Here is a 72,089-nt window from a genome sequence, read left to right as displayed (position 1 = left end):
TGTCCCCGCGCGGACAGCTAGCTAGCCGTTGTGGACACTCACCTTAGGCATCTTGTTTGAGAAATTCAGGCTTCAGTCTATGTGTTGTTTAGTCTATCTGTCTGAACACAGGCCTGATCAGTCCTGTTTCAAGATGCACAATGAGATGAATGACAATGAGAGAATGACGAGAGAATTGTTGAATAGATACACAAATGTTCTAGAATGTTCTATTATGACATCATACTGTGACATCACAAATGTTCTAGAATGTTCTATTATGACATCATACTGTGACATCACAATGGAACATGTTTGTTCTTCTTGTGAATTTCCGGCAGTCTAGACACCTTTCGGCGTATTGCTGCCTAACTGTTCTTCTTCTCCTTCTTCTCCTTCTTCGGTCGGCCACCAACCATGTAGGGCACTACCGCCATCTTCTGGTATCATTTCCTCCTACAATGGCCATTCCCTTCACCATCATGAAGTGCAGCTAATGCTGCTACTTCCCGACTAGGCCCCCCTCTGTGATGCACTCACTGCCTCCTGAGTTCTGACTCTGACCTTCTTGGTTACCCACAATCCCCTTATTCACCTCACCAATCACTTCCTCCCACCTCAGACCCTCCATACCCAAGTGCAGAATTGCCACTTTAACTACCAACTTGATCCTTTCCGTTCTAGTCTTAACCAAAGCTGTCGCGTTAACCACTCCTGCCACAAAGGCCGCACAATATTCAATTTCTCCTCCCACACCCTCTTTTTAACCTCCTGCACCACCCTCTCCGCCAAATGCCCTTCCCCAACCCCCTGACCCTTACCTTGATCTCCCTGACCTACCACCCTAGCTGCCTCCGCATACGACATATTTCCTTCCCTTCTCACTCTCTGAACCACTACCTCCCTCTTCATCACCTCACAACCCCTAAACGCTACACTATGCCCCCCACCACAGCTACAACACATCGGCCCCACTCCCTCTCCACACTTCCCATAATCATGTTCCCCGCCACACCTCGCACACCTCAGCTTCCTCCTACACGCAACGGCTATATGGCCAAACTCCTGGCACCTATAGCATCTCAGCGGATTCTGAACAAACTCCCTAACCCTTATCGCCATATACCCTACAAACACCTCTTTAGGAACAACCTCACCCTCAAACTGAATAACTACCGTCTCCGACTCTATCCTATCTGCTCCCCTCTTCATCCTTTCTGCACTCCTAACGTTCCCATTACGCCCGTTACTCCTCAAATCCCCTACCAGCTGCTCTATACTAACCTTGATCGGAATCCCAGTAATTACCCCCTTGCAACCACCATCCCTTCTCTCCCCTACTCTCTCACTACTCTATAGACCTTCACTTTGCCAATGCTCTTCATTTCCCTTGCCTTCTCTACCTGCTCCAAACTCACACACCCTATAAACAAGTTCCCATCCCCCAACACCCTTCCGTACCTCACCTCACCTAACTGCGCTCTAATGAGATCCGACAGCTGACCCGGCTCTATATTCCTAACTCCCTCTTCTCCCTCAAATCGCACCACTACATTCAACCCTTCTACAAAACCCTTTCCTCCACCCTCATCCTCTGACCCACTCAAGCTATCTCCCCTCTCTTTCTTCCTTTCTCCCCTTCCCCTCCCCTTCCCTACTCTTCTTCCCCACTTTTTCCCACCCTTCTCCCTCACTCCCCTCCCCACTATAATCCATACCGTCACCACCCGACCCCTTATCCTTGCCCTGGCTATTCTCACCCCCATCACTGTCGTTCTTCCCCTCCTTGAGATAGCTCTCCATGAGCAATGCCCACTCCTTCTGGCTCCACTTGTTTTTCAAGTCCTCACTCCACTTGCTCAAATCTTCGTCCACCAAAAACCCCGGATTCTCTTCCATGGGCCGGGGCCAACCACTAAAACTAACGTTCTCATAAACTGATCTGTACGCCTCCCACCACCGCTCACTCCCCTTCGAGTCATCCCGGGGGATGTTTGGAACTCAAACATCCCGAACATGTTTGAGTTCCATTTGAATAATATAAATAATATGTATGGTAAGGCTGTCCCCGAAGCCTGTTTTTGGGATTCAAACTTCAGGGTTTTTCGAACGGACGTTCGAAACGTTGTTTTTAATTTTAAAAAATGTATACAAAAATAATAATAATAATAATTAAAAAGAAATTATATCCTCAAACTAAATCCTCAATTTAGTCAATTTAAAGTGATTAATCTGATTAAACGGACGTTCGAACCTTCGTTTTAATTTTTTTTATTATAATTTTAATTATATATCCTGTGATTCATCTGATTAAATTAGTCTTTTTTCATTCAGTATTCAATATTGTCTGATTCAATATTAACATTCAGTATTCAATAGTGTCTGATTCAATATTAACATTCAGTATTCGGCGGTCAGGTGACGTAGCGGAGATTGTGCTCGTCACCAATGCAAGTGGCTGCGGTCTCGACTCCCGGAGAGTCAGCATTGCCTTGGCTCGGGCTGATCGCTATACTAACTCGTTTGGCTGAGTTAGGGGGAGGGGAGTCCCGCTTAAAAAGTGGCCTGACTGGGGCTATATTTCGCACTATATTTCCTGGCCTGAATGATTTCCCCAGTCTGGCCCTGGTTAAAAGCCTCCAATGCTTATTAGTGTGTGTGCGTTTGAACGTTTGCATGTTTCAACCATACAGTTCCATAAAAATAAAAATAAATACTTGAAACCCTTTTTGTGTGGAATATTTGATGCGGCCTAGCCTCACCCAGACTCTACATCCAGCGGCCCCCAGGTAAATTGAGTTTGAGACCCTGTTAGGGAATTCCTCCCACCCAAGTTCTTTAATTGATATTAGTATGGACCAGCTGACAGATTCACAGCGACAAAGTTGTATTTCTCAGATGGTGTCTTTATTGTCGAACACAAGAACACAGAACTCCGACCAGCCCTTCCACGGGGCTTGGTCTCTCGCAGAATGAAGACATGACATGACAGCGATTTATATACCCTCATGCACAAAGAGAGAAGGGGAGGGGTGTGTGTGTATGTATCTGTGTGTGTATGTATGTGTGTGTGTGTGTGGTGTGTGTGTATGTGTGCGTGTGTGGTGTGTGTGTGTATGTGTGCGTGTGTGTCTGTGCGTGTGTGTGTGTCTGTGTCAGAAGAAGGGGGGCTAGGAGGGTAATGACTTCCAGATGTAGCTACAGCCCCAACAACCAACAAATCAAGATGGGTGCAGCAACGGGATCATCAGGTCACAGGAGCCAGAGGTAGGAGAGAGACACAGACACACAGACGCCAGGGTCCTACAGCCTGCATCGTGGGGAGACAATGGGTGCACAGATACATAAGATATTGACATAAAATATTACTAGATCAATGAACTAAACCTTCAACCCACTAGCAATGAAAAACTTTCTCCACATGTACACACCCACCTGCCTGGCCACACCCACATCCGCTCCTACATAAGCGGGGTCGTGGCCACACGTAAAACTGACTAAACTAAAAATAAATGAAGGTGACTAAATATGATGAAAACGAAAAAGGAGCATTTGACACATGACTAAGACTAAAACTAACATTTAAATAGCTGCCAAAATGAACACTGTTGACAGCCCTACAAGTACAATTAGTTACTGCACACTACATCACCCCTGAGTGGAACATGGAAAGCCAAACTTTCCCCCACTACCGAAAACCCGCACGAACCTTGACTTCAAAACCGAGGTACGTACCGTGGTTTTTGTGTACCGTTACATCCCTAATATCGATCTATTATCAATGATCCAATAGGATCGATGCAACGTAACGGAAGGTTATTCTTTTTTTTGTATTTTATTTTTTTATTCTTTTTTAAAACAAACATATAAACAAACATGACAACACACGATAAGATATACAAGCATTAATTGTCAGGGCACATCCAATGAGATCACATTTTGGTTAGTTGTTTTATATAAGATATACCCATAATACCTGTTATCTAAAAAAAAAACCTACATACATATGCTCAGCTCGAAACCCCCCCTCCCGGACCCCACCTTGAGAAGTACCTCCACTATCCCTCGCACCTAACCAGACACTACCATTATAAGCTAGCTTTTATTCTCTCCACCACTTCTAACCACATTGACATTTTGGATTCATTGAGACCCAGAATTCTTGCTGTAGATATTTCATGGTAAATTACATCGAGATATGTAAGAAACCAAACTTTACGGCACATTTTTTCCGGTTGAAACCAGCGTGATGCGATCAGCTTTTTGGCTACTGTGATACCCGATAAAACCAATCTCTTTAGCTGTGGATTCACTGCAAACTCAAAAACATCATTCAACAGCCATACCGAGGGGTGTACAGGTATATTCCAAGATACGAGTTTTGATATTTGTTGGGTCACATCTTTCCAGAATGCCTTAACTGGTGAGCAGTCCCAATACATGTGCATAAATGTCCCTTCGTCCCCATTTGTACATTGGGTGCATTTGGAATCTTGTTTGAGCCCCATTCGGCACAGTCTTATAGGAGTCAAGTATGTCCTGTGAATATAGTTAAGATTGATTTGTTGATGATCCGGGTTCCTTGATGTAAGTCGGACATTTGCCCAGGCTCCTTGCCAATCAAAGTCATTTTCCAGGTCTGGTATATCCCTCCTCCAGACAGAGTCAAGTTGGAGGGTTTCATACGAGGACGTTAGTAATTGATGATAAAATTCTGAAACAAAACCTCTCGATGTCTCTCTTGAGTAGAAGAATTTGTGGTATCTGTGGTGTTCAATTGGTCTGTCTAATGGAACACCGTGAGACTTCAAACATAGCTCTAACTGTTTGTGAAAAAGCCATGTGGACTTGGTGAGATTAAATTTTTTGCGTATTTCTTTATCACTACAAAAACCCTGTTTGTTAAAAATATCCCCTAATGAGTGTATGCCTTGCTTTTCCCATATAGGGAATCTTATAGGTCGTTTTCCAATTAAGAGAGCATTGTTATTGAATAAGGGAGTATGGTTGTGCCATTCTTGTGGGTTAGGATTTTTTTTTTGTGATTCACGCCATATCCGGATCGCATGAGTAATTATGGGGCCAAATTTTCGTTCACAGTGCTTGATTGGTAGTTTAGTGTGTGCTATGTCCTTCAGTCTATGTGGGGCTACTATGTTTTCTTCTATTTTCCTCCAAGATGCTAATGCTTGGGAGTCAAACCATGTTGTCAATGGACTTAATGAGTACGCCTTAAAATATAGGAAAAAATCTGGAAATGCCATGCCACCATCTGCTTTATTTCTCTGTGCGGTGGATCTTTTTATACGTGGTGGTTTGTTATTCCAAATAAATTTGTATGTGGAGGAGTGTAATCTTTTCCAGTAACCCTCTGGAGGGGGTAACGGTAGCATTGAACAGAAGAAGTTGATTTTAGGTAGTACATCCATCTTAACTATTGATATCCGTGCTTGTACTGTGTTCTTAAGTTTTGCCCATCTATCAAGGTCGTCTTTGATTTTGTTTTGGATTTTTGTGTAGTTGTGCTTCACCGTTTGTCTTATGGTAGGGAATATTTCCACTCCCAAGCATCTGAAATGTTTTACCATCGGTATCTGTCCTGGGAGGGTTGTATCTTTTTTTGCAGGGGTGTTAAGTGGAAGGAAAGCCGACTTCGGCCAATTTATCTTAAATCCCGATAAATCACCAAAGTCCTCAATCAACTTGAGCAGATGAGGCAATGTGGTGTTGGGGTTTTTCATGAACAATATTACATCGTCCGCATATAAACAAATTTTTTGTTGTGTGCCCTTGATTACGATAGGTTCTATGGATTGGGATTGTCTTATATATTGTGCTAACGGCTCTAATGATAGATTGAACAGACCGGGACTAAGAGGGCAACCTTGTCTGGCTGAGCGCGATACCGGAAAGATATCGGAGATGATTGTGCCTGTTATAATCATGGCCGATGGGTCTTTGTATAATACTTTAATCATATCGATGAATCCTTTTCCTAACCCCATCCTTTCTAGCACTGCCCACAGATACGACCATTCCAGCCTGTCAAAGGCCTTCATAGCATCCAGGGACAGTATCGCCTTAGGTATGGTATCCTCTTTGTCGGCATCAAGTACGTGCAGTATACGTCTTATGTTCTCAGTGATCAGGCGGCCTCCTATGAAGCCAGTTTGGTCCGGGTGAACTAAAGACGTCATATGCTTTTGTAATCTGATGGCTAATACCTTAGAGTACAGTTTGATATCTGTTCCGAGGAGGCTTACAGGTCTATAACTACCGCACTCGTTGGGGTCTTTGTCTTTTTTAAGGAGGACTGTTATGAGTGCAATATTGTCGGTTTTATGGAAGTTCCCCTCTTTGACTGAGTATAAGATCATATTTAGTAATAAGGGGCCAATTATGTCCCAACAAGAAAGGTACATTTCTGATGGGAAACCGTCTCTTCCTGGAGCCTTACCACTTTTCATTGCGGTTATGGCCATCTTGAGTTCCTCTAGTGTGATCGGTATTTCTAACTGTTTAGCGTCATCCTCTGAAAGTTTAGGGAGAATAATTTGATTAAGAAATGTGTCCATTTTGTTTTGATCGAAGGTCATTTCTGATTTATATAAATCGGAGTAGAATACTTTGAATGTATCGTTTATTTTTACCGGATCTGTTACAAGTACTTGTTGTGCTCTAATGGTAGTTATATCTGCAAATGTTGCATTAATTCTTAATCGCATGGCTAATAGGTGGCTGGGTTTGGAACCATGAGAGTACTGCTGTTGTCTTGTGCTGCGTATTTGTATTTCCGATTGTTGTCTGTATATGTCATTGATCTCTATTTTTAGTACGTTAACTTGATTTTCTAGTCGAGTTGAGTTGTTGTATTTCAGAGAATTAAATAACGTTGAGTAAAGCGTTTCCAGCTCATCCAGTTTTGTGTTTTGATTCTTGCGCATTTTGGAGGAAAAGCTATCCGTGAAGTCTTTGATCATTCCCTTTACCGACATCCATATTATTCTGGGGTCTTGCACCGAGTTTACATTCTCCCGTTGGAATACTATAAGAGCTTCTTTGAGTTGTGTAATGAATTCCTTGTTGTTAAGCAGCAACGAGTTAAATCGCCATCTTGGGGCTCGGGAGGATAGTATACCAAATGTACCTTTAAGGAGTAAATAACAGTGATCTGATAGTGCGTTGGGTATCATTTCCACTTCATAATTATCAAATAGTTTCTGTGATGCAAAGACATAATCTATTCTGGATAGTGTCTTATGTCTCGCAGATCGACAAGAGTACTTTCGGGTCGTGGGGTTAAGTAACCGCCATAAGTCCTTTACACCTGTAATCTTTGACCAATCCTTTAATGCCTTCGATGAATTCTTTTGTTCGCTGGAAAAGGCGAGGTAAGATTTGTCTATCCTTGGGTTCCAGATGGCATTAAAATCCGCTCCTATTATAAATGAGTAATCGGGAATGTCTAACATTGCATTGGTTAGTGTAGTGAAGAAATCTTCTTCGTACAAATTTGGGGCGTATACCGCTATCAACGCTATTTTCCTGTTCTTATGTTCAATCTTAGCTATAGTTATCCGACCTTCTACATCAGACCATACTCCCTTTAGTACAATATTCAACTTACGTTTAACGACTATTGCTACACCCCGAGTTCTCGTACCAATAGAGGAGTGACTGATATTATGGTATATGTTGTCCGCTAATTTACCTATGTCTTTCCCTAGAATGTGTGTTTCGCTTAGCAGAGCAATGTCCACATGTTCTTTTTTCATCAGTGTGAGCACGCTTTTGCGTTTAAGTTGGTTATTTATTCCCCCGGTGTTCCATATCATTATATTCAAACTAGCCATAGTCTATACATGTTGCATTGTAATTTTTGGTAATGCTTCTAGAGTGCGAGGCAATACTAGATATACATCCCACTGCCGTCAGGCAAGCGATACCGGAGTCTTATGGCGAGCACAGAAAGACTCAGAAGGAGCTTCTATCCCCAGGCCATCAGGCTGCTAAACGAACAATAATCGCTAAACGAACAATAATCACTATGCAACAACCATCAAATGCACACAGCACACACACCCACACGCACACACACACTCACTCAAACAAACAACACACTGCAGCACCCACTCTCCACACTTTAGATCACACAAACACACTTACACTTTATATTTATTGATAAAGGATTTGCACTACAACTCGTACACCTACTGTGAATTGTACCTAAACTGCACCTTGTCCATTTATGCCTTGCACTATATAGTATTGTATATTAGTACACTGCACAGTATTGTATATTGTATGGTAACTACGTCTACGAACATTGTACATATGTCTAAACTGAACACTGTGACCTCTTTTTTTTCTACTAATTTTTACTATGTTTTTATTTCATACTTATCTTGTCATGCACAGTCTCTGGAGCGCAACAGTAAGAAGCATTTTGTACAAAAGTATTCTGTACTTCTGTATGACAACTATTAAAGAAACTTGAAACTTGAAACTTGAGGTCCCGTTGAGAGCCGAGCTTAAAAACATACATATATACAAATAAAAATCCCCTACCCTTCCCTCCCACCGAGAGTCGTACAGGATTGTGTTCCATGAACACAACCTTTGCGTATGACTCTCTCCCTTGCACCACCGGATATCCCAGAATGATCCAATTATCCTTAACATTCCTATGTATACCATAGGATCTAACACTCTAAATTCTACCATAAGTAGAATGTCGACTGTGGCTTGGCCACTTACCCGTAAAAAATAAATAAATAAAAATTTAAATGAGATAAACTAAAAATAAAGACCAAAAATAAGCTTCAATTGTCATGCCTTAATCACTTACATTTTATATGAACTTGTAATTTATAGTAATTTATAGTAACCCATGAATAATATGAAGGTATTGAACTGAAGAGAGAGCCTCAATAAATCAGAGAGAGCGGATGAAAAAGAAAGAAAAAAAAAACAAGTAAAAGGAAGAGAACATTAACTTAGATCTTAAAAGAGCATTGCTATGCTTAAACATCTAAAGTATTAATTGGAGAAGTAGTGAAATTATTTCCCATTAATAAAAAAACAATTTTTAAATACGTATATGCAGCATTTCCCCCGACCGGGGTGGGCGATGATCGTTGTGTAGAGTGATCTTTCAGCCGGCCGGCTATGATGGCTCTGTGGTTTGCCTCTAGATAGCTGTTGATTATTCCCCCGAGGGGCTTCTGGTAGAATGAATGACCACGTATTGCTGATATTCCAGAATGTTCCATATATCAAAGAATGCTTCGATGTTCTAGATTATTCCAATATGTCATTTTTACATTGTCTGAATGTTCCAGTATGTTCTGGAGTGTTCCAATCTTAAATCCAATATGTCCGCAATAATATACACGTCGGGGAAAGTATTCAAAAACTCTGAGCACGTAGGTCTCTCTGTCCCAAATCCTTGATTATTAAAGGTTGTACTATATGGTGACCTTGCATAACTGAGATTTAAAAGGCCATTTATACATTAATCTGCTCCTGTTCAGACAGGAATTTGGCTGCCTCTTCAGGCGATTTGAGGAGAAATTTTGCTCCTTGTTTGTCGACGGCGCGAAGTATTGCAGGGTATATTAGTAGGGGTCTGTATTTCCCCAGGTATAGTTGAGACATCACCGTCTTGAACTTGGCACGCAGTTCCACTACCTCACGACAATGATCTTCAAAGCAGTGTATTGGTACCTCCATGTGTTTCAGATTGCCTTTCATCCTGCGAATTCCACGCATAATCATTTCTTTTATTCTGACTTGGCGCAGTACAACTAATATCACTCTGGGCTTAGCGTTGCTGTCACTGGAGCGGGGTCCCAATCTGAAGCTCTCATCCACCTCCGGTATTTTAGGAAGGATTCCTGTTCCCAAGATTTTCTGTAATTCTGTGGCAAACTCTTCAGGGTTTTCACATCTCACTGATTCGTCCAGACCGACAATGCGAATATTCAGCCTGCGTTTTTGATATTCCATCTCGAATATTTTGGCTTTCTGTTCTTTATTGATTCGCGTGAGCTCCTCCGTTATTTCGCTGAGCTCCGTCTTGATTTCATTGTAGTTCCCCTTCATCTCGGCAGTTAGGTTAACTGTGTTAGCGTCTACTTCCTTGTAGATGTGAGTGAATTTGATTTCGTGGGCTTCCACTACTTTCTCCAGAGCCTCGGTGCGTTTATTCTGTGCTTCGGCGTCCGCTCTCAGCGCATCGATTTTGCCTTCAATAGATTCTTTAATAGCATCTACTTTTTGAGTTATTATCTTCTGTGATTCTGTGATCATTTCCTCCATTCTCTTCTCCATTGTCTTCCCCATTTCTTCCATTTTCCGGATGATATGTTCGGTGGGTTATTCTATAACGGAAGGTTATTCTATAACCTAGTTATATGAGTATAGAGAGCGCTCTGCTCTATTGGAACTATCCCTTTAATCATACTAGCAATGAAAAAACGTTCTCCACATGTACACACCCACCTGCCTGGCCACACCCACATCCGCTCCTACATAAGCCGGGTCGTGGCCACACCATCAGCTCCTTCCCAAGTCTTTCACCACCGAAGGCGAAGACCATGGGGTCCTCAGTGAGTCAGAGCAGAGCACTCGCTATACTTATATAACTAGGTTATAGAATAACCTTTCGTTATATTATCGTATAGCTTTACGCTCTGCTCTATTGGAACACAGGAGCTGAGCAGAGCAAAAAGCTCGACAGATGCACCCGCTGAGGCCCCCTACAACCATCAGAACCGGGGAGGACCCGAGCCCCCCGGCCGCGTCATTACTTTTACCAACCCATTTCCAGTTCCACGTTGCGTTCTGCGATCTGATTGGCCACTGACGTTTCTGGTCATGTGACATCTGCGCCAATCGTGTGACGCCTGTTTCTATCACCGGTTAAGCTTAGGCACTCTTTCGAAGTTGGTTAAGGTTAGAGTTTGACTTAGAGCAGGGCGATAGAACACCAGCCCTGATTCCAAACTCTAACCGTAACCAACTTCGAAAGAGTCGCCTAAGCTTAACCAGTGATAAACTAGGCGTTAGGTAGTTTGCAGGCTGTTCGAGGCGGAAATAAGTGCAGAAACAGGCGTCACGCAATTGGCGCACATGTCACATGACCAGAAACGTCAGTGGCCAATCAGATCGCAGAACGCGAACGCAGAACTAGAAATGGGTTGGTAAAAGTATAGACGCCCCCCGGCCCTCCCTAGTGGAGGACGGGAGGTGAATCGGATCCGACTGTGCGAAGAGGGTTTAGCACCTCAACGCACAGGGTGAGCAGACCGTGGGACTTACCTTCGCACAGAAGGACCCGCGACCACTCCGGCGCGCATCCCACATGCCACCAGGGAACGGACAGGAGCAAAATACCCCCGTCACAGCCCCCACATCACAGGGTCGAAGGTCAAGAACCCAACCCTGTAGCAAGGCTGCAGCAGCGGAGCGCGGAGGAGGTCCCAGCCCCAGGACAACCCAAGGGCTAGGACCCCCTGAAAAAGGGGCCTGGTGAGGCCAATGAGGCCGCAGCATCGGGGCCCCACCAGACGGTCACTGGTGACATCACCCCCCACATCGCCAGCGTATCGGACAGGGCCCAAACAAGAGCAGACCCTTCCCCCCGGCATGCCGCCCTGAAGCACACTAGCTTACTGCACCTGGTATTCCCAGGGGGTCTCACAACCAAGAACTAACCAGGGCCGAACCTGCCTAGTTTCCGAGATCTGACGAGATCGGGCGTGTCCAGGTTGGCATCGTAAGCCCCAAGAGGCTACCCCCCCACAACACTGTGGGGCCAGACGGTGCGCCGGGGAGACAACCCCCAAGGGGGTTGATCCCTCAATCCAGGCAACAGGACCCAAGAGCAGAACTCGTTCCACATTGGAAACACCCAGGGCCAGCGCTATACACACGTCGAGAACCCGAAAACACATCAATGGTGAATTCTAATAAGAAACACCAGACAACGTTCCCTCCATGCTGTCTGGGACGAGCAGCAGGAAGCCGGTCAATAAGACACAGACACAGGTCTCATATGACGCGTCTGAGGGCAACACTGTCAATTCTGCTCTTTACATAAGAGGGGAAGACAGAAGTTCCCCCAGAGAGACCTCTATGTGAGTAACAATTGAAAAAGATACATGTAATAATAATTGGGCCAAATGACCAACGGCCCAATACACACTGTAACAGAGAGCAGAGCAGAAAACGAACAGTTTTCGAATGCATCACATCCAACTTTGACAATGACAACGGTCTGCAGCACAGAGCCTGTAAACTCACGGATGTCTCATGGCCAATAGGAAAAACGCGCCCAGTGACGTATTCCATGGCCGGGGGGAAATCCTGTGACCCACCCATCCTAACATGGAGTGGAACCAGGGAACCCCCCCTTCCCCCTCCCTGTGACGCGCTGCCCCTCAGCCGACAGGGAGACTGACAAGCAGGAGGTCCCATCTCCCGGCCAATCAGTAAAAGGGGGGAGGGATTTATTAGTCCACCCCTTATGACCCCTCAGCCCTGATACGATGTAACAACAAAGCAGAGCCATGACACCAGTCGTAGCGCGCTACATGAAAGCGCATTATACCTTAGGGTAACAGCTTCACATTCTGCACGCCAGCCACAGACGATAACCTCGTTTGGGCAACTGGCTTTATACACGGCTTCAGGCTCATGTGCGAACTTGCCACCTGAATTTTTACACCTTTACCCTAAAGTAAGAAAAACACAGACCAAAGAGAGGGGCCAAAGGCCTTGGTACAAGTTCAAGTTCAAGTTCTTTACAAGAGCTACATATGTAAACTTCTGTAGGCCAACACCTAACCCAGTTGTGGACTCAATGCCACGTTTACTTAACGTGAACACGATACACACAACCCTCTATCACAATAAAAAAGGGCAAAAAGTTCACTCTCACTACTGCAAGAGGAACGCCGTTTTTCATGATGAGAGAAGACATAGGTCCTCGATCAAGTGCTGGTTACAGGCCTTGCTAAGTCTACATAATAGCGACCAAACAATTTTCAGAGAAACTGCCTCTCTCTAAGCAAGAGCATAACCCCAGCAGTAGCTGAGGGATTACACCATATCCCCAAAAATATAGTGAATCAACACACATTTTGTAAACAAAATCATATTTGGGGGGGGGGCAACCCGGGGGATCATTTTTACCCACCCCCTCACCACCTCACCCCTGATACGACGCCAAAAGAAAAAACAGAGCTGTGATACCAGGCGCACGGTGCACCAGATGAAGCACATACTTCTACCTGTAGAGTAAAGCTTTACATCATGCACGCCAGCCACAGCCGATAACCTCGTTTGAAAACAGGTTTTCCACAGCTCTGCTTATGTGTGAAAACTTGCCACTCGTTATTTTTATCATTACTTTAAGTAACGAATAACAAGCTAAGAGAGGGATATGCCACTATGTACAGCGTTGCAGGGTAACACCCAGCCAGTTGTGGACTCAGCCACGTTGTCTAAACGTTACATGAACACACACACAACTTCTCATCATACACAAAAAAAAACAGTTCATTTTTACTCACGTAAAAAACAACGCTGTTTTTAGGTAGAGAGAAAGACACCAGCCTTGGCCAATGCTAACCTAAGCTATACAAAAGCGACCAAGACAATTTTCACACCACACGTCGTATCTCCAAATGTAGTGAAGTAACATATGTTTTGTTAAACAAAGACATCGGTATTAACCAAAAACATTCAGGAGGGAGAGGAAGGAAGAGTGGAGAAATGTCCTACGGACATCTTACCTGCACCTTACGAACGCAGGACGAAAGGCTGCAACACAGGTTGGTCTACCACGTTGATGAAGCCTCTCACTGGCAAGGCCAGAAGTGATGATGGCTGGAGCCTTGCTCCAGCGTGACGCCCCCCTCCTGCAGCCGGTCATGGCGCAGGCCCGACGACATCTTCTGCCAGAGATGACGTCGTAGTCAGAGTGCCAGGGCTCGCTATCCTCACGGCTAGCCAGTGGCGGCTGCTGGATTTTTCTCCACTAGGGGCGCTATACCAAAACATTTTGCAAACATGTACCACGCAACCGACTCATGGCAAGACGTGAGCGATTCGACTCACGCTCACGGCAATGAATCGGCTCTTATGAACGAGTCGCTCAGCTGTTACTACAACAACACACAACAACCAGTCAAATAAAGTACAGTCTAATTCACAACTTGAAACACAATATATAAATAGAAAAGTTAGAAACAAAACTCGCTCCGTCTCCAAACACACGCAGAGAGAGAGAGAGAGAGAGAGAGAGAGAGAGAGAGAGAAGCGTTAGCTGAGTGGCTGAGAGAGAGAGAGAGAGAGAAGCGTTAGCTGAGTGGCTGAGAGAGAGAGAGAGAGAGAGAGCGAGCGAGAGAGAGAGAGAGAGAGAGCGAGAGAGAGCGAGAGAGAGAGAGAGAGAGAGAGAGAGAGAGAGAGAGAGAGAGAGAGAGAGAGAGAGAGAGAGAAAGATCGCGACTCACCAGCTAAGACAGAGTATTGCAAATCTACCTTGTTGTTGTTGTTAAATTGACAGCAGAGCAGGCAGCATTGTCCATTGTGCATGTCCCTCCACACTGCATCCATATATAGCTTAACAAGTACTCAAGTTTCAAGTTTCTTTAATAGTTGTCATACAGAAGTACAGAATACTTTTATACAAAATGCTTCTTACTGTTACGCTCCAGAGACTGTGCAAGACAAGATAAGTATGAAATAAAATAACATAGTAAAATTAGAAGTAAAAAAAAATGAGGTCACAGTGTTCAGTTTAGACATATGTACAATGTTCGATGCAGAGTAGACGTAACTGAGTTACCATACAATATACAATACTGTGCAGTGTACTAATATACAATACTATATAGTGCAAGGCAGAAATGGGACGAGGTGCAATTTAGGTACAATTCAATACAAGGTACTGTGTGAGATAACAACAAATAGCTGCATCTCACAACAGCATAAACTCACTTTGTTTAATTGAAACGTGGTGGGCTTGATAAAGTGTATAATCCGCTGTTGATGATGTATATCCAGACCACTGTCCACTGTCCAGACTGCATCCGATCCGCCATATAGCTTGTTAGCTGTTAGCACCACAACAAGACAGTACTTGATTTCTTTGTCCATTTCCGCGTCGAACAGACTGCAAACTACCTGGCGTTCTATCGCCATGCTCTAAGACAAACTCTAACCTTAACCAACTTTGAAAGAGTGCCTAAGCTTAACCGTCGAAAGAACTTGCAGTCACGCTCTAAGACAAATAGCTCGCATCTCAGTCACAACAACACAACTATCTCTACCACCAAGCTAGAATTGGAACATAGAAATTGGATTCGGCCAATCAGAGATCGTCTCCGCGAAATGCTGCTACAGAGAAAAAAAAATTGCGTCGGCCAATCAGAGAGCGTCTCCGCGAAATGCGGCTACAGAAATTCTTGACGCTGCTGCCTAGACCGCTTCAAATCGCGCCCGGATTCCAACATAATAGTCATATTTCAACGCACAACGCGTTACGCACTGATTGGCTGCGACGGATACAGCGATCAAACAGTGACGCGCACTCAGAGCGCTATTGCGTCTAGCCCGGGCCGAGAAATACAAAAAAAAAAAAAAAATTAGTCACTTCCTGTTCAGGAAAACGAGTATTTTTTATTTTATATATTAACGTTATATTGTGCATTGGAAACACAAACATACTTAAAATGAGTAAATATTATTCATTTTAAACATATTTATAGGGCTATAAAACAAAAAACAAAAAAAAAAAATTCTTGTTCTTCTCTCATATAACCAGGGGCCTGAGGGGGGGCGGCGCCCGAGCGCCCCTAGTGGCGAGCCGCCACTGCGGCTAGCGCCAATGGTTGTAGCACAAGCTAACAGCTAACTCCAGGTTAACTGATAGCATAAAGCTAACGTTTCTAGCCGAGCGTAGTCGCCAGCTAACGACTTAGCCTAACAGCTAACTGGCTAACAGTTTAGCTCTTACCGGCTATCGATAGCCACCAGCTAACTCAGTGGCAAGCTAAGCGGCTACTACCGAAGCTGTACAATGTGAAAATAGCAATACAGGCCAACACTTCAGACAGCCGCTGTCTTTTCCTCTTTTATCCAAAAGAAAAAAGGGAAAAAGGCAACACACATCCCTCTCACAGAACGGTGTTTACCAGGCACAGCGGCATCGGCAGCAAGCCCTGTTGCTTACCCGGGTTGTAGCCGTCCTGGGCTCGGAGATATTCTCATAATGAAACACCAAGCCTGCATCCTTTGTGCCGGGTGTTTTTTGTTTTGAAAAAACGGGGCCAGCGCGGTGGCAGAGGGCATCCGTTTTTTCAGAGACCCGGGGAATTGAACCGCAGACTCGGCCCCAAGAAAACAAAGCTACGACTTCACTAAGGAGGAGTCTATGTTATCGTGGGGCATCAGACTAGAACCCCCTCCACGCTGCTATGAGGGCAAAAAGGATTCTAGTCTGGAGCCGACTTTACGTAAGCTGTGCAGTTGTCCCCCCACAACTGACACACCTGAAGCCTGTGTCGCAAAAAACATCACCCGCCCAGAGAGGCCGTCAGTCGACCGCCTCCCAAAGCATAGTATCCAGCCGCAGAGCCGGAGACAATGCCGGCGGGGATTGCTCAGCGACGCGCGCCCCTAATGCGAAGCGCCGGTGGAGGTCAGAATGATCATCATCTTCTAGACTCTCCAGTGGTGAAGACATTGATTCTGTCAGATTTTTTAAATACGCGGATGACACAACAGTAGTGGGATTAATTAAGAACGGGGCTGGGGCGCCCAAGTGGCGAACCATGTAACGCGCTGCGTCGCGGCGCGGCCGACCCGGGTTCGATTCCCCGACCCGGCGTCATTTGCCGAATGTCTTTTCCCCACTCTGTCCCCCGTTCTTCCTCCCTCTCTCTCTCTACTGGACTGCCCAGTAGTAAAAAGCGATAAAATCTTTAAAAAAAAAATTAATAACGGGGATGAATCGGCCTATAGAGCTGAAGTTGATAGCTTTGCTCTATGGTGCAAGGAGAATGACCTGCTTTTAAACATCTCTAAGACAAAGGAAATGATAGTTGACTTCCGACGTGGGGAGGCAGTCCACCCTCCTCTGTACATAAACGGCCAGCAGGTGGAGAAGGTAGACAGTTTTAAATTCCTCTGCATCACCATATGTGATCATTTAAAATGGCAAGTTAACACCAGCCTCATAATTAGCAAAGCCCACCAGAGGCTCCACTCCCTGCGCCAGCTTAAAACGTTTGGTGTGTCCAGGGAGGCGATGCTCAGCTTTTACAGAGCCACTGTGGAGAGTGTCCTTACCTTCTCAATGACTGTGTGGTACGGAAACACCACCGTCCATGATAGGGGACATCTAGAAAGAACTGTACGCACAGCGTAAAAAAATCATTGGCTGTGATCTCCCCTCTGTGGCCTCCATTTATGCCACACAAATCAGGCGGAAAGGGGAGAAGGTGATCAGGGACCCTTCTCACCCTGCTTACAACTTCTTTAACCCCCTTCCCTCTGGCAGAAGACTCCAAAGTCTCAGGTGCAGGACATCCCGTTATAAAAACAGTACATATCCCAAGGCTGTCCGTCACCTGAACTCAAGTACAAATGTACAAGCACTTTGCACTACAAAGGCTAGCACCAGCCGACAGGGACTTTAAGGCAATATGCACTTTAAACTGGAACACTGAGCTATTTATTTTAGGTACTGTAGCATTTTTTTTTTATTGTTTGTGTAAAACTTTTATTGTGGGGATTGTATTGCAATACAATAATGTATGTACTGTATGTGCTGGCACCAAGACAAATCCCAATCAACCATGTGTTGAAATGGCAATAAAGTGTTCTATTCTATTCTATTAACGCTTTATTTTCTCGAAAAATTGTGAGAGAGAAAACAAAGATACAATGTCAACGCAGCTCCTCTTCTCTTCAACAAACTACTTTGGCACTAAACTAAAGTGGTGTATACAGACACTTTTTCGGTGGTGAAAGTAGGGAAGGAGCTGATGGTGTGAAGTTATACTAAACATGTAAAGGTACCGAAATTTGGTACAGATTGATGTAGCATGAATTGGTACTCAGTAGTACTGATGTAATTCGCTCGGTACCCTTAAAAGTACCGACTTCGGTACCCAACCCTAGTTATAAATAAATCCTACGACCTCCATTGGCTACCAGGCTACCACATATAGATTGTTGAGGGAAAATGGCATCATATTGAATGAATGAATGACCTTTATTTATATAGCACCCTTCACAGCACGAACGCACAGGGTACTTTACACTACAGCTAGCATATAAAAACAAAAATCAGAAATAAATGACAACAACAGACAGCAGTTAAAAACAGTGAACCAAATAATAGAATAGAATAAAAAGAATTAAAATAAAATCAGTCAATAATTAAAAACTATAGGAACAGTGAGGACAAAAAGGGTGCCTATGTATGACCAAAGGCCTGTCTGAACATGTGTGTTTTTAGCTGTTTTTTTAAAAGAGTTTTCTGAGGGGGCAGTTCGCAGATCCAGGGGGAGAGCGTTCCAGGCTCGATCACCCCTTGTTTTCAGTCTGGACCTGGGGACCACCAGGAGGTGCTGATCGGCAGATCTGAGTGAGCGGGTGTTGGTGTAGGGATGGATGAGTTCAGTGATGTAGATAGGGGCCTGGCCGTGGAGTGCTCTGAAAGTAAAAGTGAGGACTTTGAAGTGAATTCTATAGTGTACCGGGAGCCAGTGCAGGGATGCCAGAATTGGAGTGATGTGACTGTTGAGCTCAGTATTTAGCAATTGGAGTGGTATTCCTACAGTTGAAGTCTGTGGACATAGTACATGAAGTCTATTAATAATCAGCAGGTCTATGTCTTTTTTTTTTTTTTTTTACTTTTATTTATAGCACTTTCAGCTTTTTCTGGCCACGCAGGACCGATCGAGGGAGAGAGGGAGAATGGGAGGAGAGGTAGGGAAGACATGCGGCAAATGGTCGCCGGGACCGGGAAACGAACCCGGGGCGACCGCTTCGCGACTCAGCGCGCTATGTGGTGTGCGACTGGAGCGCCAGCAGGTCTATGGCTTAGTAATTATTCAAACCATCTTAGAGACATTAGTAGTAGCATTGGCTTATCTCAGTTGGTTACTGAACCCACCAGGCCAAATCTAAAAGATTATTCTAGGTCAAGTATAATTGACTTAATGTTTTCTAATAAGACTGATAAAATTAGTGCTTGTGGTGTTTTTGAATTAGGTGTTAGTGATCACTGTCCTATAGCTTGTGTTAGAAACTCTCGATTAGAGAAATCACAGTCTCGCATTATTAACAAAAGGAATATGAAAAACTTTAGTGATCAGGCTTTTCTAATTGACCTATTCCATAGCGACATCCACTACACATTGGAGATTCCCGATGTCGAAGTAGCACTCAACTTTTTTTCAAAAACCTTTCTCTCAATTGCTAATAAACATGCACCTTATAAAAGGCTTAGAATAAAAAATAGATGAATCCCTTGGTTCACACCTGAATTATCTGCCTTGCTTAAGGAGAGAAATAGAGCCTGGTCACTTGCCAGACGCTCTGGTGATCAGTCACACTGGGCAGCATTTAGACGGCTTAGAAATTAATGTACAGCATCTGTGAGAACGGCTAAAGTTGAGTATCACTTAGAACTAGTAACCAGCTCCTACTCAGATCCTGCTAAATTTTGGAAGGCGGTGAATTTAAATAAGACCAGAACCACAATTTCCCTCCCTACAGAGATTAGAAAGGGTGAATCCTTGATCTCGGAACAAAAAGAGGTCTGTTTAGCCATAAACCAACATTTTATTGAAGCTGGTCATCTATTTGAGAATAGCCATGTAGCGCCACCAGGTGGACAGGATCAGGAGCCCTGTACATTCCCTGTGCAGATAGGAAATGATTTTTAGTTTCATTTACAACCCTTGTCTGTAAACTCTGTTCTTGAGGCACTTCAAGCCATTGATACCAGGAAATCAACTGGAGAGGATGGGTTGGATCCTTTTTTCCTCAAACTAGCTGCACCATTGGTTTCAAAGCCAATAACACACATATTTAATCTTTCACTACTAACAGGTGTGGTTCCTGTTGCCTGGAAAACAGCCCATGTGACCCCCTTGCATAAAGGGGGGGATAAAAGTGACCTAAATAATTACAGACCAATCTCCAAGTTATCCTGTCTAGCAAAAATCCTGGAGTCATTGGTAAACAACCAACTTAAAACATTCATCACAAAACACTCTATATTAAACCACACCAATCTGGTTTTAGAGAAAAACACAGTACAATCTCGGCGGCTACTGTAGTTATAAATTACATTGTATCAGCCCTTGACAAAGGAAAGCATTGTGTTGCCCTGTTTGTAGATTTGTCTAAGGCGTTTGATACTGTTGACCACCTTCTCCTCTTACAAAGATTGCAGAGTGTTGGCTTTGATACAGGTGCTTGCAGTTGGTTTCAAAACTATTTAACAGAAAGATTTCAGTGTGTGAAAATGGGAAATGCCCAATCAGAGCTTCTACCCATCACAAAAGGTGTTCCACAGGGATCAATCCTCGGCCCGGTCTTATTTACCATTTATATTAATAATATTGTCTCATCTCTGAGCAGCTGTCAAAGCCACCTTTACGCGGATGACACAGTTCTCTATTGTACTGCTGATTCTGTGCAACTGGCCACTAAATATATTTACAACTCTCCTTTGACGCCCTGCAAGATGCACTTATTAGTCTAAAATTGGTGCTTAATGCCAGTAAAACTAAATTCATGTTGTTTTCCAAAGCCAAAAATATTGTTTATAGTGACTTGCATATATTGACTCTGAACAGTTCTGATATCGAGAGTTTCAGAATACAAATACCTTGGTATTTGGATTGATGAAGGACTTACATTTAAATATCATGTGGGCGTTCTCGCCAGTAAATTACGAAAAAAGATTGGCTTTTTGTATAGAAATAGAGCCAACTTCCCTATGATTAGTAGAAAGAGAGTTGTTGAAGCAGTGTTCCTATCTGTTTTGGATTACGGAGATGTGATTTATAGACATGCAGCGGCTTCCACTCTTAAGCCCTTAGACTCTGTTTATCATTCAGCCATTAGATTTATCACCGGTGATAGTTATGGTACTCACCATTGTATCCTATATAATAAGGTCGGGTGGGCCTCTCTGGCAGAGAGACGTAAGTTGCATTGCAATCTTTTTATCTATAAAGCCATAATTAGAGATTGTCCAAATTATATTAGTTCTTTATTGGAATGGACCACTGGACCCTGTCGTACACGATCCAGTTTTTGGCCTACACTTAGAGTGCCTAGAGTTTGTACTGAACTTGGTAGATCTGCTTTTGGCTTTTTTGCCCCTACATCATGGAATACCCTGCAGGAAACACTGAAACTAGACACTCTAGTGTCTATGGGTCGGTTTAGAACCTTAATGACCAATCAGGTCACCACAATATGTAATTGTTTTTAAATTATTACCTCTGTTTTAATTTTGAGCTATTTTATTCTTTTTAAAAGATTTTTTATTATTATTTTTTTTAATGTATTTTAAAATGTGCTCTCAATTATTCTGATTGTCTGATGTCTTTATATTTATGAACACACTGTGACACTTGTGTATGTAACATCTCGACGGCACTGTAAATGAGTTTAATTACTCAGTGTATTATCGAGTATAAATAAAGATTGAATGAATGTCTGATCCTGATCCCAGAATCATTTAACATTCTGAGTAAATTTGGCATAGCACTGTGAAATCGAAAAGGACTTACTAGCATGGAAATCGTAAAAGCACCCATATACTTACACACTGATCTTTTACTCACAAAAAGACCCATAGCTCAACAAGTACCAATGGTATCAAATGGGAAGAAAATGCTCACATACTGTAGCTATTTTTTTCTTCTCACATAGCTCATTTAGCTTCATATAAGGTTGAATATTGGTTGTGGTTTAAACAGTTTAGGCTGTATTAATGTACACCAATGTGTATAATATTTGAAATTTGCTTCCTTGAAGCAAGAGCAATGACAATGTGACAAACTCAACACACGATCCACTTACATTTAGATCTAAAATGTTTTGATTTATTTGACATCATCAGGAAGGACAAGTCAGTGATGCAAAAGACAACAAAAAACAACAATGGCTATATATTCAAAATAGTCATCCTGCAAAACTATTCACACGGTACAAAATCGAATCGAATCGACAGCTATAGTACAACGGTACAACTTGACATCGTAGGACATGCAATATCGACATAGCTCGCCTCCAAAACCCTCCATTCAAAAGGCAAAGGACATTATTTGTTTCTGTAATAGTCAAGCTTTTAAAAAGGGTGCCGGACAGTGAGTCAAACACAGAAAATCTTTCATTATATACCAAACCTTTCCCCTTAACCCTTTCACTACCAACACTACAGAAGGTTAACCCTTTCGCTATCACACTACAGACGGTTGTGAAAGGGTTAACCCTTTGTCATGTGGCAGTGAAAGGGGTTAACCTTCTGTATTGTTGCAGTGAAAGGGTTAACCCTTCGGTAGTGTGGTAGTGAAAGGGTTTTACGTGGGTTTAAACCCAAGAAAGAACTCATCATCATCATCATCATCATCATCATCATCATCATCATCCCCATCCACCTTAGTAACCGTATCCACGGTGATGGTATCCATCCGGGTCTTGTTCGTCGTGGTCGTCGGGGCAACGCATGCCCAGGGACTGCTGGATGGCCATCTCCTGCCTGCGGAGCTGCATGGAGTCCAGCAGGTCGTAGATGGTGGCCATGGACCACATGGGGGACGGGTACCAGGACTTCACGTTGCCGTCTTTGCCCACCAGGAGCATGGAGAAGTACTCGGGACTGACCTGGAAGTAGTTCCTGATGTCTCGAACCAACGAGGCGGAGAGGTCCTCCCGTTCGACCGTGGCGCTCCCTGTGGATGAGGGTGGGGGGTGGGGTGTCAGGTAGACAAAGGTAAACAATGCTATTTAGCTACTTGAACATTTAAAGGATGGGTTCACTATTTTTTTTTTTTTTATTATTATTATTATTATTATTTTAATTTAAACATTTCTATTTATTTTTGGGCTTTCTGTATTTTTTCACCCATCCCAATGTAGTCGTTATGCCAATTCCCTTCCTGGTCGTTGCCCCACTGTCGGCCTGGGGAGGGTGTAGAACTACCACATGCCTCCTCCGATACATAATAATAAATAATAATTTAGGACCTGCTCAGAGGTCATTAATCGGCACGCATGCGATGCATGCATGCGATTCGTCTCTGCGATTAACCCAGCCATGTGGAGTCGCCAGCCGCTTCTTTTCACCTGACAGCGAGGAGTTTCAAAGGGGGAATGTAACACGTGTGCAGAGGTTCACGCTATTTACCCCAGATCCCCTCCCTGCTGAACAGGCACCCTGACCGACCAGTAGGAGTCGCACTTTACAACGACCAGGACACACACACCCCCACCGGCTTCCCACCCGCTAACACCACCTATTGTGTTAGTAGGGACGACTGACCAAGCAGGAGGTACCGCTGACAGCTGGATTCCATCCCAGAGTCTCTGCGGTGGTAGGCGAGTGCTTAGTCCACTGCGCTACCCAGCCGCGCTATTATTATTTTTTTTTTCAAACATTGTCTGGCAGGATGTTGACAAGTACAAGCCATCATTTCACTTTAGTGCTGCATCCTCTCACCAGGCTCCAATCCACTCCAATGGGGCAACTTAGTGTTGTAGCCTTTATTTATTTTTTTGATCTACCTTTTTCTCCTATTTTTTCTGTGATTCTTCTCCCCATCCCAAATTACCTCTCGTGCCAATTCTCCCTCCCCTGTCCTGATCGTTGCTCGCATATGCGCCCCACTGGCCGGTTGTAGGGAGGATAGAAGCCTTGCATCACATGTCCCCTCCGATACATGTGGAGGCAGCCAGTCACATCTTTTTCACCTGCCAGCGCGGAGTCTCATTTGGTGAGGAGTAACGTGTAGGAGGCTCACACTGCCCCCGCCATTTTCCTGACTTTACTGTGCAGGCGCCCTGACCGACCTGTAGGAGTCGCTGTCCACAACGACCAGACTACCACCCTTCGACTTCCCACCCGCTAACTCTGCCAATTGAGTTAGTATGACGGCCGGCCCAAGCCGGAGGCAACGCCGACAGCCGGATTCGAACCCGGTGTCTCTTGCGTTGGTGACGAGCACAATGTCCGCTGTGCCACCCAGCCGCCCGTGTTGTAGCCTTTAATAACCTTCTCCAAAACAGGAAGCTCACAGTATAATCAGATGTGTGCTGATAAGTTCCACTGAGGAAATGGTTGCAAACCACACACCGTATGAAACATTATAATGAGTTCCATAGGCCTTGTGCTAAGTTGCCCATCTAAGTTAGATGTGTAACTGGCCTATGAAAGACATAACATTTGATACAATGTGTGGTTTGTGACAATTTACTCAGTAGAACATATGAATAAACATCTGATTATAATACCTATTTTGGGAAAGTATCATGGCTGCTCCACGGGATTGTCTTGGATCCTGGTGAAAGGTTTCTCAATATAAAAACAATCAGTGATATGATGGCCTAGTAGTCAACATCATGCCAGACCATGTTTACATAGGGCCTAAGTTAAATCATTTCTTAGAAAGTGTACTGTCCTTCAACCTCACAAATCTCATTCAGAGGTCAGAACTCCTCCACCAATCAAAGGTGAATCTCAAACCCGCCCTCTTTTCTTGCTCCTCCAATCGCAACTGTTGCTTCCCGAAGCGACGGTTGTGATAGGAGGATCGAGGACAGGGTGGGGGGGGGGGGGGGGGGGGGCTTGAGATAGGTCCATTGAAGATAGCGGGCAACTCTTACCGTTGATTGGATAAAGCTCCAGGACTCCGCCCGTGTATTCCGCATCCTTCCCGACCAGCTTCAACACAGACATGTGGCGAAGACCTAGACGCAAACCAGATAGCACATCCCTAAGTATTAGCACAATCAATCCACCCTAACTAAAGCTTTGGACAGACAACAGTACGTCTATCTGTCCAGAGCTTTTAATTTCGAGATACACACGACGTCTGCGCTGCTGAGGACACGGATATGGTGTTACGCGTTTAAAGGGTGGCCTCTCAGAGAAGTCGGAACCCCTGTAAAATAGGGAATGTAACCATCATCCGACATATATACGCCAAGACGGGTTCCGCTCGACTGAAACCTGTGCGGAGAGGCGGCGCAGGAGCCAGATGACGTGGAGTGTTCCTTCCCCCCTTTTCCCCTCGACATTGTGACTGTTTCCAATCTCTGGCCGTTCATCCCGGCCCCTTTATGGATGCCATCCTGGAGACGCCGCCGACCGTGGAAAAGCGGTGATTGTAAACGAGAGCGGGGTGTCCCCCTCTCGCCCGCTGGGAACAGCCTGGTTCTCATCAGGCCCAGAGCAACACGAGCAGTTAAACCCATTTTATCTTCGCGAACACGCAGGAAAGCAAATACCAAACATTCTGCCGAATCTCAAGAGACCTCTATCTCAACCTCCGAGCCCTTGAGTGGTCTTTCTCTCTCCCCCCCCTCTCTCTCTATCTCTTGTTCTCTTTCTCTCTCCCTCTCTCCCTCCCCACCCCCCCCTCTCTCTCTATCTCTTGTTCTCTCTCTCTCCCTCCCCACGCCCCCCCCTCTCTCTATCTCTTGTTCTCTTTCTCTCTCTCCCCTTCTCTCTCTCCCTCCCCCCCCTCTCTCTATCTCTTGTTCTCTTTCTCTCTCTCTCTCTCTCCCTCCTCACCCCCCCCTCTCTATCTCTTGTTCTCTTTCTCTCTTTCTCCCTATCCCCTTCTCTCTCTCTCCCTCCCCACCCCCCTCTCTCTATCTCTTGTTCTCTTTCTCTCTCTCCCTCCCCACCCCCCTCTCTCTATCTCTTGTTCTCTTTCTCTCTCTCCCTCTCCCCCCCCTCTCTCTTTCTCTCTCTCCCCCCCCCCTCTCTCTCTCTATCCCTCTCTCTCTTTCTCTCTCGCTCCCTCTCGCCCCCCTCTCTCTCTCTCTCTTTCTCTCTCCCCCCCTCTCTCTCTCTCTCTCTCTCTCTCTCTATCCCTCTCCCGCCCCTCTATCTCTCTCGCTCCCCCCCCCCTCTCTCTCTCTCTCCCCCCTCTCTCTCTTTCTCTCTCTCTCTCGCTCCCTCTCGCCCCCCTCTCTCTCTCTCTTTCTCTCTCCCCCTCTCTCTCTCTCTATCCCTCTCCCCCTCTCTATCTCTCTCTCTCTCTCGCTCCCTCTCGCCCCCCTCTCTCTCTCTCTCTTTCTCTCTCCCCCCCCTCTCTCTCTCTCTATCCCTCTCCCCCCCTCTATCTCTCTCTCTCTCTCTCTCGCTCCCTCTCGCCCCCCTCTCTCTCTTTCTCTCTCCCCCCCTCTCTCTCTCTCTATCCCTCTCCCCCCCCCCTCTCTCTCTCTCTCTCTCTCTCTCTCTCACTCCTCTGGGGAACAAAGAAACAAATCCAGGCATGTTTCAGCTAAAAGGCCGCAAATTATTCACTGTTTAGACAGCGATGCTCTTTTGTTACGTAGTTTGTGGTCGTCTGTGGTTTGGAACGCAAGTCATTTTCCGAGGCGCTCTTCTCACTCTCACTCTCCCACAGATCTCACGCGCGGCAGATCATGTTCCTCCGGCGGCTTCTTGGTCCACGGCGCATAATATCTCGAGTGGTACACATTCGGTGAGTGACGGGACGTAAATGCATTTTCCATGCTGTGGATTCCAGCTATTTTACAGCGATGGGGAAAGCTAACACTGAGAAGGAATTTAATATAATGACCAACTAATGCACGGCAGACCTTTAAATCAACATCAGACCTCTCGCCGTGATGGAAGAGAGCCATAACCCTTTCACTGCTGCACTACCAAGCGGTTAACCCTTTCACTGCGACAATACATACAGAAGGTTAACCCTTTCACTGCCACATGACAGCAGGTTAACCCTTTCACTGCCACACTACAGAAGGTTAACCCTTTACTATCACACTAAAGACGTCTGTAAGGGTTAACCTTCTGTAGTGTGGCAGTGAGAGGCTTAACGTGTGGGTAAATTCGATCAATATTGCAATGGATTTCTTTTGGATCCGACAAAACACACAGGGGAACAAATGGGATGGGTACCGAATTCGGTACTTTTGAGGCACCGAACCGAAACACGTCGGTACTACCGAGTATCGAATCAAGTGAGAAACCGAAAAAAAAAATAAAAAAATAATAAAAAAAAAATAAAAAAAATATTTTTTTATTATTATTTTTTTTTTTACTTTTTTTTTTTTTTTTTACTTTTTTCTTTTCATGTCAACGTTCACACGCACAATATATGCTTACCTAGGATTTGACTTGATTCAGCAACAAAGCAGTCGGAGCAATGACAAGCCGAAAACTGTCGAAATTGTAGTTATTTGAAGTTTGGATTTTTCTTTTTTATGACTGAGGTCATAAATAAAATTTCTTGAGACTAAAGTACCGAAAAAAGGTACCGTTGGGTACCGGTATCGATTCACAGGTACCGGTACCGGTACCGGTATCGGTTCAAATGTGAAAGGTACCCATCCCTAACAATACATTACTACTGACAACTGACAGGAGCATTGACGGCTGGGTTTGCTCCCAGATAACATTCTTCCAAATGTAAGGGGGAAGGGGGGGGTTCGTACTGTATACCAAACACCTTAGCAACTGGACCTGACACTGCCAAGACAAATGCTCCAGGGGTTCAGCTGTAAGATGGAAACAACCTGACAAGCTTACAATAATTAATTGGGCCTTAACATTCTTAGATGTAATTTATTTAGAGATCTCCACAGCTCGAGTAATTGGAGTGAAGGAATCCAACATTAGTATGTGGGCATCGGCAGCTGGGAGAGTAAAGTCCATGATCTAGCAGCAAAGCGAGATTGGGGTGTTCGGTCCTGAGAGGTCCTGGGGTGGGGGGTGGGATTGGGGGAAGAAATGTCTTTTAGCAATATCATTTTATTATTATTATTTAATTTTATTTGTATATATTCTCCCTGTCTTGTGATCCCAATGTCATTGTTTTTTAATGTATGTTATTATAATTAATTTAATTTAATTCGTTATGTCTTATTGTATTTGTTATCATTATCATTAATGTATCGTGTTGTGTCTGTTACATGTTAACCCTTTCACTACCACACCACAGAAGGTCGTGTGGCAGTGAAAGGGTTAACCTTCTGTATTGTTGCAGTGAAAGGGTTAACCCTTTGGTAGTTGGTAGTGAAAGGTCTCTTAAAAAGAAAATGCTCCAGGGGTTCCTGTGTGCGTGTGGAGTCACCGTGAAGCGTCTAGCGGCCCGCGAAGGATCTGAGACGGCACCGTGTGTTACAGCCACAGCCAGGGCCTCTCTCTCCCCTGTCTGTCAGCAGGTCTCCACTACCTTATATGGGTCTCTCCATGTTCCCGCTTCACCCTCAGCCTGCCTACCTGGGCCGGCCTACACACCTGAGAACCATCGCATCATCACGGAGCCGGGATAAGAGGCCTGCACCCCTGAGAACCCTCACGTCATCACGGAGCCGGGATAAGAGGCCTGCACCCCTGAGAACCATCACATCAGCACGGAGCCAGGATAAGAGGCCTGCACCCCTGAGAACCATCGCATCAGCACGGAGCCAGGATAAGAGGCCTGCACCCCTGAGAACCATCACATCAGCACGGAGCCAGGATAAGAGGCCTGCACCCCTGAGAACCATCGCATCATCACGGAGCCGGGATAAGAGGCCTACACACCTGAGAACCATCGCATCATCACGGAGCCGGGATAAGAGGCCTGCACCCCTGAGAACCATCGCATCATCACGGAGCCAGGATAAGAGGCCTACACCCCTGAGAACCATCGCATCATCACGGAGCCAGGATAAGAGGCCTGCACCCCTGAGAACCATCGCATCATCACGGAGCCAGGATAAGAAGCCTACACACCTGCCGCTCCTGGTCCGAGTGTTGTTTTCACCTGCGTTGGTAGTAGGACCCTTCTCTGGACCTCTAGTTACCTGATACACAATTACTGTGTTACTCCTTGTGTTATCTGTGTGCTCAGTACTCTGCGTCGTATTGACCCTTGTTCTCCTGTGTGTAGGATCTCACCCCTCCGGCCTGCACCCCCACCTTCGGACCCCATCAGCCTGCACTATCCCGGGACCGCATGGACACACCCGCCTGTCTTCTCTCACTCCAGCAATTGACTATACCTGCCTACCTTGTCATTCTCTGACCCTAACCCGCCTCGTTCTCCTGTGCCATGTGTTCTGCTCTTGGGTTCTCCAGACCCCCCCCCCTCTAACACCGTGAGCTCACCCAGATTGGGTTCTCCAGACCCCCCCCTCTAACACCGTGAGCTCACCCAGATTGGGTTCTCCAGACCCCCCCCTCTAACACCGTGAGCTCACCCAGATTGGGTTCTCCAGACCCCCCCCTCTAACACCGTGAGCTCACCCAGATTGGGTTCTCCAGACCCCCCCCTCTAACACCGTGAGCTCACCCAGATTGGGTTCTCCAGACCCCCCCCTCTAACACCGTGAGCTCACCCAGATTGGGTTCTCCAGACCCCCCCCTCTAACACCGTGAGCTCACCCAGATTGGGTTCTCCAGACCCCCCCCCTCTAACACCGTGAGCTCACCCAGATTGGGTTCTCCAGACCCCCCCCTCTAACACCGTGAGCTCACCCAGATTGGGTTCTCCAGACCCCCCCCTCTAACACCGTGAGCTCACCCAGATTGGGTTCTCCAGACCCCCCCCTCTAACACCGTGAGCTCACCCAGATTGGGTTCTCCAGACCCCCCCCCCCCCCCCCCCCCCCCTCTAACACCGTGAGCTCACCCAGGTTCTCCAGACCCCCCCCCCCCCCCTCTAACACCGTGAGCTCACCCAGGTTCTCCAGACCCCCCCCCCCCCCTCTAACACGTGAGCTCACCCAGGTTCTCCAGACCCCGCCCTCTAACACCGTGAGCTCACCCAGATTGCAGGCCTGGCTGCTCAGGCTGTACAGCTGCTGCTGATAAGCCCACTCCTCGTCGTCGGGGGACGAGATGACAAATATCCGACGTCTCCAGCGGAATCTTGTCGTCACGATGCGATGTTTAAAAAAAAAAGAAAAGAAGAAAATATAAATCAAAAAGAGTGATAGTGGGTTACTGAGAAAGACATCTGAATGAGGGCAGGTCTCAATGAATTTTTGAATGGAAGCGGACAGTGCCGGTTAGCCTAGGCATTGTCCAACTAGCACCTCTCCCGAAGGCTAACCGGCACTGTCCGCTTCCATTCATTGTGCTAAGCTAGGCTAACTTGCAGACAGATAGCTTTCTATTGAACGCACAGAGAGGAGACTGGTATCCATCTTCTTGTCTCTCTCTCTGGAGAAGACGGTAAGCTAATTTCCCAAAATGTTGGCGTGTTCCTTTAATAAATTGCTGCAAGAGCACAGAGGAGTAGATCCTCAACCTCATTACTACCTGATGATAAAGTAGTTACAGCAGTTGTTGTAGCAGTGGTAAGGTTTTATTCAGTGACCGTGGTTTTCCATTACAAGTATAATTTAACCGTGATTTAAAGGTGCTGTAAGCAGTACTTTTTAGGTTAAAATAAGTGTTACGTTATGACAGCCATCATAGGTCTAGTCTGGTCAGTAACATGGGTCTCCCAGTCCCTTCACTCTGCAGTAAACAGAATTTTTTTTCTGGTATCCCGTTCCCATTTGATCCAATCAGGAGAGAGATATTCATGGACTAGATATTTGTACTTATTTCAAGAAATCAGATTTGCTCACTGCAGTGGCAGATTATTTGACTTGTTTCAGGCAAATATTTGCTTAAAACTAGTTCTTGTGGGAACGGGATACCAGAACATTTATTTTGTGTTCGTATTTCATATCAGTGATGGCCGACAGCAGGTAGAGCTATTATTCTAACAGAATACCACTTACAGCTCTTTTTACCTGTCGCAACGTTCCGATTGCCGCGTGCACAACATCATTTGCGGCTACATTCCGTTACCTTGAGAGGAAGTTTTCTAGTGACCTGGACTTGTCTTCTTTGTTGCACGTCAAGCCACGTTTCTTCTGCTGCTCCATCTCGGTGATGCGCGAGGGGAACGTGTCGATGTAGTCGATCACAGCCTTCATGGCGATGGGCACCTCGTACTCTTGCTGCGAGGGCGACGGAATAAGAACACAGAAGAAACAAAACCAGGCAGACATTCGTGAAGAAAACATCAGGGATTCCAACACAAGGGACGCCTTGAAAGAAAGACTAAGAATAAGACCGTAACTTATTCTGTAATAAACTGTAACTTTTTTAGGCCTATATAGGGCTCGGGAAGTGGGGGTGAAGTAGGGCTGCTCGATTATGGCAAAAATCATAATAACTATTATTTTAATTGATATTGAAATCACGATTATTAAACATGACGACTGAATTTTGTTTGACCTTTCTTCTCGACCAAAGGCTGCCTTTCTGTCATCATATTATACGAGTTACCAAAGACGTTTCAAAATAACTGGTGAAGCACGCCGTGGCTCCCTCCTCCCTCTCAACACCAGCTGAAACGACTGTTTGGGTTTTGGGGGGGGGAGGGGCGGAGCGCACTTCTGCGAAGGAAGGGTGTACTGCGTTTACAACACAAGACAAAAAGAGAGGAACGCAGCATTCAGCACAATAACCGTTTTATCTTGATGATCTCGTTGCCATGATCACGGGAAGACAAAATCGCAATTTAAATCGAAGTTTGATTAATCGCCCGACCCCTAGTAAGAAATTAAGACTGGTTGTTGCTATGCGTTGCTATGGACGCCGGTCACCATATTTGGTGGATCACTGACATTCATTTGTATTCAGAATTTGCTATACCTAAACTATACTAAACAGAGTGATCCACTACAAATAGCAGTTTGCCCCAGAAATGTGACACCAGCTTCCCAAGCCCTATACTGCACATGACCTATCTATGTCAACAGATGTGTACTGTACAGTACACTCTATGGACCATATTCACACAGTGGCCAATTTTGCGGCTCATGTCAGGCTCAGGTTGGGCCTATTTTCTTCTCTGGAGAAGACAGTAAGTGCATTTCCCATAATGTTTATTTATTTTATCAAATCTTTTTTATTTTCTTTCTTTTCTTTTACATGAAACATAAAATATGACAACACACAATATAATAATAATAAACAGGACTTCACAGGACAATAATAACAATAACAATAATAACAATAGAAATGACAATAGAAATAACAAAAATAATAAATACAGAACATAAAAATAAAAACAAATTATATTATCACAGACACCACAAAAGACACCACCCCGCTCCGCCGCTAGATTGTGGCTTTAACTTTCTCAGCCGCTGAGACCCAAAGTTCAATGCCGGCCTGTCCAACCCTAATCACACGTGCAGTAGATATTTCCATATACATGACATCCAGCAGTGTCAGGTTGTTTCCACCTCATGGCTATCAGCTTCTTGGCTGCAGTAACGCCCGCCAGAATGATTATTTTTTGTTGTATGGATGCTGGTAGCAGCGATATATCATTTAGGAGTAGTGCTGCTGCTGTCAATGGGATTGTCAGGTTACATATGTTTGAACGTTTAGTTGTTATGGATTTCCAAAAACAAGCTACTGGAGGGCAATCCCAAAACATGTGCATATAAGTGCCAGTGGCCTTCAGAGAGCACAAAGTGCACCGAGAGTCGGCCACTAGTCCCATAGCATACAGCTTCCTAGGTGTGAGATACGTCCTATGAATATAATTTAAATGTATTTGCTGGTGATTAAGGGTTGCGGGAGGCTAATGTAACATTAGTCCAAATCTCATCCCAGTCAAACTCAGGGTCCAATTCTGGAATGTCCCCTCGTCGCCAGACCATATCCAATGATACGTTTTTATGTGTGGATTGGTTTAAGAGCATTTCCCATCACGTTAACGTGTTCCTTTAACTAGAGACACTAACCTTAACTTTCATGTCAAAGTCCGTCAACACCATGTAGTAGTCGTTGAACGTCATTCCCAGCTCCTTCCTCAGCGCTTTGATGAGCGGCTGGTCTGTGAGGTCCTCCTTCGGAACACCTTTCAAAGCCTGGTCCTGCTCTATAAGCGGCAACGGTGGAAGAAGTACATGGTTCCTTTACTTAAAATAGTATTCTAGTAAGTAAAAGTCCTCCATTCAAGATTCTACTTAACCTGTTAAGCTGCAGCCATATTTTCAGAAAATCTTCCTAAAAGTACATGCCCATGTAAGTTGAAGATTGCTCCACTTCTACAAGGTCAATGTGCATGTTCTTGGTATCTAGGGACATCTGTGGACCCTTAGGGCTCGCGTCCACCTGCCTCATATTTATGACCGCACGCGTCTTTTTTCAATGGATCCCAATGGGGAGAGAGCGTATGCGGCCGCATGCGCCGCCTATAGAAAGTGCGCTGCAGTCGGCTTATTTTTTCAGCTTTTTTGTGCGGCCGAATGTTGAAACTTTCTTAACTTTTAAGAGCGATGCGCTGAGCTCATTTTCAGACAACCAATCACAGCCATTCATATCTACCACTCTGTTTGTAACCTGACACCGGAGCTGCCTGCCTGTCTTGGCTGTCTCCCACATTGAGATTCGCGACAAAACACAAATACACTAATAATAATAACTACACGAATACACTACTAAAAAGCTAATAAAAAGCAAAGGGCGAACTGTGGTGTCAGGCAATAACTATATATATAATTAATATACAATAAAGTTATTAAAATATGCTATAATATGTGCAAAACCGCGGCATGAAAAAACGATAAAAGGATGGCTGTAGATTTCTTTCTGTCATCTACAAGATGCGCTTCATGCCAGCGCTGCCGGCGCACTATCAGTGTTTTTGTGATCCAGGTGGACGCGGGCCCTTAGGGAATGTATTCCCAGTGTCAGTAATATTGTGTCTGCTGTTACAATGCTTGAGTAAATTGTAATGAATATAAATTATCATTTTTCTTTGCATCTTTGACGGTGAATAACACCATGCTAACATCTAAGATCTAAAAGATCTAAGCAAATGAATGAAGTGGCGATGATTTACATGTTTTTTTGTGGATACAGTACTGAATTTTGACATCCGGACACATGCAATTTGAATTATAATGCAATTTGTATATAGAATATCAGGCCTATACATTACCTTATTTACAACATTAATTAATACGGTCTGTATTGATCGATGTATGACGAGGACAGCAGGGTCCCCCCAACAGCTTAACAGGTTAAGTAAAAGTAGAGGAATTATTTGATTTTGCATGAACTCCAGTATCAAAAGTACAATAATTTACACATTCTATATGACATTTGTGTATTCCAGTGCTTGGGGAGCGTTCAATCAGGCTCCAGATTTGAAAGCATATTATTTTTTATCAATGTTTGCCATGTTTCCTATGCTCAAATCTAAGTAAGTAACTAATAACTGATGGGTTCATACAAATGTAGTGGAGTAGAAGCTACAATATTCCCTTTGAAATGTAGGTAAAATGTAGTAAAAGTACAAAGTTCCCTGAAATGAAAATACAATACAAATACAATATAAGTAAGGTACTTGAAATTGTACTTAAGTACAGTTGAGTAAAAATCATTGTAGACTACTACTAAAAATACTAGTTTCTTTCCACCATGGAATGAGTTGCCTTTGGCCATCAAACAGGGCTTGAACCTGTATAGTTTCAAGGTGAACGTTAGGAAATGGCTCCTAGAAAAGGTCCCAGAGTAACTCAGGAAGGTTCCAGTTTTAATGTAGTGTAGTTTTAGTGTGTCTGTACATTTTGTACATATTTTATTAATAATGTTGTATTTTACTTTTCTATTTAATTTTTAGCAATATACTGTAGGCTGATGATAATTATGTGTAATACAAGTTTATGTAAATACTATGTGCTGCTGAGACCAAGGACCACAATGGAAATAAGTCTGTGACTTTTTTGTGCTATCCTTGATCATTTTAGGATGCATGACTTGTTGTAACATGTAAATGTATTTGAATAATTGTCAAATAAACTAAACTAAACTAAACCACTGGTGTGTGACCAAAACCTTAAGGTGTGTCACACCATTCTTAGCAGGGTGGAGAAATGATCTGATATTGAAACAAAGCATTGATGCGTGACGACTGACCGAGCTGATAGTGATCTATCTTCATAGAGCCGTTGGTCCAGGAGCCAAAGATGATGACGATAGACACCTTGCGGAGGGCCATTTCACACACGTTCTCCAAGTACTCATCTCTCTGCTGCGTGTACATGCGATTATCCTCACTTGGAGTCGTTATGACCTACAGAAAAGTAGCAGAGGGACATAGGTATGTGAAAAGGTGACACGAAAACGTAGTTGTTAGAGCTCAAATTAACACAATTTCACCTATACAATGTAGGTGTATTGAGCTCTGGAGATCTTCCTGTTCAAGTAGAATGACTACAGAAGGTCTTTGCTCCGATCATACTTAAAATGACCCTTTTCTCTCCGAAGTCTCCTTTCAAATCCTCCAGTCGACAAACGATGATAGTAATGAGTTTTATTGGTGGCAACACAGAGCGTTTGTCGAGCTTTCCCAGAAAACCACAGAAGAAGGCACCATTACCGATTCAAAAGGAGACTTCGAAAACACAACGCAAACTTGCAATAATTAGTCAGGACGCGTTTTCAGAATCTGCAGCGGTTCATTATAGAGCTTTGTAAAGCTCATCAACAGAGCTACCCCTACGCCTGCTGCAGCCCCAGAGAGTCTGAAGCATCATTAAAGCTAGCTCTATTATTAGCTTAGCACAATGAATGGAAGTGGACAGTGCCGGTTAGCCTTCGGCAGAGGTGTTAGTTGGACAATGCCTAGGCTAACCGGCACTGTCCGCTTCCATTCATTGTGCTAAGCTAGGCTAACGTGCAGCCAGATAGCTTTTCTTTTTTTTTTGATCTTTTTCCCCCTCCATTTTCCTCCGATTTTCTCCCATCCCAATGTTAGTCGTATGCCAATTCCCAATCCCTTCCTGGTCGCTGCGCACTTACCCCCCACAGTCAGATCATCTGGGAGAGTGGAGGCTACCACGTGCTTCCTCCGACACACGTCCAGCCAATCACCGCTTCTTTTCACCTGGCAGCGCGGATTCTCATTGAGAGGGCGTAGCGTGTGGGAGGATCACACTATCCCTCTCAGGTCCTATCCGCGCTTAGCAGGCGCCCCGACCGAACTGTAGGAGTCGCTGTTTACAACGACCCGGACCCACCCCGCCAGCTTCTCCCACCCTCTAATACAGCCAATTGTGTTAGTGTGAACGGCCAGCCAAGCTGGTGACAACCCCGGAGCTGTGAGCTGGATTCGAACAGGCGAATCCAGCTCACAGCCCTGGGGTTGGTGACGAACGCAATCTCCGCTACGCCACCTAACCGCCCCAGCCAGATAGCTTTCTACTGAACGCACAGAGAGGAAACGGGTATCTATCTTCTTGCCTCTCTCTGGAGAAGACGGCAAGCTAATTTCCCAAAATATCGGCGAGTTCCTTTAAAGTAATAATCTCTAACATCTTTATATATACAAAGCTTGTCAATAGACCTAATGTAATAATCCAGTATGTGAAGCCAATATGTGAGGTCATTCAAGCATACCGGTACGTGGAATCACGTATATCACAACAAGTGAAGTCTTCAAAGGAATAAAAACCACATTGGAAACACATTATTGGAGGATCGAGAAAAGGGGGCGGGTTTTAGATAGGTCAAGTGTGTGGAGGAATTTACCAGGATCAAAGATGTAGGCTACTCAGTCAAATATAGACTTAGTTAAAACAGGTTTATTTAGCTTACAACCCAGGAGCTTGACAGACCCAGCGAAAACCCTGGTGTAACTGAGGCGTACAATTCCCTGACTGTATTGTTAGATATGATATTTAATACCACTACCTCATGTACTTTAACTTCTGGCCACCCAGTACAAGATATAAGTATGATGAACACTTTCCCACCTGATGAAACGAATCCACACAAATGTACCAAATCGAAGGTTTAATACAGCAAAGGGTGTATACAACGATCACTTAATTACATTTATGATTTGAAATATGGAATATGCACTTTTATGGCAAATGAGTATTCGTAGGTAAATCAACATTGAATGTCCAATCTCTGGTTGCGCAGGGAGTAAGTATACAACCTGGAATATTTAGGAAAACGATAGCGATGGTACTTAAATGATTATAGCTGGATACACTAAGGGGGGGGGGGGGGTCCCGCTGGTTGTAAGACAGTAGGAGGGGGGGGTTAGAGAAGCCGCTGGCGGTATCCCATCTGGCCGACGGTGTCTTGGGAGAATCCAAAGTCTTGGACACGGTGCCCACAGAACCTCGGGCCGCAGACGAATACAGCTGGACCCTCTGTGGAACGGTATCTGCCGGTCCACAACGGAGAGACGTGAGGCGACCTCACGTGTAGAGCGCCGTCTCACCTGGAGTCCTCTCCGGGGGGTAATTCCAACACTCAGCAGTGTTGGCCTTTATCCATGGAATAATCAAAGCACACAAAGCATAATCCAAGCCGTGGAAGGCTCGCCGTCGTCTGGGTAGAGTAATCCAATATACAGGTCCAGTCGCTCTTGGCCCGGAGCTCCTCGGATGCAATCACCACTAGGGGTCTGACCAGCCTGGTTAAGCGTCCAGATAACGTCAGGAACGATGGGGGTACTGATAACTGTAGAACTCTAACCGAACGATGCACCATACATAAATAGACTATTATTAGCTTAATAGAATACGTCCAACTCGACGGTACAGTGCCAAACTATGACTGTTCAACTATTAATCTACACGATATCTCAATGCCTATTCTGGGCCAAGTAGGCCTTACTACACCGCACGTGCATCGTGGGGAGGCTTTTGCGTCTGTCACTCTGTTGGAGGGTAAAGAACTGGACTAAAAGAAAGTTCTACTTTACTGGCGCCATATATATATGAGCTATGAACAAATAGTACCATTCGTATTTCGCCCGACATATTACTGCGCGGAACCGGGGGTTTGCCACGACATGTTAGGCGGCACGATTGAACTTGGACCTAGGGGTATGGCAACCTGGCGCCAGGTTCTCGTCCAATGGTAGAATGAAACTATTATGGGCTGTTTAGTAGAAACGGGGATATTCAATGCATATTGTACAAGGAATATACAGGGGATATCAAACGATATACAAATACAATTAAATATATATATATAAATAAATATACATATTCGGTTTAATCTGATCCTTCACAACAGCCGCCCCCTAATTAGTCCCACCTAATTAGCTAAGCAGAGACAGATTAACCGCACTGTCTACCACTCAAGGTCCGCTGTAAGGGTCAGTCAACTCACAAAGTCATAGGGTCATGGTCATCATCGATAGTATCTGGGAGTCGGGGCAGTTCTATTAGCCTCGCCACGGGACGTGTGTAAGTGCGCCCTTGGACGAGTACTTCAGCTGCTCGGACCTTGCCATCGGCACCGGTGATTACTTTGCTTACGCGGCCAGCCGGCCACATAGCTCTGGGTAGCGACTGGTCAATAATCATGACGACTGTTCCTTCTGTCAAATTGTCTCTCTCTTTTACCCACTTCTGGCGGGTCTGTAGAGACGGTAGGTAGTGAAGTAGGAAGCTGCTCCAAAACTTGTCAGCTAGTACTTGGCTGTACCTCCACATTCTTCGGCCGTTCGCTTCTTCGGGCCTGTACATTGTCTGGGGTAGCGCGGGGTCCAGCCGCCCCATCAGGAGTGTGTTGGGGGTGACTGGGTCGACATCTGCTACATCACTGGAGACGTAACCGAGGGGCTTTGAGTTCAATACTCCCTCGATCTCCGTGAGGACTGTCATTAGGACTTCCTCTGCCACAGTCTGGGCTCCGAGTACGGCATACAGGGCTGTCTTTATAGAACGTACTTCTCGTTCCCAGGTTCCACCGAAGTGGGGTGCGTTCGGGGGATTAAACTGGAAGTCAATCTGGGCTGGAGCGAGGTGGGTCTTAAGTTCTGGGCCCATAGCTTGGAAGCTCTCTCTCTCAGCTCTCTTTCTCCGCCTTTGAAGTTGGTCCCGTGATCAGACAACAATGTAGACGGTTTTCCTTTCCGTGATGTGAATCTCCGGAAGGCCATAAGGAATGAGTCTGTGCTCATGGTCGGAAGGAGCTCAATATGTATCGCTCTGGTGGTCATGCATTTGAATACAATACCCCACCGCTTCTCGGTGCCTCTTCCTCTCTTTATATACAACGGGCCAAAGCAGTCCATGCCTGTTGAGTGGAATGGCTTGTCGCCAATTCGGAGGCGACAGAGGGGTAAGTCAGCCATCCGTGGTATGCTGGGCTGCGCGCGCCACTTACGGCAGTCTAGACAGGTTCGCTGGAAGCGCCGTACTGCTTCTCTCCCTTGCAATATCCAATAACGACGTCTGATCTCCGCGAAGACTCTCTCTGCTCCTGCGTGGTGTACATCCTCGTCGTATTTCTTTATGATCAGCTCTGTGACCTTGTGTCGGCTGTTCAAGACGATCGGGTACTTAATGTCATCTGGTAGATCGGGGGCTCTCCGCAGGCGACCACCCACTCTGATGAGATTATGTGCGTCACTCTCTGGTGCCAGGTGAATCAGTCTGCTGTCTGATGGGACGGGGTTTCCTCCCTGTAGACAGTCTAGCTCATCGGGGAACGAGTCTCTCTGGGCTCGTTGTAGTAGAAGAAGTTCTGCTTCTTCGTAGTCAGCTGCTGACATGTCAGTGGTGGACTGAATCTCTGGGTGGTGCCGCAGGAATGTTCTTTGTTGCGCACTCTCTAGGGTAATGCAGTCATCTATGTTGGGGTCTGTGGAGGCGACAGTGCTCAGTCCACAGAACATAGGCTTCTTGTTCTCAGCCTCCTCGTTACTTGCTTCCCTCGGGGTGGGCGTAGGCCAATCTCCTTCCGGGAGCTTGAGGAATGCTGGTCCGTCACTGTAGATGTTGCGACGGGTTAGGTCATCCAGGGACATTCCCCGGGTGATGACGTCAGCTGGGTTGTGTTTGGTGTCCACATACCGCCAGCTTGCTTCTTCTGTTAATTCTTGAATCTCGGTGACTCTGACTCCCACGAAGACTTTGTATCTGCATGAATCAGATTTGATCCATGTGAGTACTGTCGTGGAATCTGACCACAAGACTGTTCTATGCACCGGAATGGTGAGTTCACGTTGGATTAACGTGGCTAGATGCGCTCCTGCGAGGGCTGCGCAGAGCTCTAGACGTGGGATAGATTGTTGCTTACGTGGGGCTATTCTTGAGCGGGCCAGTATGAAAGCAGTGTGTATCTCTCCTCCCATCTCTTGGGCACGCAAATAGGCAACCGATCCGTAGTCTACTTCGGAGGCGTCGCTGAAGACGTGTAGCTCAATCTCGCATGTCTCTGGCCTCACTGTGGATGGGAAGTAGCTGCGGCGTATATTGACACCTGGGAGTGAGCGGAGTTCCGTCTCCCACTCTCTCCATGTTGAGGCAAGGTGTGCGGGTATTGGGTCGTCCCAGCCCTGGTCCTTGTCCCATAGTGCTCGTACAATCATCTTTGCCCTGGTGGTGTAAGGTAGAATACATCCCAACGGGTCATATTGTCTGGCGAGTGTTCTGTACACACTCCGTCTGGTGGTCGGTATCGCCGCCGACCTTCCCTGCTCTGGAGCCAAGGGTTTGTGTCTATAGTGGAGCGAGTCTGTTTTGAAGCGCCAGACTAGTCCTAGTGTCATTTCTTGGGCTTCTCCTGGGATTGTCGCCATCCAGGTCTCGCTGCTGGCAGCCTTGTCCGCGGAGGAGAGGCTGCGCAATACGTGCGGGTCGCTGCTGGCCCACTGCCTGAGATCAAAGCCGCCTTTGATTAGGGAGGCGCGTAACTTGATTAGGAGAGCCTCGGCTTCTTCTTGAGTCGAGACGCTTTGTAAACAGTTGTCCACGTAGAAACTGTTCTTCACACTGTGTTGGACCTCTTCATCTGCTGCTGGGTCCTCTGTGACGTGTTTCTGTAGTGCAAATGTAGCACAGCACGGGCTGCATGTGGTTCCGAAGGGGAGTACTTCCCACTGGTAGATGGATGGGTTCTCATCTCCGATCTTCTCTCTCCATAGGAACCGTAGCAGAGGCTTGTCCTCCTCTACTAGTCTCACCTGCAAGAACATCCCTTTGATATCCCCGCTTATAGCCACCTTGTCCTGGCGGAAGCGCAGTAGCACGCCTAGTAGGGAGGGGCCGAGTGTGGGGCCGGGCAAGAGCTCTTTATTCAGATTTTGGGATCCGATCTGGTAGCTGCAGTTAAACACAATGCGATCCTTGCCGTTGTGATGGACCTTGTGATGCGGCACGTACCATGATTCGGTCGTCTGATCGGCCTCTTTAATGTCAATCTTTGTTACGTGTCCCGCTGTGATTAGCTTCTCAATCTCAGCTCGGTACACACTCTCTTGAGCGGGGTCTTTGGCTAGGCGCCGCTCTGTGTTCAGTAGATAGCGCTCCGTGGCGTCTTTCTTTGCGTGAAAGGTGGGCATTCCCTCTCGCCTCAGGAGTGGAGTTGCGTATCTCATCACTCCGCCGACTGTGACTCTCTTTGTCCCCTGCTCGAGTAGGTTGATGGCGTAAATGTCTTCTTTAGAGCGAATATCTTTCTTTTCGGTCTTAAAGGGCATTGTCTCTAGGGTCCATAGCCTCTCGACATGCTGCAGGAGAGTGGTGTCTTCTTCTGTCGTTCTGGAGTGGAAGCAGCTAGTGGCTGCTGTTCGGTTGAGAGATTTAGCGAGGGGGCCTTGTAATGTCCATCCTAGGCGGGTCTCGACTGCTGCAGGACAGCCTCGGGGGCCTGTATGGACCCGGTCAATCGGGACTATGAGTTCTGCATGGTCGGAGCCTATCAACAGGGTCGGGGTAGCGCCGTCTATGAGCGGGATAGGTAATTGGCGCAGGTGCACATATTTATCCATCAACTTGGTGACAGGGTAGGTGTACTGCGATAATCCTATTTCTTGGCTGGTGAAAGCATTTGTGATCTTGTACCGTCGCTCTGGCTGCCCGTTGGCTGCGATAGTGAAGGAGACATTCTCGCCCTTTATCGTCTTTAAATCTCTTCTTATTGTCCGAATCGTCATTTCGTTCTTGCTCCCCCGCAGTCCCAGCTGGGTCGCAGCGGAGGCGAGCAGAAGGGTCTTCTCTGACCCGTCATCAAGGACGGCGTAAGTGTCCATGACTTTATCTTAGTAGCTCAATGTCACACGGACTACCTTTAAGAGCACTTGAGCTCCGTTGCTGCTGGCGGGGTCAATGTACATGACACTTGCCTTGGTGCCGCTCCGTGGTGCAGAGTACTGACTCTGATTGGTGCATGACAGTCACCGATCTTCTTCCATCATTTATTCTCCTGGGTCCCTCTCTGGAGCTTGGCGTGCTCCGCCCGAAGGTGTCCAGTCGTAAGCTGCTGACCTCTCTCGCCAGGAAGTCGGCCTGATCAAGGAGGGATGGCTCGGGGCCGTCGGGATCTCGGTAGTCCCTCTGCCGCCTAAAGCGCTCCTGTCTTGCGGGTGGCAGCTTCTCCAAAATCCTCTCAACGTTAGAGTTGGCGTATAGCTCATGCATGCCCTTCTCCCGTTGCGCTCCCAGCATCCCCACCAGGGACTGCACTTTGATTGACAGGTCGTCTAGTGAGCGATTGTCTGTGGCTGGGGGTAGGCAGTCAATATGCCTTATCTCCTGGATTACGTAATCCCATATACGTCCATATCTCTGATCCAGCGCTGCAAGGGCCGCTGTGTATGGAGTCGAAGAGGTAGCATAGGCTAGCGCTATATTGTGCGCTCGCGGTACTTTCAGGTGCTTCAGTAATATTGCATACTTGTGGCGTTCATCAGCGACATCCACCATCATTGTCTCTAAGCACATCCGGAGCTCCGTGTACTGTGCTCGACTCTCATAGGCGAAGTCTGGGAATGACGGTGTGACGTTGTATGACGCCGTGGATGGCTGATACATCGGCGAGCGTTGGGGGAGAGACCTCCTGGGCGAGTCCCCTCTTGCGCCTCGCTGTGGGCTGGTACTGGCAGGGTACCATGGCCCGCTGGTCCAGGTACTGTTCCTCGGGGCTGGTCGTGCGTCGTGCTCACCCGTGAATAGAGTCGGGGGTCTGTAGCGCAGCGCCGCGGGGGTATAGCCTGGACTGTATGGGACCTCCTGGTCCGGTGGAGTACTGTGCTGTCGTCGGGCTTGGTTCTCCTCTTCTCCCTCTTCTTCCTCTATCAAATCTTCCAGATCCTGTAATCGTTTATTTAGCTTCTCCGCAGTGTATGCCGCTCCTTCCTTGTAGCTGGGTCTCGCTTGGACCGGTATGGGAAGGGGGTCTGCGGGGGGTCTAGACTCGGTCTGTTGGTCAAGTTCAGGGTCGCTTGCTCGTTGCGGTGACGCTGCTCTTGACTGTTGTCTCGACGAGTTCCTTGAACCCCTGGCGGAGGGAGAGGGAGTTGTCCTTTTGATCAGCTGCTCCATTAGCTGCGCTTGTTGCTTGTCGCGCTCGGCTTGTATCCTGTCGCGCTCGGCTTCGCACTGGATGAGAGCGAGTTCGCGCTCTGCGTCTCTTTGGGCACCGGCAGCGGCACGCTGGGTGTCTGCTCGGTCTCTTGCCATATTCTCTTCCATCTGAATGCGTCTCATCTCCAGGCGTATGCGCTCTTCTTCGCTCCGTTGTTGCGCTTGGAGTTGTTCGCGCTCGCTAAGCGTCTGTGCTTGGAGTTGTTCGCGCTCGCTAAGCGTCTGTGCTTGGAGACGATCGTGTTCGGTAGAGGCTGTCAGGCTGACGAGGAACGCCTGTTGTAGTATCCTCTCCGCTTCGCTGGGGGAAGGCGGTAGTGGAGGTGAGCCGCTCCTGCGTGAGCCGCTCCTGGGGGTACTCGTTGGGGAGTCCTGGAGCTCTAGTTCCTCGACGCTCTCCTCCTCTTCTTCCGTGCAGAGTTCTCTCTCTGTAGGGTTGTCTTCCTCCCGGGGCTTGTCGGGGACTACTTCTTGAGTAGTGGCGGGGGGTAAAGGCATGTCAATTCCCTCCTGGTCCCCACCGTGAGCTTGGTCAGTTACATTAGGACCTACTATGGCCTCTGTGGTCGGGGAAACCTGCTCGTTAAGGTCAGACATAATTTTACTTTCTACTTTTACCACGTTTACCGTTTGTCGAAGGCTAGGTAGTTGACTGACAGTGTAAGCCTCTAAGTACTGAGGTGTCTGTCGTCTGCGCCGCGGGCGTTCTAGGTTAGGAGGATCGTTTCGTGGAGTGTTCATCATAGGCCATTTCGATATTAATAACACTATATTAATATTACACTAGTTACCCTCCGGCTCGAAGGACCAATTGTAACTGAGGGGTACAATTCCCTGACTGTATTGTTAGATATGATATTTAATACCACTACCTCATGTACTTTAACTTCTGGCCACCCAGTACAAGATATAAGTATGATGAACACTTTCCCACCTGATGAAACGAATCCACACAAATGTACCAAATCGAAGGTTTAATACAGCAAAGGGTGTATACAACGATCACTTAATTACATTTATGATTTGAAATATGGAATATGCACTTTTATGGCAAATGAGTATTCGTAGGTAAATCCACATTGAATGTCCAATCTCTGGTTGCGCAGGGAGTAAGTATACAACCTGGAATATTTAGGAAAACGATAGCGATGGTACTTAAATGATTATAGCTGGATACACTAAGGGGGGGGGGGGGGGGTCCCGCTGGTTGTAAGACAGTAGGAGGGGGGGGTTAGAGAAGCCGCTGGCGGTATCCCATCTGGCCGACGGTGTCTTGGGAGAATCCAAAGTCTTGGACACGGTGCCCACAGAACCTCGGGCCGCAGACGAATACAGCTGGACCCTCTGTGGAACGGTATCTGCCGGTCCACAACGGAGAGACGTGAGGCGACCTCACGTGTAGAGCGCCGTCTCACCTGGAGTCCTCTCCGGGGGGTAATTCCAACACTCAGCAGTGTTGGCCTTTATCCATGGAATAATCAAAGCACACAAAGCATAATCCAAGCCGTGGAAGGCTCGCCGTCGTCTGGGTAGAGTAATCCAATATACAGGTCCAGTCGCTCTTGGCCCGGAGCTCCTCGGATGCAATCACCACTAGGGGTCTGACCAGCCTGGTTAAGCGTCCAGATAACGTCAGGAACGATGGGGGTACTGATAACTGTAGAACTCTAACCGAACGATGCACCATACATAAATAGACTATTATTAGCTTAATAGAATACGTCCAACTCGACGGTACAGTGCCAAACTATGACTGTTCAACTATTAATCTACACGATATCTCAATGCCTATTCTGGGCCAAGTAGGCCTTACTACACCGCACGTGCGTCGTGGGGAGGCTTTTGCGTCTGTCACTCTGTTGGAGGGTAAAGAACTGGACTAAAAGAAAGTTCTACTTTACTGGCGCCATATATATATATGCGCTATGAACAAATAGTACCATTCGTATTTCGCCCGACATATTACTGCGCAGAACCGGGGGTTTGCCACGACATGTTAGGCGGCACGATTGAACTTGGACCTAGGGGTATGGCAACCTGGCGCCAGGTTCTCGTCCAATGGTAGAATGAAACTATTATGGGCTGTTTAGTAGAAACGGGGATATTCAATGCATATTGTACAAGGAATATACAGGGGATATCAAACGATATACAAATACAATTAAATATATATATATAAATAAATATACATATTCGGTTTAATCTGATCCTTCACAACACCTGGCCAGGGAGGGCCTCATAACGGGCTCCCTGAGAGACATGGGATTCCTATACATTACAAATGAGACAAGGGGATGTGGTTTGGTCTGACCAGGTGGGAAAGGGATGGGGGGAGGGGACGGTGAGCTAGGAGGCGGAGGAGGGGGTAGACATGGGGGGAGTAGGGTAAAACTGCAGTGCCGCAGGCGCAGCCCCATACATAGGAGAGGCCTGTACTGTGCGTTGTGGGCCTGTACTGTGCGCTGCACTACTGTGCATGCGAGAAACAAAGTAACATAGGACACTAGAAACATAAAGTAACATACGGAACATAAAGTAACATACGGAAAATAGGACCTAATGTCCAAAATATTTTTGTCTTAAACTGAATATCAATTGGATTAGGAGTAACCAAATAAAGCATTCAATGCAACCAATTGTCTATAGACTAGAATTTTTATCTTAAACTGAATATCAATTGGATTACCAGCCCTGACTGTTACTCTAAACTTAACCTCTTCTGGATGAGGGCCTAAACTTAACCCTTAGACTAGATTAGAATTACTTTACTTTGTTTCTCGCATGCGCAGTAGTGCACCCTACTAGGGGGACCCTGATGGAAACAAGACAAACGTCTTTCTCAGGTCTGCATCCCCTTAACAATTGTATGTATTGAGCCGTACTGTATTGTACCCATTCTGCAATCTGTTAAATAAAGTTTTTATTCATTCATTCATTCACCGCACAGTACAGGGCAGGCCCCCGACGCACAGGACAGGCCCCAGGGCTGCGGCACTGCAGTTTTATGCTATTGCATGGGGGGGGGGGGGGGGGGGGTAGACAGAAACAGAGTGTTGGAGAACAATAGATAGGTGTGTGGGGGGGGGGGGGTAACAAGGCTGGGGGGGGGGGGGAGAAACAATTCCACTATAAGTGCATGTATCTAACACACCCCTAAACGCCTCAGTTCGACAGGGATCAAAGAAATGAATTCATACTGTGGTTTTTAAAGCCTCTGGCAAGAAAAAAATAGTCCTTTACAGAACTGAGGAGTACTTACGTGAATTGCATCAAAGAAGGGTATCCGCCCACTGTATATTATAAATGCTCCCATTGTGAATTGAATCGCACAACATTTCGACCTAAATAGGTCTTGGTCAGGTGTATACCAAACAGGTGAGGAGGGGGTGGGAGTATAAGGCCCGGTCCATCAATCAGCAATCAGCAATCCGATCGTACAATTATACACAATTACATACAATTATCAACATTTTGGAGATGGCAAAATCTCTGGGCTACCAATCAGGGCTCACCATATAATGTTCTATTAAAAACAGATTTTTAGGAGAAATAAGTATTTCATTCATTATATACAATGAGCACCATATCACATTGAATGAGAGTATACTTACAAGAAGCCTTCGTCTTCTTTCAAAAGAGCCGAAGAAGGCTGTCAGGGGATTGGCAGCGTTCGGTTGTTTTGCAGAGGACCCGTCGCCGTGGTGCTTCTCTTGGTACAAGATGCCCTTCTTCCCACTTTTTCTCCCAGGGAAGCTGGGATTACCGCCTTTAGCCGCCTTTGTCCTCTTCTTCTCTGATTTATTCTTTCTGGTCGGTTTGTTTGCCCTTTTCCTGCCCTCTGTGTTGTCGTCTCTCACTTTACCTCTCCTGGAGGGAGTCGGCTCCGCCTCGGCGTCGGTGAGCCTCTTGTCCGCACGGTCGAGATCACTTCCCGGTTCCTCTTCATCTTCACCCAAAGCGTCCTCAGAAGCAGACGTTGTGGCAGTGAAAGGGTTAACTTCATGGCCGGGTTTATCATCCGCTATGTCTTGGTATTGCTCTTTATGTCCACCGAGGTCCCAAGGGGTGGTTTGGGGGTAAATGGTGGTGGGAGCAGTAGACGTAAGGACGACTCTAGTTGTGGATTTGGTGGTGGTGGTGGTGGTAGTTGTCCTTTTCGTGGTTGGTTTAGTTGTGGTTGGTTTGGTTGTGGTTGTAGTCGTCGTTGGTTTTGCTGTAGTTGTTGTAGTCGGTTTTCTTGTAGTTGTTGTAGTCGGTTTTCTTGTAGTTGTTGTAGTCGGTTTTCTTGTAGTTGTTGTAGTTGGTTTTCTTGTAGTTGTTGTAGTCGGTTTTCTTGTAGTTGTTGTAGTCGGTTTTCTTGTAGTTGTTGTAGTCGGTTTTCTTGTAGTTGTGGTCATAGCTGGTTTCTTTGTAGTAGGTTTTGTGGTGGTTGTTCTTCGCGTTGTGGTTGTCGTTGCTCGTGGCGTGGTTGTGGTAGGTGCTTTCGTTGTGGTTGTGGTAGGTGCTTTCGTTGTTGTTGTGGTAGGTGCTTTCGTTGTGGTAGTAGGCCTCCTAGTTGTGGTTGGTTTTGTTGTAGTCGTGGTCTGCTTGGTGGCGGGAGTGGTCACAACTGCAGCCGTCTGCGTTGGTTCCGTCCCCCTCCTCCCTGAGCCTGTGGTCACGGCACCTTGAGAATCGACCACCTGACCTTCTACCCCTGCCGCCTTGCATCTCTGCACGAAGCCCCTCTGCCTGGCCTTCTCCAGCTTGCGCATGGGGGTCAGGTCCATCACCTCGTACAGGGCCTCCAGCCTCACCGGGTAGGGGTACCTCTCCTCCACCTGGAGGTTCTTCCTCAGGAGCACCATGGAGAACTTGTCCTCTTCCAGCTTGAGGAAGTTCGTCAGCCTGGGGACGAGGGACGGGTCCAGGGGCTCCTCCGTGATCTGCCCCTGGCTGGACACCCTGCGCACCGTCCCGCCGGCCTCGCCCTCCCGGTGGAACATGACGATCTGGTGCATGTGGCGCTCCGCCATCTCGCAGTACACGTCCGCCGTGAGCAGGCTCATCATCAGGCGGTAGTAGCCTTCCGCCTGGTGCGGCGTCGAGATGATGAGGACGCGGTTCTTCCCCGCGAAGCTGGCCAGGACGTTGAGGGAGCTGGCGGAGCCCGAGAGAGTTCTGGTGGGACCGGACGGAGCTCTTCCCGGGTCCGGCTTGTTCCCGTTGTCCTGGGGCGCGGCGCCCTGGTCGATGGGGGTCCTCGTTTGGAGCCCTCTTCTGTGCGGCGGCACTCTCCTGTTCGGTCCCGCCTTTCGACTCTGGTTTCCCTGCGGGTTCCCCTGAGAGACGCCTAAAAGGGGAGCCCTTACGTGTCTCGCGGTTAAACCATCAGACCTATCTTCACCGTCCGTCTGTTGTGTTTGTTGCGTTTTGTTAGAAATCCCACCTTGAACGGGTGGTTGTCTGAACGCCGTCTTCCTGTGGAGCCTTCTCTCATAAGCGTCTCCATTCGTCAGCAGCAGCAGCAACGGCACAGCCAGCTGCAGAGTCCACTTCATGTTGGAATGTCACGAGAAACGTGAGAGTTGACTGTATGAAAGTAGGTTACTTATGAGTTGAGAAAGGCATTACCTGTCATTCCTGATGTTCAATGTTCCCAAAGATCCGTGACCAACTCTTGATTTGCTTTACTTTCAGAAATGTCCTGCGCATGATGATACTTTCTTTGTACGTTAAATGTCCATTAAAATTAGCCACACGGGAAATCTTCAAAGGAGTACATCATGGAATAAGTAAAAATCATACCTTGATCAACTTTTACATCTATGTATCAGCAGTTTGACAATATCCTTTGACATAGTTGGATGGAAATTGCTGTTGTATAAATCCACAATAAGGGGAAAGAGGGGGGGTCGGCTGGCTCCCATCCAAATGTATATTCCTGTAGCTCAAACCAGAGATATCAATGCAGTAGTTAGTTCGTTTTTTGTTTTTTTGTCTCTCAAGAAAACAAACTTCCAGGCGCGTCGTCTATAGTTTTGATAAGAGTATTCCGAGCGTTGGAGAAAGCACGGTTCCTTACCTAGACGTACGGCGGGCTACGTTGTCGATGAGGAGGGGTCTAGCTGTTTCCCCTATAACAACGCTGTGGGACCACAGTCTCCATCTGCGCTCTTTCCCCTCCGAGGACCGACCGACTGACTGACGGAGGGAGAAAGTAGCGATAGAGTAGCGGATCTCGCAGCGAGGTTCGACACCGCCCACCAGCCGCACACGAGACAGAATCCGTTATCCGTACTGTGTGCGACTCAGTGAATAAACCCCACTTTCATAATGATAAGAGGACATTTGACATAATTATGTAAGCTATTACACGGGATAATCAATTCATGTCGCGTATATATAGCCAGTCTATATTTCACAGTAGATCGTTAGGCCCAGAGTGCTGGTGCAACTAAACTTTCTGAAAGAAAAAACTGTTTCTTAAATTTTACTTTAACTTTTTTTTTGCAGTAAAGCTATATGCTTTGATTCTCTAAGAAAGTCAACTGTCATTGCATGGAATGAATAGGCCTGGGCTATTATGCTGTAATTAATCATGCATGATTTAGGTATGGCATCGTTGTAGACAGTCAGTGGGTATTGTAGCCTATATTTTGAAAATAATGTATAGCAGCTTTGTCCGAATTATTCTTAGATTCACAACACAGTTGGAGTCAGTGTGCTTTCTGGGCACAGACGTTTCTTCTATATAGACGGGTTGCCATCTGCTGGTAGCTTTTTGCCACATACACTACTAGCCTACACACAGCCCTGGTAAATACGGTGAGGAACTATATATTTATATGTCTCGCGAGTCGCGTCTGATTGATTGACAACTTTATTAACAGATTGCAGAATGGTCAATACAAACAACTGCTAAGAGGATGCAGACCAGAAAAATACTTTCGTTTTGTTTACATAAGGGTCCTCCATTTTCAATTCATCAAGACATTTATGACAATACAGTGTTTATGAAAAAGAGATCATACAAAAATATATACATCCGAAGGGGAATAAACTGTACATTGGAGGGGGTTGGGTGAGTGGGGGTGGGGGGGGATCTCTACGTTTTTAATTTGTTTTACTCTGGTGTTTAAATTTCTGTGAATATTGTTTTTATTATGTACTGTACAATCGTCGTTTCTGTAAATGAGGGAAACCTCAGATGCTTACGATTTTAAATAAAGGTTGAAATGAAATGTGAAGACACTGTTATTAATTAGTTATGCCCAAACTTTTTTATATTTTAGTTTTGTGGAAATTCTGTGTTTGACATCAGCTCTGAAGTTAAATTACACAATATGTATATTAGTCTGAATCAGTGTAATCACATGCCCATGAAGGGGCAACGCATATCTTCATAGTCCATGGGCCAAAGCCCAAAATGTCACTTATCGGTACCACTCAAGGTGGCAAATTCTAATCAAGTTTTTTGAAAAGGTACATATTTGATATTTTGCTAAGTAGTAGTGGTTTTGTCACAATTATCAGCACATGAAGTTACTCATGTTTTATGGTAGCATTTTAAAGGGTAGCGTCATAGCTTTAATTTAAGCTCAATTGTGAATCTGTCTGATAAATAAAGTTACAGTGGGTGACAATATTGTCACAAGGAAAGATGAAATTACATACCTGGGTTCCATCCTAGAGGCAAATCTTTCCTGTGACAAAATGGCATCCAAGGTAATAAAAAAAAGTCAACCAACGAACTAGATTCTTTATCTTGTACCGGATCTCCTCTCTGGTATAATACCCTGAAGACTCTGGCAGGAGCACTCATTCAAGGGTTTTGATTGATTGATTGAAAAGTTTATTAACAGATTGCAGAATGGGTACACTACAGTACAGCTCAAAACATACAATTGTTAAGGGGATGCAGACCTAGAAAAACTTTCGTCTTGTTTACATCAGGGTCCCCCATTTTCAATTCATCATATACTACAACTATGCTTGCACCTCATGGTACCAAAGCACCTCAAAGGCGCTAAAAACAAGATTACAAACATCTCAAAACAAACTGGTCAGACTACTGCTTGACCTTACTCCTAAAACCCACCTCACCCCTGCCCACTTTGACAACCTAGTGTTGTGGTTCGCCTTTTGGGAACATTTTGGACTTCTCGAACAATTCTGAACATTATCATCTGGCACCATCCGGTGGCCTTTTGGCGGTACTACTCCTGTCAGAGATGATCCGTTATTCTAACGTATTTGTCATGTTTGATCTCTGCCTTGTTACTCCCTATGATTATGTGTCTGTAATATTTTCCTGCCTGTTAGTCTAGTGTCCTTGTCTTGTCATATTCATTCTGTCTTTGTAATAGTGTCTAGTCTAGTTTCACGTATTCCTTGCCAGTGATTCTGTTACCCTAGTCTGTTTCCTGTCTAGTAATCAGTGTTTAGTATTTAGTGTTTCGCCCCGCCGTTGTCCGGCGCTCGTTCATAGTTTTCCTGTTACGGTTTCATTTACATTTAGTCATTTAGCTGACGCTTTTATCCAAAGCGACTTACAAGTTCTGTACGACATCAGGAAGGGTACAACTCTATCAGCTGAGTAACAATGTTCATCAAAGTGTTGAGTGCTACAGTGTAGGTTAGTTTATTAGGACAAGTGCATGACAGTAAAGTTAGTTAGGGTTAGATATTTTTATTTAAATTATTATTTAAAAAAAAATTATTCAGATAATGGTTGAAGAAGTGCGTCTTTAGTCGACGGCGAAAGATTGGACGGGTTTCGGCTGTCCTAACTGGGGTGGGTAGTTCATTCCACCATTGTGTTTCGTACTTGTATTTTGTATTCGCAACTCAGCTCGTGTGAGCAGTCTTGGTATTTGTGCTACGGCACCTCTCACAGTGGCGGCCGGTGGGTACTTTGCCACTAGGGGCGCTATACCAAACATTTTGCAAACATGTACAGTACAGTACCACGCAACAGACTCATGGCAAGACGTGAGCGATTCGACTCACGCTCACGGCAATGAATCGGCTCTTATGAACGAGTCGCTCAGCTGTTACTACAACAACACACAACCAGTCAAATAAAGTATAGTCTAGACTCTAATTCACAACTTGAAACACAATATATAAATAGAAAAGTTAGAAACAAAACTCGCCCGTCTCCAAACACAGGCAGATCTCTCCCTCTCTCCTTCTCTCTCTCACACACAGCGCGACGTGGAATCGATTCGTTACACAATCAGACCTATTATATACCAAGAATAACTTCAGTATGAGTACAGGGCTGTACACATATTTTGCATATTGTTAAACGAGCCAAGGCTAGCTATTAAACTATCGATATGAATAGAAAATCTGGGACCCTGATGTAAACAAGACAAACGTCTTTCTCTGGTCTGCATCCCCTTAACAATTGTGTGTATTGAGCCGTACTGTATTGTACCCATTCTGCAATCTGTTAATAAAGTTCTCATTCATTCATTCATTCAAACATAGACGATATTGAACAAGCCATAATCCACGTATTTTCAATCCGAGAGAGCTGCAGTAGTTAAATCAATGAGCCATCGACATAGTCAGTGTGGTAACGTTATTATTGCATCCAAGATTGATACACGGCTGGCTAGGCAGTTGGTAGTCATAGTCTTGTGTTATAAAATAAATAAACAATCAGCAATGTCTCGCTTCATGAATGGCCAGCAGTAGCCTAACAGTACTGCTCCTAAAAAAAACTATTTACAAACGTTAACGTTAACCACAGAGAGAGAGAGAGAGAGAGAGAGAGAGAGAGAGAGAGAGAGAGAGAGAGAGAGAGACTCACTGTTTAGTTGAAACGTCCAGGGCAGGAGAGCTTGATAAACTTGTATAATCCACTGATGATGTATTCCAGACCACTGTCCACTGTAGTCTGTCTCCAGACTGCATCCGCCATATAGCTTGTTAGCCAAGTGTTAGCTCGTTAGCACAACACAAGTACATTCCTTTGTCCATTTCCGCTCGAACAGACTGCAAACTACCTGGCGTTCTATCGCCATGCTCTAAGACAAACTCTAACCTTAACCAACTTTGAAAGAGTGCCTAAGCTTAACAGTCTAAAGAACTTGCAGTCACGGCACGCTCGTCTAAGACAAACAGCTGCCTGCATCATTCTCACAACAACACAACTATCTCCACCGACCAACCTAGGAATAACCTAGAATTGGAACATTAGAAATTGGATTCGGCCAATCAGAGATCGTCTCTGTGAAATTCTGCTACGGAAAAAAAGTACTGGCGTCGGCCAATCAGAGAGCGTCTCCACGAAATGCGGCTACAGATATTCTTGACGCTACTGGCTAGACCGCTTCAAATCGCGCCCGGATTCCAACATAATAGTCATATTTCAACGCACAACGCGTTATGCACTGATTGGCTGTGACGGATACAGCGATCAAACTGTGACGCGCACTCAGAGCGCTATCGCGTATAGCCCGGGCCGAGAAATACAAAAAAAAAAAAAAAAAAAAAACGTGATGTCACTTCCTGCTCTGGAAAACGAGTGTTTTTTAATTGCGATAATAACGTTATATTGTGCATTGGAAATACAAACATACTTAAAATGAGTAAATATTATTCATTTTAAACATGTTTATAGGGGGGGCGGCGCCCTTGCGCCCCTAGTGGCAGAGCCGCCACTGACCTCTCAGCTCGTGGAGCAGTTCTCGTATCATCTGTACCCGTGTACCTCGGCAACGCAACTCTTAGGGGCCAGTTAGACTAGTGTTTTTGTGGTCGTTTTTCAATACGTTTGAATACGTTTCATGTCCCTTTTACACAGAAATGCGTTTTTTGGCGGATACGCTGAAAACGCTAAATTGTGTTTTCCGTTTTTGAGCAGCGCCAAAACTCGCCTACAACAGTCGTGTAGCCTTCACGGAGCCGTTGTTGCGAAAACGCCCATGCGCAGACTAGATACCATCTGCCGTGCCCTTCCGGTGACAGCAGAGCTGTCCCAAATAGCTGCAGCTACCATGTGTTGTCAAGTTATTGTTATAAGGACCCCAGTCCAAGCTACAACAGTCTGCATTCCCTTAACAATTGTTTGTATTGAGCCGTATTGTATTGTACCCATATGCAATATGTTAAATAAAGTTTACATCCATTCATTCTGCTAGCATTACCGATTGGTTGGCTAACATGAGCTAGCGTTAGCTATCAGACCCTGTTAGCTCAAAGCTCCTCTTTCAACTTAACAAGCATTAAACAAAATGGCCCAGTCATCTATTCACCTTTGTTTAATACACACAGCGTTGTCTCTAATGTTATCTAACTACTGATAGCTCCCGATATCATCAGTTTGGTGCTGGCTAACTAGCGTGAGCTAACGTTAGCTTCTAGCCACAATGCTATACTGTTATAATGGCATTTTCCATTGACGTTAGCATGCAGCTAACAATGTAGCTACCGATCTTTTTTTAGACTAAACTATCCGCTCTTGGTGGTCACTTGTGTTGATGTTAGTTTTGTTTCATCAACAAATGACAGGCAGAACACACAGTGAATGTATCCGTTTTGTTTATTGCACTTTTATTAGACTTTGCTGAAAAAGAATTGCTGCATTGGGTAAATAGGCAAAAGATGGTGGCGCCCATATGCGCCCACAGCCGTAAAAAAAATGTGAATCCCTACCCACATTTAAAACCCCTCTCAAAGAGCACCTATGGGAGGCTGCAATTCTAAACTGGCCACCGTAAATGTCCAAACCCACCCACCCCCTCCTAATGGACAGTCTCCTCCCAACCGTATGTATATATTTTCTCCCACCCACCCCCTCCTAATGTACAGTCTCCTCCCCATCATATGTATATTATTTTCTGTTTGGATCTCTGGGTAACAATACTGTATATTTGCATATCGTATATATGTCACAGATGTAACAGTACTATAGACCTGTATGTCATGTATGTCATAAATGTCATGATGTCATGTATGTTGTGTATGTCATAAATGTCACTATAATTGAAAATGCGGGACCCTGATGTAAACAAGACAAACGTCTTTCTCTGGTCTGCATCCCCTTAACCCGTACTGTATTGTACCCATTCTGCAATCTGTTAAATAAAGTTTTCATACATCAACATTTAGGTAGTCAATAGGACTTAAATAAGAATAAGAATATAATAATATTAAAATAAGAATAAAATAGAATAAAGAATAAAATATGGTCCGGGATATACATTCTGGTATGTATATACATTCTAAAATCTTAAATACAAACTATACAGCCAAAAATATACAGTAAAATGTACAGTAATAAGTGTAAACATGTAAAGTGTAAAGTGTCCAGGAAGATTGTGAGAAGTGTGTTATCATCACCACCATCATAAATATAATATTATACAGTATATTCATATTCTGTTTCATTCATCATCATCATCATCATCATCATCATCATCATAGTCATGGCAACTTCTCCATCCCTCTGATTGGTTTGTAGCTTGCACATTTCTGCACACTTTAACCCTTGAGTCTGAAAGAGTGTTACTGTGAGGATTGGTCTGTTGCCGCCACACGCTTCAAGGGGTCAAGTACCAATTACCGTCACGCACCTGATGTGTGTTGTAATCAGCTCACCTGAGCCCTTCATATACTCTGGGGTTTCTATCATTCATTGTCGGGTCGTTTTGGATTACCTCTGGATGCTGTTTGTTCCCCCCGTGTTGTACCTTGTCTGTTTTTCTTCAGGGCGTCTATGGAAGTCGCCGCTGTTGCTTTTCTCTGTCATCCGTTGGAGCTGTGCCTCGTTGCCCGCTTTGCGCATTTGCGCCTTGGTGAGTTTTTGGAACGAACCTTTTGGATTCTCTGTTTTCTGTGTGTTTTGGAACACTGAAGATTTGCCGTTTTTGTTTTGTACTGGACTCAGCTAAACTTGTGTGTTGGTAACACTGAAGATTAAGTCACGTGTGATTGTACTGGACTCTGCTAAACTTGTGTGTTGGTAACACTGAAGATTAAGTCACGTGTGATTGTAACAGGTTAATATGTCCCTCTTGTGAATTTCGCCAAAACACCTTTTTTTCATTGTTTTGTTTATTATTATTATTTTATTATCAAAAGTCTTTTGTTTTGAAACATCGTCACAACCTGCCGAAGTGACGTATTTCCCCTCGCGTCTCTCATTTCTGAGCGTGCTTCCCTCTCGCGCCAGTTTCTCTGGAAGTGTTGAGAGGTAAGGACTGCTCTGTGGCTCTAGACATATCTTTGGGTTAAAAGAGCTTTATAATGGTGTAAATGTGTGGATAATTTGCAGGGCAATGAACCTGATAATATGTAATAACTATTTATGTTGGAGAGTAACAGTTGTGCACTTTCTGTGAAGTTATTTAGAAGTGACAATGTTTTCTGTGTAACACATTGGGTAGGCCTCAAACCTGACGCTGATGTATGTCTTTCCATTAGAATCTAAAAACCGAAGGCGCCATCTTGTGGCCAAGGATAAGACAAGACATTAATCCCTGTGTGTATTTGGGTTTTACAGGTAAAGATTGAATCTTATCAGTGGTTTTGTTTATTATTTTAATGTATCTGTTTAACAGGTAATGGGTCCATCTTATTAATGGTTTTGTTTATTATTTTTATGTATCTGTTTAATAGGTAATGAGTCAATCTTATTATTGGTTTATTGTATTATTTTGTATCTGTTTTAACAGGTGGATGAGTGACCCATATTGTATTATTTTGTATCTGTTTTAACAGGTGGATGAGTGACCCATATTGTATTATTTTTGGTATTGAGTTATTGTATTATTCACTCCATGTGCTATTTCAATGTGAATTAAAATAGAGTTTCTCTGGAAGTGTTGAGAGAATCTAAAAACCGAAGGCGCCATCTTGTGGCCAAGGATAAGACAAGACATTAATCCCTGTGTGTATTTGGGTTTTACAGGGTGAATAAACAACCTGAGATCCAGTCCTGCCTGATTATTGACAGTACCAGAACACAACGCAAGCTAAACCATCGGTTACATGATTATACTGGACTCAGCTAAGGAGGACTGAACTGCCTTTGTATTCCGTTGGCTGTTTTGTTGACAACTCTCTCTCTCTCTCTGTTCCTCCCCGAGTTGGAGCCTTGAGTAGCTGCAGAGCCGCAGAGGCAGTGGCGCAACGCCGCTTCACCCTCTCTACACCGAGACGATCTGCAGAGCCGCAGGCTGCTCCGCCCATAACATTCCCCACTTGTACCTTTCGTTGTTTCATCTATTCCCTGTTACTTTGGAAATAAATACGCCCTGGTTTTTGGCTAACTCTGAACTACCTGTCTGTGCCGTGCTGTTGGGGTTGGTGTCAAACCATAACATTACGACCAGACCATGACAACCCCAGCCGACACAGACAGAGTTAGGGCAGCGTTGGCGGTCCAGATCGAATTGACCAACGACCACAGCCTACAGTTAGGTGCGGCTGCGGCTGCTGTGCAGGACCTCCGGGCCCAGGTCCAGCCTATTCAGGAGTCCCTTAGCTCTCTGGCCACCCTGCAGACAGCCCAGGGTAATCGGCAGGCTGATATTCTGCACCAGCTACAGACGCTAAGTGCAGCATTTAACACCCTGCTTGTAACCCCACCTGTTCCAGGAGCCTCGGCCAGATCACCACCCGCAGCCGTGGCAGACCCCGCACCTCCCGACCTCGCACCTCGGGACCCCCGTCTTTCCGAACCACGTTTGTTTGACGGTAACTTCGAGGATTGTGCCACATTCATCATGCAATGTGAGTTGGTTTTCCTTCATCAACCCAGCCGATTTACATCAGAGGGAGCCTGAGTAGCTTACATGACTAACCTGCTCTCAGGCCGAGCAGCACAGTGGGTTACTGCCTCCTGGTCAATGAGGGCTGATTTTTGTTTTTCCTACCCAGACTTCGTGGCAGAGCTCCGCAGGGTTTTTCACCACCCCGCTCGTGGCCAGGACCCAGGAGCTCGGTTGGGCACCTTCCGGCAGGGCAGTGGCAGTGTCACTGACTACGCGCTGGAGTTCAGACTGGCCGCAACGGAGAGCGGTTGGAACGATCAAGCGCTCCGTCTCACCTTCCAGAGGGGGCTTAACGACGCAGTAAGGGACCAACTCGCGACCCGTGAGGAGCCCGATTCCCTCGAGGGCCTATTCGACCTCGCAATTCGACCTCGCTATCGACGGACGCCTCCGGGAGAGAAGGCGTGAGAGAGCCCGACTGGGAACCCCAGACGTTCCCCAGACCCCCCGCACTCGTGACGGTACTGCGGTCCGTCCTGCTCCCTCCGCAACTGGTGGCCCCTTCCCCTCCCGGTCGGTGCCCGAGGAGGAACCCATGCAGCTGGGACGCACACACCTTAGCCAGGCTGAACGGGAGGCCAGGTTCAGGTCCGGCCTTTGCCTCTACTGCGGCCGGGATGGACACCCTGTCTCCAATTGCCCCACCCGGCCAAAAGATCAGGCTCGCCGGGACCCCGGGAGATCCTGGTGAGCCGTTTTTCCTGTTCCCACACCCGTGCACCACCTAACCCTCTGACGAGCGTCACCCTAGCCTGGGCGGACCAACGGGCGACGGTGGAGGCACTCATTGACTCGGGTGCTGATGAGAGTTTCTTGGACTTGGAGTTTGCCACCCAGGCCAACATTCCACTTGAAAACCTCGAGAGGCCCTTGGAGGTGTTCGCGCTGGACCAGCACCGCCTGGCTGACATCACTCAACGCACCTGTCCAGTCCTCCTCACCATCGCTGGTAACCACGTTGAGAGACTCCAGTTTTTTATCACCAGATCCCCTCTTGTCCCAGTAGTCCTGGGTCGGCCCTGGCTCGCGCTGCATGAGCCCCACGTCGCCTGGTCCTCCGGCACCATCAGGGGGTGGAGCTCCTCCTGTCATGCCCAGTGTCTTCAGGCGGCGTCCAGTCCCTCGCCCCGGAGTTCCCTTTGTGAGCCGCCCCCGGACCTCTCGACTATTCCCCCCGAATACCACGACCTCGAGGAGGTTTTCAGTAAGTCCCGGGCTCAGGCCCTTCCGCCTCACCGGCCTTACGACTGTGCCATCGACCTCCGCTCTGGGGGCCCCCTTCCCGGCAGCCGCCTCTACAGTCTGACCGTCCCTGAGAAGGCAGCGATGGATAAATACATCTCTGAGTCCTTGGCAGCAGGCCTCATTCGGCCTTCCTCCTCCCCGGTGGCGGCCGGTTTCTTTTTTGTTGGGAAGAAGGATGGAGACCTTCGACCCTGCATCGACTATCGCCAACTCAACGAGATCACCATTAAGAACAAGTATCCTCTTCCTCTCATGAACTCCACCTTCGAGCCCCTCACCCAGGCTACCGTCTTCACCAAGCTGGACCTCCGGAGTGCCTACCATCTGGTCCGTATCCGAGAGGGCGATGAATGGAAGACCGCCTTCAAGACTCCCAGGGGCCACTACGAGTACCTGGTGATGCCGTTCGGCCTCACCAACACTCCGGCGGTATTCCAGGCGCTCATGAACGACGTCCTCCGTGACATGCTGGAGGAGTTTGTGGTGGTATACCTGGACGACATCCTCATCTTCTCCAAGACCCTCAAGGAACACGTCCAGCATGTCCGCCGTGTGCTGGAGCGCCTCCTCCACAATCGGCTCTTCGTCAAGGCAGAGAAGTGCCGATTCCACTCCGACTCCGTCGATTACCTGGGCTTCATCGTGGAGAGCGGCCTGACCCGAGCCGACCCTCGCAAGATCCGGGCCGTGGAGGAGTGGCTGGAACCCACCTCTCGGAAGGAGCTACAGAGCTTCCTCGGGTTCGCCAACTTCTACCGAAGATTCATCCGGAACTACAGCCAGGTGGCTGAACCACTTACCAGGCTAACCTCTCCCTCCCTGCCGTTCGACTGGTCTCCAGCGGCTTGCGCTGCGTTCCGTTCCCTCAAGAAGAGGTTCACCACCGCCCCGGTCTTGCTCCACCCAGACCCCAAGAGACAGTTCATTGTAGAGGTGGACGCCTCGGATACTGGCCTAGGGGCTATCTTGTCTCAGCGGTCGGCAACGGACCAGAAGGTTCATCCGTGCGCCTTCTACTCACGTCGTTTCCTTCCTGCCGAGAGGAACTATGACATCGGCAATCGGGAGCTGCTGGCGGTAGTGGCTGCCTTGGAGGAGTGGCGTCATTGGCTAGAGGGGGCCGAGGAACCATTCACCATTTGGACGGACCACAAGAACTTGACGTTCATCCGTGCTTCCAAGCGCCTCAACGGCCGGCAGGCAAGGTGGGCCAGCTTCCTCAGTCGGTTCGACTTCTCGCTGACCTTTCGCCCTGGGTCCCGCAACACGAAGGCCGACTCCCTGTCCCGGTTACACTCCAAGGGGGCTCCAACCACTGAGGATCCGACTCCCATCCTCCCAGAGGCCAGGGTGGTGGAAGTGGTCACCTTGGGCATCGAGGGGTTGGTAAGGCGTGCCCTACGTTTCCATCCCGCTCCCGGCAACGTACCTCTTCGTCCCCGACTCAGTCCGGTCCCGGGTCCTCCAGTGGGGCCATACCAGCCGGTTCGCCTGCCACCCCGTCGTTCATCGCACTTTCTCCTTCCTGGCTCGTCGATTCTGGTGGCCCACCATGAGGAACGATGTCAAGGAGTTTGTTCTGGCCTGCACGGTCTGCGCCCGCAGCAAGGCCTCCCACCAGGCACCCTCCGGGCTATTGCAGCCGCTTCCCATTCCGAGCCGCCCTTGGTCCCATGTGGCGTTGGACTTCGTCACGGGTCTTCCTTCGTCCCAGGGGAACACGTGCCTACTGACTGTGGTGGATCGGTTCAGCAAGGGGGTTCACCTCGTGGCCCTTCCCAAGCTTCCCTCGGCTGCCGAGACAGCGGACCTCCTGATAAGCCACGTGTTCCGCCTCCATGGGTTTCCCCAGGACGTCGTCTCGGACCGGGGCCCCCAGTTCACTTCCCAGGTATGGCGGGCCTTTTGCAAGGGATTGGGGGCAACAGTCAGTCTTTCCTCTGGTTATCATCCCCAGACTAACGGACAAACAGAGAGGATGAACCAGAGCGTGGAGTCTGCTCTCCGTTGTGTTGCTGCCGAGAGACCCGCTTCCTGGAGCCGTTTCCTCCCCTGGGTCGAGTACGCCATCAACTCCCTGGTCAGTTCCGCCACCGGCCTCTCGCCTTTTGAGGTATCCCTGGGCTACCAACCCCCTCTTTTCCCTGCACAGGAGTCAGAGGTGGCAGTTCCCTCCGTGCAGGACCATCTCGACCGGTGTCGACAGGTCTGGGAGATCACCAGGACTGCGCTGCTCCGGTCATCGGAGCGCGCCAGTCGTGGGGCTGACCGACGCCGGATCCCTACGCCGACGTACCACCCTGGGCAGAGGGTATGGTTGTCCGCCAAGGACCTTCCGCTTCGATCCTCGGCCAAGAAGCTTAACCCCCGGTTCGTCGGCCCTTTTGAGGTTCAGAGGGTGCTCAGTCCCGCGGCGGTGAGTCTTAAACTTCCTGCGTCCATGCGCATTCACCCCGTTTTCCATGTGTCCCGGGTTAAACCTGTCTCTCTCAGTCCCCTGATGCCTCCTGCTCCAGACCCGCCTCCTCCCGAGATGGTGGACGGACACCCCCAGTGGAAGGTCCGTCGGCTCATGGACGTCCGACGGCGGGGACGGGGGTTCCAGTACCTGGTGGACTGGGAGGGATACGGCCCGGAGGAACGGAGCTGGGTCTCCCGCCAGCTCATCATGGACCCCGACCTAATCACCGACTTCCATCGTTCCCATCCGGACAGGCCGGGCTGGTCGCCGGGTGGCTCCCGTGGAGGGGGGGGTACTGTGAGGATTGGTCCGTTGCCGCCACACACTTCAAGGGGTCAAGTACCAATTACCATCACGCACCTGATGTGTGTTGTAATCAGCTCACCTGAGCCCTTCATATACTCTGGGGTTTCTATCATTCATTGTCGGGTCGTTTTGGATTACCTCTGGATGCTGTTTGTTCCCCCCGTGTTGTACCTTGTCTGTTTTTCTTCAGGACGTCTATGGAAGTCGCCGCTGTTGCTTTTCTCTGTCATCCGTTGGAGCTGTGCCTCGTTGCCCGCTTTGCGCATTTGCGCCTTGGTGAGTTTTTGGAACGAACCTTTTGGATTCTCTGTTTTCTGTGTGTTTTGGAACACTGAAGATTTGCCGTTTTTGTTTTGTACTGGACTCAGCTAAACTTGTGTGTTGGTAACACTGAAGATTAAGTCACGTGTGATTGTACTGGACTCTGCTAAACTTGTGTGTTGGTAACACTGAAGATTAAGTCACGTGTGATTATACTGGACTCAGCTAAGGAGGACTGGACTGCCTTTGTATTCCGTTGGCTGTTTTGTTGACAACTCTCTCTCTCTCTCCGTTCCTCCCCGAGTTGGAGCCTTGAGTAGCTGCAGAGCCGCAGAGGCAGTGGCGCAACGCCGCTTCACCCTCTCTACACCGAGACGATCTGCAGAGCCGCAGGCTGCTCCGCCCATAACATTCCCCACTTGTACCTTTCGTTGTTTCATCTATTCCCTGTTACTTTGGAAATAAATACGCCCTGGTTTTTGGCTAACTCTGAACTACCTGTCTGTGCCGTGCTGTTGGGGTTGGTGTCAAACCATAACAGTTACACTCTTACCATTAGGGGACTAAATGTTCCTCTTCAAAAACGGCATTAAAATATTATATGTTGAAATGATTTTCCACTTTTCTTTTTCATACATCTTTTATTCAACTTCAGCCCTGATCATAACCACCAAATATTCAATTAATTTTATAATTTTAACCCTTTAACAGTTTGAGTGCCAGCCATTAACATGGGAAACATGGTTAAATGCCAGGACCCACTTCAATGATAGCGTTGTGAACGCATAATCTCTCTCTTAAATTATGGCTATGTGTCTAATCTGCCTGTCGTTTATCAATGACTTGTTTGCAGTCAACATTGTCGAAACGGATTGTTTTTAAACAGTTCATTTTCGTTTTATAGCATTTTGAAAAGCCCTCGTTTTTCAGGAAAATATATAGATTCCGTGATAAAAGGCATTTACTGGAATATTCTAGCATACACAAACGTTGTAATTTTTCGGCCTATTTATGAATCGTTTTCAAATAAACGCTAGATTATTGATAGTATGTGTACTTATGCACGCTATAGAGGCGGGCTGAAAAATCGATTCTCTCATTTCCTCATCAGCGATCACAGCCACACACACACGCATAGGGCAAACGCTTATATCTCTGTGAAAACAGCTCTGATTATCCTAAGACTGGTCAAATAAATTCCTTACCTGAGATCAGATGTTATCCAAAAAGATTATTCCAATTCCTGATCGCCATTCCAAATATCGATCAGGCTTATTGATTACAGTGTTGGGTCCTGTAAATACATAATCCACACGTTTTCCTGGCCGGCGACCACAATCGATCCTTCAGTTGGCTTGACGGAAAAGTAAATTGAGCAAACTGGCCACCCCCCCTTCAGCAGTGTAAAGTAATGGGGTGCAGTACCACAGGGAGAGACGATAGGGGGCGGTATCTTCCCAATTGAGCTCAGAGAGACTCTGCAGCACTAACCCGAGGCTCGATTGATGAAATATGAATTCAAATCGCCAATAAAAAAAAAAACTACAAACAAACGCTATATAGCGTCAGGGGCACTCAAAGGTCGGCATGAACTAACGACAAAACGTGTCCGTGGCACTCAATGTGTTAATGCCAGTGTTTGTGATGGCATCACAAATTATTGTAAGAAAAACACACAAAAAGTTAAATATTTTCAATATATCAAATGCAAAGTGGATTTTACTGGAGGGGTTATTACATGTCAATGATTAGCAACAAGACTGATTTTGATGGATTTTTTCTATCAGATCTATCTATCTGTCAGATCTAACAACAACTCTTTTCAGAAAAGTGGGAGAATTTGATGGCTGGGTGGCGTAGCGGAGATTGTGCTTGTCACCAATGCAAGAGACTCCGGTCTCGAATCCCGGTGTCAGCATTGCCTGCGGCTTGGGCCAGTCGTCATACTATCTCAATTGACAGAGGTAGCGGGTGGAAGTCGATGGATGGGGATTGGACGTTGTGGACAGCGACTCCTACAGGTCGGTTGGGTGACGCCTGCACAGCAGAGACAGGAAGTATCGGGGGCAGCGTGAGCCTCCCACGCGTTACTCCTCGCCACTGAGAGTCCGCACTGTCTGGTGAAAAGATGCGACAGGCTGCTTCCTCGTGTACCGGAGGGGACACGTGATGCAAGGCTTCTATCCTCACTACAGCCGACCAGTGGGAGGCATAGTCTAGCAACGTTCAAGACAGGGGAGGGGAGAATTGGCAATATACGAAATTGGGATGGGAGAAAAATAGAAAAATAAGGAGAAAAAGTGGATAAAAAAAAAGTGGGAGAATTACATTTTTTATCTACACACCTTTACCACATATATTGGCTACAATCATAACCACTGCAAAGTTATATATAAAAAAAAATCGGGGGCAGCGTGAGCCTCCCACACGTTACACCTCGCCAATGAGAGTCCATGCTGGCAGGTGAAAAGATGTGACAGGCTGCCTCCTCGTGTACCGGAGGGGACACGTGATGCAAGGCTTCTATCCTCCCTACAACCGACCAGTGGGGGGCATATGCGAGCAACGTTCAAGACAGGGGAGGGGAGAATTGGAAACACGAAATTGGGATGGGAGAAAATAGAAAATAAGAAGAAAAAGTGGATACAAAAAAAAGTTTCTTTATTAGTTGTCATTCAAAAATACAGAATACTTTTATATGAAATGCTTTTTCCTGTTTTGCTCCTGAGAGTGTGTGATAAAAAATAGATAAAGTATGAAATAGAAAAAGTATAAAATAGAAAGTAAAAAGTACGTAAACAAGTGTAAACAAAAGTTATATATATATATTATATTATTATATACATATATACAATACAGAGTAGAAAAAAATTTAACTAAGTTACAATACAGTACAATGCGGAAATGGGATGAGGTACAACTTAGGGTAAGGTGCAATGAGGTATGAGTTGTAGTGCAAATCTCTTTACCAATAAATATAAAGTGTGTTAAAGTGTCTAAAGTGGGTAAAGTGGGTGCTACAGTGAGTTGTTTATTTAAAGTGAGTGTGTACGTGTGGATGTGTGTGCTCACTGTGCTGTGAGTGTATTTGATGGTTTGTTACATAGTGTTATTGTCATTGAGCATCCTGATGAAGATCACATACGTTGGATGACGGTGCATTACATCCTGCAGACAAATTATTCCATATTTGTTCATAATTCCTCTGATACATCCCAGGATGTTCCCAGGGGATTTGAAGAACTCTTGGAATGTCCCGTTTCCTTTGACAAGTTTAAGAGCACTGTGTTTTCCTCATCCTGCAAACCAGTAAAGGCATATGTACTGTAGGCTATACACACAAGAGCATCGCATAGGTCTTCTCCATGGAGCTCAGATACACTGCTGACGTATCTTGGCCGATTCTGAGTCCCACATCTCTGACACACAGCACAGGTTTATCTTCTTACAGTATCCTAGGCGCTAGGCCAACAAGGAACATGACATCACTGTATCCTCACTCACAACAACTGAGAATGTCTTCAGATTCAGTTTTCTCATGGAACTTGGTTGCTGGTGACTCTTTCTCCAAACGTTCACTTCTGAACATCTGAGATGCTTCCTCTCCAGTGTGGTGAGCTTAGTTGCAGCAGATCACTGGCTAAGTCTGGTGACACAGCAATTCCCGTGGACAGACGATATCATCAGACTGACCTGGGACCTAGAGGGCTTACCAAGCTCTTCTCCATAAGCTCTACAAAGGCATTTACCACATCTGCCCTATAATTCTCTATCCTGGGCTTCTGTAGATCGTGATAACGGAAACATTCTGTAGACTCGTTGTCTGTCATGTTCCTGAGCTGCCTCAGATGCTGACTTCTGTTTTCTGAAGTGAGATAGTATCTATCTGGTGACTGCTCCAGTGTTCAGGCTTAAAGGAACAGTGCCGGTTAGCCTTCTGGAGAGGTGTTAGTTGGACAATGCCTAGGCTAACCGGCACTGTCCGCTTCCATTCATTTCTGCACTCGTCAAAACTCCTTGTAGTGAATCAGAAGTAGGGGAAAGATACCCGACGTGACGTCATGGACCTGATAGCTCTGATAAGCTTTTTTGATTCGCGCATGCATGTTATTCGTGCGTGGACCTTTTTACCCCTTTCCGAGTGGCATTTCCGGCGTCAAATGGAAAAGAATAAATAATGAAATTAGATACCAATGATGTAAACTACCCATAATTGAAGAGTAGGGTTTAACCTGCAAGTTGGGCTTTAAGCTATCTAGTGTTCTATATATATCTATGATCAATAACCCCTGGGACTGAGGCATCAGCTATCACTTCTGCTTCTACACAAAGGCCTCTTAGGGTGCGGTTACACCTTTCGTTTCATCTTCGTATTGTTGTCATATGCGTTTCGCCGCGACGTTGTGCGCCTCGAGTCACACTTTCGTTTTTTTCCGTTTTTGTCACCCGAGCACACTGATGTAGTACACTGCCAAAGCAGTAGGTGGCAGTAGGTGGCAAACATGAAGGCAATTTCAACCAATCAGAACTTGAATGTGCCTGCAAAGCAAATGTCAACAAGGCGGCCACCATCTTTTGCCTAGTTACCCAATGCAGCTATTCTTTTTCAGCAAAGCCTAATAAAAGTGCAATAACAAAACGGATACATTCACTGTGTGTTCTGCCTGTCATTTGTTGATGAAACAAAACTAACATCAACACAAGTGACCACCAAGAGCGGATAGTTTAGTCTAAAAAACGATCGGTAACATTGTTAGCTGCATGCTAACGTCAATGGAATTTGCCATTATAACAGTATAGCATTGTGGCTAGAAGCTAACGTTAGCTCACGCTACTTAGCCAGCACCAAACTGATGATATCGGGAGCTATCAGTGGTTAGATAACATTAGAGACAACACTGTGTGTATTAAACAAAGGTGAATAGATGACTGGGCCATTTTGTTTAATGCTTGTTAAGTTGAAAGAGGAGCTTTGAGCTAACAGGGTTTGATAGCTAACACTAGCTCATGTTATCCAGTGGCAGTGCCAATCGGTAATGCTAGCAGAATGAATGGATGTAAACTTTCTTTAACATATTGCATATGGGTACAATACAATACGGCTCAATACAAACAATTGTTAAGGGAATGCAGACTGTTGTAGCTTGGACTGGGGTCCTTATAACAATAACTTGACAACACATAGTAGCTGCAGCTATTTGGTTTGGGACAGCTCTCTGTCACCGGAAGGGCACGCAGATGGTATCTACTGCGCATGGGCGTTTTCGCAACAACGGCTCATGCAGACTACACGCTGTTGTCTGCGCGTTTTTTAGCGTTTCTCCAAAACGCAAACACAATTTTGCGTTTCAGCCGTATCCACAAAAAAACGCCAAAAAACGCATTTCTGTGCATAGGGACATGAAACGTATTCAAAAACGCATAAAAAAACGCCACAAATACACTAGTCTAACCATGGCCTTAGACCGGCATCTGCAAACCATTTTACAACCATTGCCATGGAAGGTACAGGAATACCACTTGTAAAGGTTTATCAAATTGAAATATCATCTTAAAATATAGACTTTTTCAAAATACCAAACTAAGATTTGCCACCTTGGGTGGTACCAGTTAGTGAAAATTCAGGCCCAGGACCATGTTCTACTTTAAAGCCCTTAATTACCCCTCATGGTGGGATAATATGGGAAGATTATACATTTCCTGAATCCTGTCCTGTGAGTAATTACGTTTTTGTTATGTGTGTCATTGATGTTCCTACATGTCACAATGCTCAAATAAAGACTATAGTTTAGGCGAAAAATGCTAAGAAAAAAAAATAGCTATGAATCTACCGTTTAAAATGCTACCAAACAAGTAGCATACTGTACCAAAATATCTATGGACATGTACCATTTCAAAAGATTTAGGCCTAACTAGATTTTGCCACCTTGAGTAGTACCGAAATCTGGTCTGGCCCATGGACTATCAATATCCATCCTACTCTGGTGTAGACATATATCTGATAACTATATTGTTATGTTATAGTATCCATTATACTCTGTAAGATAAGATAAGATATTCCTTTATTGATCCTCTTGGGAGAATTCAGGTGTCATAGCAGCATGGGGGAGGGGGTAGGGGAGGTACAGGTATGGGCAGGGTAATAGTAGAAAGACATAAATATAGGCAATACATTTAGATGTTATTGTAAAAATATGAGAAGAAAGTGTAGATCTGATTACTATTTAAATAAAAATAAAAACTACTCTTCCTGGGGTCCAAACATTTAAAATACAAACACAAAAAAAAGTAAAATAAAAATATAAAACCACAAACATTGAAGTACTCACAAGAAAACATCACAACAAACAAAACAAGTGAATCAAAGCTCACTCAATATTCATAAGTCAGATATCACAATTCTCCAATACATATTCCATAATCAGTCCATAAGAAAAAAACGATACAAATCGTTTATATGATTTTAACTCATAATATAGCATAACTTTTCTCAAGTCACCGATCAACTTTATACTTCCATACTAATTTCCATAATAAGTCAATGACCAAAAATGTATCTCGTTATTCATGAGCGCAATTTTTACTTTTTTTATTTTAAAAACATAAATTTGTTCCTTACCATAGTTATATTTCATAGTCATATTACTATGTGTCTCACTTTATCCCTCACCTGTCAGGCGGCTCCCAGCTGGCTGCAGCTGTATAATGATTAGCATGCACTGTGCGCCCCCTCCCCCATGCTGGACGTTGCCGAGCCATGAGGGTCGTATGAGTTCAACGTCAGACATGCCTTCCTTCTTGAGACTCTCCCAAATCTTCTGGAAGTTTACGTGTCAAAAAGACCTATTTGTATTTTCATTGGACAATATCTTGTTACTATAAATATCCCTATAAACATGTTTAAGATAAGATACGATAAGAGATAATCCTTTATGGATCCCCTTAACCTTTTCACTGCGACAATACAGAAGGTTAACCCTTTCACTACCACACGATAAAGGGTGAACCCTTTCACAACCACACTACAGAAGGTTAACCCTTTCACTAACACACTACAGAAGGTTAACCTTTCACTACTACACTACAGACGGTATTAACCGTATTAACCGTCTGTAGTGTGGTGAAAGGTTAACCTTCTGTAGTGTGTTAGTGAAAGGGTTAAGTAAATAATATACACATGGTGCAGTATTGCATCTTGGCCATTTTTGTTCTATAAACGCTGCAAACACTACAGCAGTTTGTGGAGATTGTACTGTTGGAACATGGAATAAACCTCACCCACCATTCTCACAGAACTCTGGGTCTTTGAGTCATCCTTGCCTGAGAAATGCTTTACACCACAAAATACAATATAATATAACTATCATTTACATTTTACACATATATTTAGTCATTTAGCTGACGCTTTTATCCAAAGCAACTTACACGTCGTTGTGTACAACATGTCAGCAGGAGGAGTACACCTAAGCCAGTGGTTCTCAAACTGTGGTACGCGTACCACTAGTGGTACTTGGTGGTACTGCTGGTGGTACTTGAAAACATTTACAAAAAAGCACAAATTTTTTTTTCAGTCAGGCCACTGAACTTAGAAGCAGGCCAGGCCAGTGTTTCTGGTTGCGGCGGCACGATAGTTAGATAACCTAAGTGGGGAACAACCAGGAGATCACTGTGACAGAGAGTAATTCAGTCTAAACAGTCATAAATCTTTAATTCAACTTCAGCCCTGATCATAACCTTTATTTATTTTTGTAATGTCAGATAAAAAATGAAATACTCCCACTTTTCTGAAAAGAGTTGGTGTTAAATCTGACATTACAAAAAATCCATCAAAATCTGTGTTGCTGCTAATCATTGACACATGCCTAGCCTGTAATAATCCCCCCCAGAAAAATGTACTTTGCATTTGATATATTGAAAATATTTTACTTTGTGTGTTCTTTTTTAACAATAATTTGTGATGCCATCACACAAACTGGCATTTAAAGGGTAAAAATTCAAAAATGTATTGAATATGTGTTTTCTTTTCTTTTTTACAATAATTTGTGATGCCCATCACAAACACTGGCATTTAAAGGGTAAAAATTCAAAAAGTCCTGCACCAGAATGCAGGAAATTAAGTTTTTGTAACAAAATAATTGTGTGTGTGTGTGTGTGTGTGTGTGTGTGTGTGTGTGTGTGTGTGTGTGTGTGTGTGTGTGTGTGTGTGTGTGTGTGTGTGTGTGTGTGTGTGTGTGTGTGTGTGTGTGTGTGTGTGTGTGTGTGTGTGTGTGTGTGTGTGTGTGTGTGTGTGTGTGTGTGTGTGTGTGTGTGTGTGTGTGTGTGAGAGAGAGAGTGGACAATTGCTTGCTGTGTGTGAGAGAGAGAGAGAGAGAGAGAGAGAGAGAGAGAGAGAGAGAGAGAGAGAGAGATAGAGATAGAGAGAGAATTAAGTACATTTGCTGAAATACAGTTGTTCTTAATTTTCTCACTTGCTATGTTGGAATGTTAGTTATTATGTTCTCAATGCCCCTTGCATTGTATGAGTTGTGTGGAAGCGTTTGCTAGTTCTAGTGCTATCCCTTTGTACATTGTGGCTGTGTCTGACAAAAGTTAACAATAAATAATGGTATTAGGAATACATTTGCCTCCTGCGTGAACTGTGCATAGCTGAATAGACTGTATTTTAACGCCGGTCATATGGTGGTACTTGGAGAGCCAGCTACATTCTCAGGTGGTACTTGGTGTAAAAAGTTTGAGAACCACTGACCTAAGCAACTAAGGCTCAGTGGCATTGTTCGTCAAACACTGTTGAACTTGAGTACTACACTCTGAGTGCATAGTGGTATAGACATATTAGCATAGTAGGTAGTAGTATAGACATAGTAGCATAGTACATAGTAGCATAGTAGCATAGTACATAGTAGCATAGTAGCATAGTACATAGTAGTATATGCATAGTAAGCATAGTAGGTAGTAGTATAGACATAGTAGCATAGTACATAGTAGCATAGTAGCATAGTAGCATAGTACATAGTAGCATAGTACATAGTAGTATAGGCATAGTAGCATAGTACATAGTAGCATAGTAGCATAGTAGCATAGTACATAGTAGCATAGTACATAGTAGTATAGGCATAGTAAGCATAGTAAATAGTAGTATAGGCATAGTAGCATAGTACATAGTAGGTACTAGTATAGGCATAGCAGCATAAACATATTAGCATAGTAGATAGTAGTATAGACATAGTAGGAAAGTACACAATAGTAAAAGAGAGTAAGAAGGTTGATTTTCCAGATATTTCTGAAATAATCGAATTACTATCAGTATACATATTTCTTTATTTGTGTTTTGGTCATATAAAATGGCAGGAGCTACACATACTAACACAATAACTGGACCCTTGTTATACTGTATGTAGTAAATGTGCATGGGTTGTATGCAG

At 45.8% G+C, this 72,089-nt stretch overlaps 1 protein-coding gene across 1 annotated transcript; it reads right to left on the bottom strand.

Annotated features, from left to right (window-relative positions):
- Nucleotides 1–22,110: 22,110 nt before the first annotated feature.
- On the bottom strand, nt 22,111–49,797 carry LOC311242938 (coiled-coil domain-containing protein 80-like). The gene is made up of 7 exons (XM_084332002.1): nt 47,235–49,797; nt 35,204–35,360; nt 33,022–33,158; nt 31,067–31,218; nt 30,030–30,133; nt 24,904–24,987; nt 22,111–22,973 (listed from the first exon to the last, which is right to left on the bottom strand). Exons 1-7 carry the CDS (start codon nt 49,161–49,163, stop codon nt 22,681–22,683), a joined length of 2,856 nt encoding a protein of 951 aa, XP_084188128.1. The 5' UTR covers nt 49,164–49,797; the 3' UTR covers nt 22,111–22,680.
- Nucleotides 49,798–72,089: the final 22,292 nt, after the last annotated feature.

Source organism: Notolepis coatsorum (assembly GCF_963971535.1).
Source record: "Notolepis coatsorum genome assembly, chromosome: 1".
NCBI lineage: Eukaryota > Metazoa > Chordata > Actinopteri > Aulopiformes > Paralepididae > Notolepis > Notolepis coatsorum.
Note: the sequence above shows the minus strand (reverse complement) of the source record. Positions and strands in the feature narration are given on the sequence as shown.

Excerpts from the sequence above, each read along its gene's own strand:
- LOC311242938 (XM_084332002.1), bottom strand. The coding sequence starts at position 49,163 with ATGAAGTGGACTCTGCAGCTGGCTGTGCCGTTGCTGCTGCTGCTGACG. Across the intron at positions 24,988-30,029 it reads CAGCCAGGCCTGCAATCTGG|GTCTTCGCCACATGTCTGTG; the intron begins GTGAGCTCACGG and ends GTTTGCGTCTAG. Across the intron at positions 22,974-24,903 it reads GGAGCTTTATCCAATCAACG|GGAGCGCCACGGTCGAACGG; the intron begins GTAAGAGTTGCC and ends CCTCATCCACAG.